Raw genomic sequence first — 72,089 nt, forward strand, 5'->3', positions numbered from 1 at the left:
GTTATAATACTAGCATCCGCCCGCGGCTTCGCCCGCGTAGAGTTCGGTTGTATCGCGTTTCCAAGAGAATCTGTTGGAATATACGCACGATGTACGTATAATACCTCCTTTACAAATATCCAAGATTATATAAAGCATACCTACTTCAATCATTCGTCAAACATTCAATCATTCAATGTTCACTTTAATCGTACGTTCTTACATTCGAAATATAACAGTCGTTCAGGATACATGTGTTTTCTTTGTCTCACCTGCACCCATATCCAACAGAATCCTTCAAAAGTCCGGGATAAAAACTAACCTATGTTCTTTCTCAAGGTCGACTCTATCTCTGTACCAAATTTTATTAAAATCAGTTCAGTGGTTTAGACGGGAAAGCGTAACAGACAGACAGACAGATAGAGTTACTTTCGAATTTATAATATTAGTAGGGATTATGAGCATTAATAATGGCATTACAATTTAAAGTTAAATAATTTATGAATTAGACTAACTAAATTCTTCTAATGTTTGCTGACCCGATAGAGTTCTTAACTACATACACACATACATACTGGCTCACATGTTTCCAAGGCCAAATTACACTGTGCACCAATAGTTCACTATCCCTGACCCGTCGTCTGCATCATGTCGTAAGTCTCGTAAACTGACAGGAACCATTACTTTGAACTGCAGTTACTTCAACGTTATGTTAGGGTCCAAGTTTCAATAGACATTCTCACATATTACACTGCCCAATAACATTTTGTTTTATTACTGCTAAGGAAGGGTTCATGCTGGGCAACTTTTAGTATCCAGTTTTAGTCGTTTCGAGGGACTTTGTGTTATCTTTATTAGTTAAGTTAGAATATTATTATAACATTTAATACTGTTAACTGTTACTGTTGTAAAATTAAAAGTTAATGCCTTTACGTATTATTCTTTTAAAATCTAAAAAGATGTCTTCCTGTTCTTGTATATAACTGTCGGATATAATAAAAATCGCTATACATTCCTTCAAGTTTTCTCTATTTTTGTACAGTTATGATGATTGTTGTGTACCTACTTGAAATAACATTACACAAAAACAAGATAGTCGTTAATACCTCTACATTGTAGTTCCGTCTGTAGCCAGCCTACGCGTTTACGTCTATTCAGTAAAGCCTTAAACGAGTAATATTAAATGAAATACCGCAGCACTAGGTCCACTGCTATTTCAGATGCCAACGCAAATATTGACCTTTACCAATAAAACGTATTAACTTCATAAATAATGAAAAAATATATTATATAATGTATAACTATTCATTTTCTTCGAAGTAATAAATGACAAAACGTTAGATAAAAGCGAGCATTAATAATGTCCATTGATATGGTAAACTGTTCAAAATAAATGTTATTTTTATTTGAGTGATGTGACACTCGAGTAAATCGAAAGACCCTTACAAACGAAATATCGATTAGAATCTCGTTCTGCAAGATTGTAGAATTTCAAAAATTCTCACGCTTGCAGAATCTTTGTGATAAGTTGACAGGATTTATCTCGGGATCTGCAGAAAAATGGATTTGAAGTGTTTATTGGGAGATATAAATCATTATTTCGTTAGCACGTAGACACAGCTGATAAAACACATTATGCCTGGTATATTATGTTAGCAGAATCCTACCCGTTAGATGTATTCGACCAGACAGAAATCCAGACACAAGACTGTTACTGACAGTTTTCTAATAGACTGATAGGTAACTATTATGAGCATGAGATAGGATCATGCCGATTGGTACCTGTAGTTACAGCTGGACTTACTAGAAGTAATTTATGCATGAAATATGTTCTGCACATAACATGATAGAGACCTGTGGGTTGGTCTGGTACAGCTCTGAAATATGGGCTCTGTTGGAATTCGTGAGTACTCACAAAGTGATTTATTTTATCGGTGTCAGTCTAGTCGCCTTAGCTTGATTTATTCTAGACTAAGCGTTTTCACCCGCATCCCGTAGGTCTTACCGCCCGTATCGGGATAAATATAACCTATGTTACTCGGGAAGAGTGTAGCTTTCTAATAGTGAAAGATTTTCCAAATCTGTTCAGTAGTTTCGGAGCCTTTAGGGAAAAAACAGAAAAATGTTTCCACTTTACTTTATTAGTATGTAGTACGTATTTTTACCTAATTAGTTTATAAAGCAATTGACTCCTGTTCAAAGATTATTTTATGTGCGTAAATAATATGTAGAATATTATAATAACTATAGCCTGCAAGTTAGTACAAAGTTCAGGCAGTGTAACGCTTTGCCCGGCGTGCGCCTGATCACCGCCGGAGACCAATTAATGAGATTTAGTGCTCCGTCAGTTATTCAATTAAGATTAGTGAAATTAAACACTCGACGAGTTTCACGGAGCGGCCACGAGAGTGGCGAGAGCGGCCATGGGAGCAGCGAGAGCGATCATCATCTTTGGTTCATTTTAATGTACCAACCATTACTGGGCTAGATCCTTCCACTTTTTGGAGATGGATTTATGCTTTTGACATACTTTTTATTTTCATCTTTTCGCTATATTAAATGCTAACTTAAAAAGGTAACTTTTTAAAAGTACAATTCTGTTTTAGTTTGAATTGAATCTCTTTCTGCGTGTTTATATTATTTAGGCAATCAAGGCAGTTCTTTCACGAGAAGATAAGAAACCTTCACTAACGCTACATATTTATTTCCACATATTTTTTATGTAAGTACTAATACAAATTACAACAATAGTATCAGTTTTCAAAGACCTCAAGACATTTGGTCCCTTATTCTAGTCACGTACAAACGAGGCGAACCTATTGATAGGCCTTATCAATGTACTAAATAAAGTGGAATAGGTACCTTCTTGATATCTATAGTGGTAGTATTTTTATCTTTATAGAAATCTTTTTCTTTATAAGCTATTCTTTATGACTGCGAAAAATAACTGTAGATCTAGGCATTAGTTTATTTTTATATTTCTAAAAAAACTTTTCGATTTGCTTTCTGACATTTTAAGTCACGTTTTTTTTTCACAAACTTTAATATTTTTTTGGAATACCTTCTTCAATGTTCTCCAAAAATCATACATATTTACATAAAAAGGTTATGTATTTATTTTAAAATATTTTTCCTGTGTTTTCATAAATGTGTATATAAATCATTAGTCCGCTCTCAGCTTGAATACGCCGTTCCCATCTGGAACCCGTACTATAAGAAATACATTGATTTAATAGAAAACGTACAGCGCAGATTTCTTCGTGCAATGCATTTTAGATGTCACAGAACGTACTTGTCGTATGATCAGCTGCTTAGCAGGTACAAACTCTTAACGCTCAGCTCCAGACGCAAACAACTAGAAGCAATGGCCCTATATAATATTGTTAATGGCAACTTTGACTGTATCGACCTCAATAATGTACTCTGTTATGCCGTCCCTAGGACTGTTCACAGAAGGCAGGTGCGAGTGGGTACGCTATTTGCAATAGGTACCTGCCGAACTAATACTGGCCAACGTTCACCAATCCGACGAATGGCAGCATCTTATAATAAGGAATTTCAACACTTGGACATATTTACGTGCTCCATGAGTTTGTTTCGAAGCCATTTGTATGAGACACTTTTGCGCTCTTAGATATGTGATTTTATATTATTACTGTATTATCATCTTTTCTATTTTACTTGTTATTCTAACTGTCATACACGAATAGCTATCCCCTAGCATTTTTGAAATGGATTCAATAATGGTAATCTGTGAACAGCGCTGTGGGCTACATTATTATTTAAGTTAATATGTTATTATTTTGTAATATCACATAGTGTAGCTGTTTGTTGTTCCTTTTTGAATAAAATAAAATAAAAAAAATGTGTTTACTGGCCCGACCGTGTAATCAGTTCGTCAGTCATGCACGTCAATGTATGTAATGAACATCGGCGGGTTAACAACACATTTTATATTAACTCTCACATTAACCCGCGCTAATTAATACTAGTAATTACTACACTTTTATTGCCTAATTATAGCTAGTTAACATTAATTGCGGGAAGGAACGGCAAAAACATTTACTCGAAATGTTGAGTTAGTTAAGAAAACCTCATGTTATTTACAACGAAGCCCCTGTTTTACTATACAGGTTTCGAGTTTTGGGGCTATGTTTCTAACGGGAATCTTATGGTGTAAAATCAAATAATCATTAGAAAAAAAAAACAATTTATTTCTCCACGTTCAAACGCTTTCGAAATTATTTATTTTATGTGGGAACCCAGCAAGATGATGAAACAATTTGCGGATACGAGCTTTATTTGGCAGCCTTAACAGGCCTTATTTACATAAATATCCGCCAGCGGAAAAGCAATATTACCTACATAATATTTTTTCCGATACAAATTCAACTGATCGTGTAATGCTGGGTAATAAGCTACGGCGTAGCAGGCGTAGCGGCAAATGAGCTACGGCGTAGCTGCTACGTAGCACTCAGGTTATTCCCAGTATACCACTGTTATATAACATATCTTCAAAATGAAGTGAAGTGTACCTAATGCCACCGTTTACTTACACATCACTTATTAAACTGGTCACTGAATAACGTACTAATTGAAGCTCAAGGCTCAAGCCACTGAGTAATTAATTAATTAACAGATGTTTTGACGGGTTTCAAGTTGTCACTATCTCAACCATTATGTACTCTAATTTAATTACTAAGAGGGACTGAGCTTGCTTTCAACGCATTATTTGTATCTAAAACTTTAATGCTTTTACGCTGCAGCAATGTTTATATTCAAACTATCTGTCTTCTCAATGTTTTATCTCGCAGACGTGTTTAATAAAACAGTGAAAGTACGCGTGAAGTTTTATTTGCAAGTGAAATATTGACAGGCGCACGCTGGGCGTCTGACATTAAACATTTACTATCCACTGAATTTCAGTTCTAAACATTACTTTACATTACAATTTTATGTAAAACAATGTGTGGGAAAACACATTTTTTTGTACTTTAAATGGGTAATCAAATTGAATCCGTGCGTAACGTAAATAAATGTGTATGTATAATCCTGGGTGGCAATACAATAGTTTAAAGGCAAATACAGCTAGGATAAACAAGCTTGTGATAACATGTAAAGAAGAGGCAAATAAATAATACTGAATCTGTAACGACCCTTTTAAAAATATTACTATGCGGTGGTTAGGTACTACGTTGCTATGCCGATGCTACGGCGTAGCCAATATCTATGCTTCCTCTATAAAAAAACTGCCTCGTTGATCTAGGGGTCGCAAGCGCGGCTGCTGTGCTCGAGGTCTCGGGTTCGATTCCCGGGTCGAGCCGAATTCGCTTTGTCGGTTTTCTTAAGATTTCACGAAGCAGCCCGTAGTCTGGAAGTTGGTGATTGATTCACCCGTGCATCGGAGAGCACGTAAATGTCGGTCCTGCGCCTGATCTCTCTCCGGTCGTGTCGGATTGCCGTCCCATCAGATTATGAGAGTGAAGGGATAGGGAGTGCACCTGTGTCTGCGCAAATGCTCGTGCACTATGATATGTCCTGCGCAGCTGGCTGATCTCCTTAAAATGAGAGCAGCCGCCGTGGCCGAAATCGGCCGTGGACGGTTTTTGTTAACATAAACATGTTTATAATCCCTTATTTCACTCACCTTTGCTTTTCAATATATCTTTCGTTTCAAAAAATCTTTATATTTTACAAATGTAATTTCCTTCCTGTTCCCTTTCTGTAGAATTTGAGTTTATTTCTGTGAACATTGGAATGTCAATCGACTCGGAATTGAATGAAGGCTTTCATTTAACGTTGATCTGAAGGAATCTGAAAGGAACTTGATTATCAATGAATTTGGTTATCGTACTTTTGTAATAGATTTCAGCAGCAGAAGTCGTGGTGGCGTATTAAATGAAGAACCAAACTCTCAAATGTGAATTTGGGTTCGATTCCAGGTCAGGCAAGTACCAATGCAACTTTTCTAAGTTTGTATGTACTTTCTAAGTATATCCTGGACACCAATGACTGTGTTTTGGAGAGCATGTTAAACTGTAGGTCCCGGCTGTCATTAAACATCCTTGGTAGTCGTTACGGGTAGTAAGTCTGACACCAGTCTAACCAAAAGGTATTAGGTTGCCCGGGTAACTGGGTTAAGGAGATCAGATAGGCAGTTGCTCCTTGTAAAACACTGGTACTCAGCTACATCTAGGTAGACTGGAAGCCGACCCCAACATAGTTTGGAAAAGGCTCGGGAGATGATGACTTTTGTAATATATTTGTGCGAGCAAATAGGAATATAATTATCGTATAAAATTTCACTCCTGACCTGACTGTAAAGAAACCCTTGCTTTCCTTAAGATGGACCTTCGTAATTCTCTTTTATGATACTTAATGGAGGTAAGGTAATATCTGCTGAACGATAATAGAGGCCATTTCGGAAAACTTTCAGGAAAAACTCACATTAAACCTATGCAGATGCTCTTTGAACATGATTTGAGGAAAAAGGTTACTCTTATATATTTTAAAAATACTCTTTTTTTCAACGCATGAATTTCAAATATTTTGTAGCTTTTTGTTGCCAAAATTCTGAATAGCTTATCTAAACTTCTAAACTTCCACGTACTAACAAAACAATTAAAATAAATGATTTCATTTCATGCGTTACAAACACTTCTCCAAAAGTGGCTCGTATTAGGCTCACAACTCATCATCATTAACTTCGTGTATGTATTTACAGAATAGGTTAGTATCTACATAATACTACCCAATATGATTGTGAATAAAATTGTCTCGCACGAGCACCCGACAGTATGACATTATCGTCGCTCATGGCCAGTAATTGTGAAATAAACGAGCACATACCTCACACATAAGTATGAAATATATACTGTTGTGTTACCTTCCATTTTACTAGGCCGTATGCGAAATCTATGAGGAGTGACAGGGATTCTGATGAACACTAAGATTGCTGGTAGAAGCCGCCAATCTACCTGCGCGTATCAGCGAGTCCATTCCGATAACAGTTACTTTATGTAACATAAAGTAACTGTTATCGGAATGGACTCGATTCGACTCGATAGATTGCAACAAGCGAAGCAAATGTAACTGTAATGGAAATCCTCAAGATGTGAACCAAGAGTGACAGAAGAACTCGAATCTATTGTAATCTTGAAAAATTATGTAGGTATGTTGGTGAAGTTTTATGTAGTTGGTGTTGATAAGACGTAGTGGTTGATATTGAAGCACTAGTACGATTCACGAATAAGACATCCAAAAACGGAATTCTGCGACCAATAAGAAAGACTAGGACATACCTTGAGTTTGGCAAAGCTTTTATTTGAACAAGGAATGTCAGTGGAAATACAGTGACAATTATATTCAGAACCCATTTCTTGTCAGTCATCTATTAGCGTCGGCAAGATTCTACCATCGTAGCATAAAACTAGATTACCTAAAACGTGGACGTTCTACCAAAAATATAAGGCGGATGAATTCAATTACAAGACCCCTTTCAGGGATTCTACAAAATACAGAACGCCTGAAAGATAAGCTAGTCAAATTAATTAAGAAGAGTGTCTCATCCTTATACAATAATAAATATAAATACTTACATTTAGTAATAAGTAATCTTAACTAAATAGATAATGTTCTTCATATACGTGTATATAGCTATTTTAAATCTGGTGTAGAAACTATAACAAACTGCAAGGTTTTATCAAATCCGTTCAGTAGGTTTAGCAACAACAACAAGCAACTTTATATTAATGTTAGATAGTACGATATTACTTATGTAACGTGTTTGCAGTTCTCGTAATTAATCTCCACTTGAAGAACATTTTCAGTGTTTTTATTTATACCAACTCGTGCAGAACTACAGTTTTATAAAACAAATGTTTACAGTCCACGCTGGCCACAAATTACTTTTATCTTTTAAACGTTGAAGTCTAATTGCTACCATTTATATATTTCCATCTTCATCTGTTTCACTAATTTTATTTAACAGTTGCTATAGTATTAACATAAAAAATAGACACATTTATAAAATCCGTTAAAAACAAATCCAAAATTACACAGATCAATTTTAGTTCCTCTTTAGCCATCTACACACTCGCGCGCGAATCACGGCGCCAATCGCGACGCGAATCGCGGCGCGAATTGGAGCAAGAACTGCCAACTGTCCACACTGGCAGAGGTTCGCGCCGGGCTCTCAGTATAGTTCGCGCACTTGACGCGTATGCACGCCAAGCATTTAATCAATATAGTTTATTTGTAGTCGGTATGGACAGTGAAACCACTACAGCAGCTGCGGGGCTACTTTGCGCTTTAGCAATTTATAGTTACGCCATAAAGAAAAAACAAACAATTCAAAAGAAGCAAAGAAAACGGAGATGGTGGATTACCACCATTCACCGAAACAGAACCAGGTAAGTACCAATTTATTATGCTTTCTCATAGAGTTTAGGATATAGTAAGTACGTAGTACAAGATGGGTGAAATAAATATATATTCACTTTTAGCTATATAAAATTACAGTTTTAATAACAGTTAAAATGTAATACGCCGCTGTAACATATCTTGTGATGTGGGATCTGATACTTGATAACTTTGTATTTTGTTACAGTGCAACCATGGAGGAGCAGTTGAATGAACTAGTTGCAGAACCTACAGATGAATTCAAAAAGTTTTCCCGGATGTCATTAAATGATTTTGAATATTTGCTTAGTCAAATTTCAACACGAATTTCAAAACAAGACACCCAATTACGAAAAGCTATTCCTGCCCAGATACGTCTCGCTATAACACTGAGATACTTAGCAACAGGAGATGACTTTGAAAGCCTTCATTTTTTGTTCAAAGTTTCACCACAAATAATATCAAAAATTATACCCGAAGTTTGCCATGCCCTATGTGAAGTGTTAGAGGATGAAATAAAAGTAAGGACATCAATTTAATACTTTTATTATGCATATACAGAACTACTTAGAATCTAGAATATAACTTTGCAAAATCAACCAAATATAATAACAAAATTCAATAGACAATAAAAACAAAATTCGGTAATTTCAGTAGGTATTTAACTTAAGTCAAAAGCTGTCTGAACTATATCATTATTATGATCAGATGTGTTTGCATCTTGGTTCTCTGGTAAATGAAGGACAGGATAATCTGGTGTACGAATTAGCCGGTTCGATTGAATAATGATATTAGAAGGTGGGGCTGATATTACTTGTCTATTTTGGTAATAAGTATTTTGATTCGCCTGCCCGTAATGAAATGGAGGCTCTGAATGCGTAGATGATGATGTGCCTGTTCTTGGTTCATAAAAATGAGGTGGCGATGGAGTCATCACTAAAGGGTCATCAAATTGGTATTGTAAATACATCCCATCAATGTCGTGCATCAACTTCAATCTATTCTTTTCAGATAATTTTCGCAACTTATTTGCTAATAGTTTTCCGTATAAATCGCAATCATCGTCTTGCTGAATAGGCTGTAATGGGTTCCTTTTTAGCGTGGATTTGAAGGTGATAAGAGCGTCTTTAACGACATTTCCTGCGTCAACCACTTCTGAAGAGATTTTGCGTCGGTGGATTGTCTGGTCACTGTCTTTTTGGGTGTTAATAGACTGACTTCGATTTTCATTCATTTCTTCAACATTCTCTTTAATAGCTTCGAGATTTACTTCTTTAGGCTCCTTTATTCCACGTTCCTAAAAAAACACACATACATTTAGGCACTTAAATACTGTTTTTTACATGAAGGTTTTATATATGTTATGTTTTTTGCAGATACCATCTTGTCCAGAAGAGTGGCTGCGTATTGAAAGAGGATTTGCAAGGAAGTTTCCTCGAGCGGTTGGATCTATTGACGGCAAACATATTGTTCTCGACTGTCCATTCAATTCTGGTTCTGTATACTATAATTATAAAAGAACCTACAGTATAGTATTACTAGCATTAGTTGATAGTCAATACAATTTCATGTTTGCTGACATTGGTTGCCAAGGCAGAATAAGTGACGGTGGAGTTTTTACAAATAGTATTTTATGGAACAAGATGTGTACAAACAGCTTAAATTTACCACCACCGCATCCATTACCAGGTTCGAACATTGATGTGCCCTACGTTTTTTTGGGGGATGGAGCCTTTGCACTGTCAGAACATTTAATGAAGCCCTATCCTGATCAGCACAACATAGGATCTGCAAAACGTGAATTCAACAAAAGATTATCTTCAGCTCGGGTAGTGGTAGAAAATACTTTTGGTATATTGGCGGCCAGATTTAGAGTGTTTAGAAAACCAATCCCATTACAACCACAAAAGGCTCGCCTTATAACATATACTTGTATACTACTACATAACTTCTTGAGACGAAGTTCTACTTCTTTACATATCTATACACCACCCGGATCTATTGATATGTTTGATGATGATGGAGTACTTATACAACCTGGATCATGGAGGACAGATCAAGAAAATACATCCGCTTTTCGTAACTTGAGAAGAGTACCTCGGCGATCAGCAAATAACGCCACAGAAATAAGAAACGAATTCACAAAATATTTAAGTAATATTTAAGTACCTAACTATTAAAAAATAAAGTTATCTACTAACCGTATTCATACTTTTTTTACACTTTAGAGTATCTCCCAAAAAAGCATCCATTGCTTCATAAGCGAACCAAATGGGCTGATATATCTCATCGGCACCAGCTCCCGATTGAACGGACTTCTTAACTTTTCCCTTGTAGCTCCTATAGCTTGACATGAGAGAACCTTTTTTCTTTTTCAATTCATCAATTGGTATTTCCATCACCGTACTTATCCGCATCCAAGCATCATGGGTTTTCAGTTTATTTTTATAATCTTTCAAATTAATGTCCCATAATACCGGCTCAGCACGAAAACATTCTATAAATGTTAGTTCTAATTCATTGCTCCACACGTTACTCATTTTGCAAGCAAAATCGTAGCATATACCTAAAAAAAAACTAAAACACAACCATCCGTGTCAATTGCTACTGAGCGACTGAGCTGCCCGAGGCGCGAATGTATAGTCTTGTCGCGTTCACGTCGCGCTTCGCGCCTGCGAGCGCTTTGTCGCGGGACAAAAAACCGACAATTTTCGGGGAACACAGCGCGAACGAGCCGCGAAGCCGCGAAGAATATGCGAATCGGATCTACACTCATGTTACGCGGGTGTTTCGCGCCTTCGCGCGCGGTTCGCGCGCGAGTGTGTAGACGGCTTTTGACTCAACGTCGAAACGCTAAAAAACAAAAGCGATTCAATTGAAGCCAGCTCACTCAGTTTAAATATAATCTGCTGTAAACAGTTGTGAAGCTACCTACTTACGTTCGTCACAATGTCACACGCATGTGCTCGGCACGACACTCATTACTCATTACTGACAGCACCGATAGCGCCGGTAAAAGCTCGTCGATGCACATGCGTGTGTCAATGACATTTTTACGACTGAACATCTTTATTCTGTCAGCTAATCATGCCTGATAAATTGAAGCTCGTTGGTCACGTGCCACCTCTTAATCAGATGATGGAGGAACAGGCATTTGCCATGGCACCCCATGGGAAATAAACGATATTTTCGCCAAGGATGAGCGCCGACTGGATTTCCGTGCATGGGATAACCAAACACGGGGACATTTGCATAGCTATTGGACTTCGGGAATCGAAGAAATATTGGTATTGTCGTTGTAGGGAATCTGTCTGATTGTGAGATAATTTTAGGAATGCTTTGAAGTGAAGTGAGAATGCCTTTGTTTTGTCAGAATGTATCCTACCTAAAATATATCATCGTAGTGGTCATAGTAATTAAAGCTCAAGGACGAGCGTGCCTTACTATGTAACTTGCATGTGTTTTATGTACTGTAAGTACCATTTATTTTTTTATAGAAAACATCTTGAGGAGTCCTCAACACCAAAGTCTGAAACCGTCAATCCGCCTTGAGCAATCGTTTAATAAACGTTCAATCTTTCTCTGTATAAGAAGAGGCCTGTGCCCAACAGTGGGACAGTAAAAAAAGTAAGTAGGAATTCTTATTAAATCCAAAAGATATGAAGTAAAATAATGAAAGATGTCCAAAAATCAATGAATTCTCCTGAAATTCATTTAGAAATCTATATTCGCGTATAAAACACAATTGGAGCCTATCACTCAGCGCCAAATGAATCAAATATCGTTCAATATAAGTTAATGTTTTTCAAAGAAAAATATATATTCTCGGGAACCATCCGCGTGATGAGGGCACGCCTTCAATTTCCTCTCGATCTTACTGATACAACATAATATCATCTTATCTCGGATCTGTCGTACTGACTCCAAGTATTTATATTTTTCAAGTAAAGAGTCAGTTAATAAAACATCCATGTTGTATTCAGTTTTGAGGGTTGAAAGTGGTTTTTTCTGCAATAAAACAACAAAAAGACAAAGGCAAATTAAAAAAAAGGTCTTTATTAGAAAAACTTAAGTTGTTGAAAAGTTAGTTTGAACACGCTTATCCTAGAAACGACTGGAATGATTTGAAAAAATATCTCAGTGTTAGATATCACGCTTCCCAATGGCGGCAGATGAAACCGCTGGTTTTAAGCTAATATTCTCAAAAACTACAATTTCTGCCGCCTAGCATGTGCTTAGGAGTTTTCTCTTGGGTTTATTTATGTCTGGACAAACAACATTTTTAATAAACCTTCAATTTTGACGTTGAAGTAGCATAGAAGTATGTGTCTGTTTGCAAAGCTGGAGGTCGTGAACTTTAATTCCCACATGAGTCAGAATGTGTGTGCATGAACATTAGCCGTTTGTCTGGATATTTCTGTCTATAATACATGTATGTATTCAAAAAAGTCACTGTATGAAAGTGTGAAAAAATTAACTATTTTACCATACTATTTTTTCGTACAATATCTACATCACATACATACTTATACCATAAACAGCCATACAGTCCACGTGCGGCCTACACAAACAGCTCGTCCGTCTGCGCCCATCACGATATATTTACTGAAAGCGATTGTACTGAAACTCATTAACACGAGCCAATGCCCCATGTGTGCTTATTTAAAATTTCACGATATTAACCGGGTGTTTTTTAGGTATTTTACTTATGTACACACTATGTACTTCAGGTTGGCAGTGTTTTGTTTTATTGATGTGAGTCGCTTGACAGATGTCATGCTGAAATCTGACGTGCCTCTGCTAGCGTTCTAAATATAAAAGGGGTTAGGGATATAGCAATATACTTAAATGAAAGCAGATAATTTTAAATAAGCAAGGAAAAACAATCAAAACTGGTTTAGTCGTGGAAGAGATTTCAGTTTCCAAAAATAGCAGACAAAAAACGGACAATTCATAAAAAAGGTGACAAATGAAAAGTCATATTGAAAGTGAAATCTTCTCAAACGTGTCTAACTTCGCGGATATTATTTATTGTGGACGAGAAAATGACGAAATAATACATTACTTCATCTCCAGGGAAATTGCTATATGACAACTTGAGCGTTACTTCAACTGAATATTTTATTAAATGAAATATGAATGACATCCTTGACATATGATTGTAATGGCCGCCTCGTGCCGACTAGTTTATCTTATCCTCCGCAACGTTTCACGCCAAATTGGTTTCCTTTTATAAATTAACCTTGGATAATTCCCGTAAGTGGGTAGGTCTGTATAGCAGTGCATTTTAGACTCGGCTAACATTTATTTTTTCTCCAAATTTCACCTACATTTAATTACAGTCCTAGAATTAAATTGAATACTGCCTTTCACGTTAATGATCCCATTTTTTCTTGAATACAATAAAATAAAGGTTTTTAAAGCTAAGCTCCAAAAAATATTCGTCGATTTTTCTCACAAAATAGGTATATAGACGAGCCATAGACATAAATAGTCCCCGGGGCCGGCTATTGGAAAGCTGTAAACTTCAAATAAAGACAGACTGGCAGTCCCGAAAGCGATGGAACTAATAGATAAAAATTGGAACTTTAGTCAAGCAAAATATATGGTGCCGCATATTGAAAGTCGAAAAAACGTCAGACATCTGACCAAGGTATATATTTATGGGCTAATGCAGCCGAGAAACGAAGGTATTTCGATTAGATTTTTCATAATGGCTAATTAAAATTAGCTTCTCTTATCAGATGCCAACAGTCGATCGCAGTAATTACTTAGATATAGCATACATTATAAACACCGTTTGAATGACGCACTGTATTAAATTTTACTCAAAATAAATTATTTCTCGTTTCGATATTTTACATTTATTACTTTAGTCACTGTACCCTCTGAAAAAGGGCATATATAAAAGACAGCGAATTTACTATCTTAAATTGTCAGCTTTCAATAAAATCGTAATTAAATAGAACCTAATGTTTCAACCTTCTTTTTATTCACTCCATTAATATGTGGAACCCAAAACAAAAGATCGTGTAATATATCTCTGTGGATATTATTAACACGCTATCCTCGTTTCTCACGTCGATGGCATCTCATGAGAATAAGCTCCTAAGCTCTCACTTTATCCCTGCGCTGGTTACGGAGTCAATCGCTAGGAATTTAATTATTGAGGAATTATTCAACTTTCTTTATTTAGTCACGAGCGTCCCTTGGGAACTATTTCGCGTTCCCGGATAAAAATTACCTACAATTTTCCTCGATAAATGAGCTATTTAAGACTGAGAGGAGTTTTTAAATCAGACTAGTAGGTAGTTTCTGAATCAATAAAACAAATAAAATCTTTAGATTTATAGTGTATGCTTTTCCAAAGTAATATAAAAATAAATAAAATCAGTCGTTCACGAATTAAAGCAAACCAGACAGATTAACTTAACATTTATACGTAAGAATACTTAGCATTCTACATGAGTAAGGGTCAAGAGTGAAACGGTTTTGTTCGGATATGGGCCGCTGGTGCACTCGTGCGCGCTAAGGCAGATTGCCTCAGAATGCGCATGGAGACCACGGAAGTAAGGAAACATGAGCGGAGATGCCATCATGCAAGTATGTCAGTCACCTTCTTCTAGGTCAATTTCTTACCGTTCGTATCAGTTACGAGTAAACAAACGAGGTGCTCGGGTTCTTTGAGATATCTGTTACCGATTTTTGGTATCACAAAAAAAATCCTATCCAAAGAAGGACGAAAACAGTAACGTTTCTCGTCCCCCGCTCACCCGCATTTTGGCGATATAAGAATATCGTCTTAGGAGAAGCATCTCATATTTAAGAAGCTCTCTTATTAGATTTTTCGTTATGGCACCTCCGCTAGTCATTTGGTTTTCTTCATGGATACAGGCGATTCGCGACGGTTACGGCCGTCACGGGAATGTGAGCACTGGTGAATTATTACTAGCTCTGAGGATGAATTGTGACGGCGTATTGTGATTGGAGGGTATAAGACAGGAATAGCTTTGGAATGTGGGTCAGTAATATATGTCACAAAGTTACTGGATTAGATTGAAGAACATTTTATGTATTAAATGGTATAGTTGAAATGATAATGATGATAAAAAATAACCACTGTAGGTAGAATAGTCTCGGCACTTGACTCGTTTAAAACCAAACCAGTAATAGCTCTTTCTTTAAGTCTACTACATTTTCCTTTAGGTATAAACGCACCCTGACAGTTACAATTTATCTGCCCGAATACCATGGGAATATCGCATAACCATAAGCCCCTCAGAGACATAATATCTTAGCACTACAAAGACATAAAGTACGGTCAGCTGCGGGTGCCACAGACACCCTTCGCAATAGGCGGGTCTCACATACGTCATACTTGACCAACGAGCGGAGCAAGGGATCAACTCATGTTAAGTAGCCGTTCAATAAGAATTGTTCAAGTATACGGTTCTTAGACATAAGAGGATCGTAAGTCACTTGTGAATAAGCCATAAATAAGAGTGTAACTCTATCTGTTTGACGTGCGTTCAAGTCAAAAATACTGAACCTATGGTCATACCTACCAATCAATAATGTAGTCTACCTGAGAAAATTTTATGTAGACCACTTTTTACCAGATTGCGGGAAGTGGTTCTCCCGGGACGTAGATTAAATGACGTGGAATTCGCAAATAATTTCTAGGAAGGTAGACCGCAGTCAGTGAATTTGCCTACACATTTGCCTGCAGCATAAATTCACTGGAAGCAACACTAGTTTGGGTAGGTACATTCAACTATTGCTGCCTAGCTTGTACGACCATCGTAATATGATTAATTAGATTGCCACTTAATGCAAAACGTTTAAAACATAAACGCAGGCTTACCAATGCAACTTCCTCTTTGTACGAAATAAAATGTGGGATCCGGTCTCTAATTAGTTAATTACTAATGAGAGGCTAAACCTCATAATTTGTCGGATGAGCCGTTATTAGCGACCAAAGGAGATTATTTATTTTAATTCCAAGGAAGGACGTCGAGATTTCTCTTTGGCTGTAATTTTAACTAAAGAAAAAAGCGTTTAAAATTACATCTACTGATGAAACTTTAGAAGAAAGATACAGTTTATATTTTTCTTGTTTTTTAAGAATAACAAATAGGTTGAAATTGTAGCAATGAGAACTTCTTTCATTTATGATACAAATTCTAATCTGTTTGTTCCGTGGCACTGTAAAATATTTATGTTTTGTTAAACAAAAATTAAACAAACATTTTATGTACCTACATGGTATCTCGTTGAAGTTGTAATGATAAAAGTTTGGGGTTACAAAACATATTTAAGTAGGACCTATAAAAATTGTTGTTAAACACAACTTTTGATTGAAATTTTGCAAAACACACAATGTATATGAGTATCTAGAAATTTTCAGGTGTTGATCCAACACCAATAAGGTTCTTCGAATAAGGTTTCCTTTTATACGTTCAGGCTCATTTTTAAAGCCTTTTTTAAATACCTTATACATATACGTTTGTATTTGCAGTATCTACAATATCATTTCAACAAGATTTGATACAAGTTCCTATTGAAATCAAAGCTGTCCGTATTTCGGTTAGCAGACAGCGACTGGCAGACGTGTCGGAATAACTAGCCCCTAAACAATTCCTAGCTCCTGTGTTCCTAGGAATATAATACAACTTTAGCTGAGATAACTAATGCATAGACAGTGGAATATCCAGTCTCAGACATGTTCGCATTATACTAAGTTCGATATTTTGATAGATCTCATCAGTAATGCAAGTTAGTACGAATTTCAACGTTGATATTATTCGTGTTGTAGATTATATTATACCTGTATAAAATACAGATTGTATCTTAGTTTGGAACATGCAAAATTGTATTATGTGTTCCTCGGGACACAGCGATGTCGACAGCTTCAACCAAGGAGGAAGGAAGTAGGTATAGACTTTGACCGTCTAGTACTGAAATTCTGATTCTATAGACTGAACTCCACAATGCGTGAAGCAAACAAAGATATATTGCCGATAGCTTGCGCATGACGTGAGGTCCACAAGAACAGAGGGTCTTAAAATATTAGATCTTTCACCCAACATGATTGAAATTCAACCAAAACGCTTGCTACAAAATATTGATTTATTCCATTGCGTAGGTAAGTACCATAAGTATGGGTAAATCGTTAATACATGCATATGCATGCATGCTCTTTCTCGTTGGTCAGGCAAAAAGATAATACTTCCATACGACCATGGTGGAAGACGTTTAAACGATCATTTATCACATTTTCAGCGAGTTCAGTGGCATCTAATTTATTCAGCGTTCAGTTACCTTAATGACAAAATCGATGATGCATATCTACATACTCACACCTGTATAACGTATCTGAATATACCTGTGTACCTATATATTGGTAATTTGTATTATGCATATTTGTATCTTTGAACACAATATTCAAATGAGAAATTAGATTAGAATTGATTGCGTACACCTTACCCACAGATTTACACGATAATTCTTTAAAATTAAATTGTAATAAGTAGGTACTTGTTTTAACTGGAATTAAGTATGTACATTTCAGTTTAACTCGTCCTTTAAATAACGAAATATTCTTTAGCACAAGGGCAAGATTAGTCACACATTGGTTTTAGTACCTAATAAAGTACAGGCAATCCAAAAATAATCGGCCACCACTACAAAGCTTGATTTTGTAACTACATGTGTATGACAAAAAAAAAGCTAATTAACGACACATTGTCTCAACAAAACATTAATAACAAAGATCAGCAATAGACGCCGCATCTGCCATAGACACACAACATATCAACTACGTATATAATATGAAGATGTCGCGTGTCTGTGCGTCTGACACTCCGCTTTGTCCTTGAATCCCTTAATTAACTCGTACAACAGCACCCTTTGTATATTAGAATTTGGTAAAACCCTTCACACGGTGTTAATCTAAAAATATTATCATGATTGGGTAGCGCAAAAGTGGTTATTTTTTTAGAACGGGTTAAAAAAAAACTTATGAAGGTCTGTTTGTTTAATGTCTGAATTTGGCCTGGTGATAACCCTGTACCTTCAATAATAGTGATACAAAATTGTATACTAAAAGAAAAGATGCTGCAGTCGTACAGTATCTAAGGTGCAAATCAATGCAAGTAGGAACATTGCCTCGCAACTTAGATACGTAAGTAAACGACAGCCGTTTCTAGAACGTTTTACATCGTAACCTATACTAATTTATGTCTAGTACTTAGTACTTACAACTCCTAAAGCATTGGCATTTAAAGAGCAGGTCGTGTATAACCTTTGTCACACAGAACATCCTGTTTTTAACAAGTTTGCGTAAGTTGGAACGTGTGCAGACATCGTCACTACACGAACTTAGTTCCTTAGCCGAAACCGATAGCAATTTAGCATTCAATTTGATCACAACTTCGACAAAACTTCCAGCTTTACAAGAAAGTTTCGTATTATAAACTTAAACGGTTGAATGGAACCTTTTCGAACTAAAGCCATGGTTGTTAATTGGAGTGAAAATGTTGTTTGTTTACTTTTGGGTAAGAAGACTTACCTACTGTAAATAAACATCATCATATTTCATTTCACAAAATAAAATATCTTTATCACATTTTCTAATTCCCGATTAGGTAAATAGGTATGGTGTTTTTTGCCAGACAGGAAACGCGATAAGTAGGTAGGCACTGAGAATTTCATAATATTTCATCAAAAGCCTTTGATGAAGGTTTACACTAAGCAGGTAGGTAATTCGTTTCGGTAAACAACAACTAAAGCCGAAACCAATCTCACACTAATGTACAACACTAGTTTCATTTCCTACGTTAGTGATGTGATTTAGGTACCGAGTTTGTGAATGGGGAAATTTGGGGATTAGGTTTACAGGTAGTGTTTTGAAAACATTAACTTGAGTCATATTTTCAGTGTTCACACACGTGTGACGTTACCGTTATTTTAAAAAAAAACTTCGATTAGAAGGTGGACGCTCTTGGCTATTTACCAATTCAACTATAAAATATTACTTAGCCTAACTTTTATTTTTACTTTGACATTAGATGTACCTACCTACATAATCGGTGCGATTTTCTCTGTAACGAACGATAATAATTAGCACTTAACTAGTGCTTGATAGACAGGTACTGTAACGTCTTTTACATTTAATTTTTATTTGAGCAATAATTTTGTAAAGGTCTCCAGACGGATTTAATGTTGTTTCAGAGAATATTATCTACCTACATACCTATTATAAGTGGATGTTCGGTACCTATTTAAGCGAACTTTTTACACAAAATGGAAGAAGTATGTAGTCCTTTTGATTATAAACCATGCAATGCCATTATCAGTGATTCAATCTAGTTATTCCCAGTCCTTACAGCTCGATCCAAACATATTATCACACAAACACATATAACAGATAGGTAAACTGACAAAGTATCTACCAAAAATAAAGTCATGACCGAGTTATGACATCCATAACTTTGCTAAACTACCTCTACTAGTGGATTTACGAGAGCATTTACGTAAACTGCAAGTTAACGCCCGCAGGTTCCCATACAAACACCATCGATTACTGTAATGGGGTACTCGCTATATCGTCATAAATCCTGTGATACCTATCAACTATGCTTGCAGTATGACCGACTTATCGCTCCATAGCTTACCATAGAGTAGGCAGCTCGGAAGGTAGAGGACCTTTGTTGAAAGATTTCAGTAATTTATTTCATTTTGACAATAATTTACTTTCCGACTACAAATAATTTTCCTGGAATATACTTCTCGGTATCTATCATGTATAGTATTACTTACTTTGTAAAGTACCAGCCGTTTTTACTTGGTTTTACCTGCGTCCCGTGTGAACTACAACCCTTTTTTTTTTTTTTAACGACGTCAAAAATCATCAAATGACCCCTCCCGCTGTGGGTTAGCAGCGGTGAGGGAGTGTCAGACTCTTATTGACTAAAAACCGTCGTGTTCCGTCATAGGCCTTTTAGGTATGTACCAGGGCCGCGGTATCTCTTTCGAACAACCCGCAGCCCCGGCAGGCCTTGGCCCTGCTGGGCCCCGCTGGGGTTGCTGACATCTCTTTGAGGAGCGCGTGGAACAACGCGCGCCGTCCACCCGGGCGCCTCCTCACGACCGATTCGGTGCAGGTACCTCCCGAAACAACCGTGTCCGGTGAGGACCTGCGTCATGCGGTACGTGAGGGCGCCATGACTCCTCCCGAGCCACTCCTCAAAGAGGGGACTTACCGCCACGATGGTGGCGTGCCCTGTACTGGGTTGCGACAGTCGCTCCCTCCAGGCCAACATGAGATCGCGCCGGGGCTCCGCCCGCTGCGCGACAACTTGCCGCGGCGACGGGGTTTCCCCCCGGCGCTGAGCCTCCTCGCGCCAGTCGTACAGGCGCAAGAAGACTCTCGCCTCCGTGTGAACTACAACCCGCACCGGGATAAAATATAGCCCTCAGTTGATCTGAGATATAGCCTATGTTAATCTGGAAGAGTGTAGCTTTTCAACGGTGCAAGCAAGCATTTTTCAAATCGGTTTGTAATTTCGGAGCCTTTTACTTGCCAAGTAACATCATTAAAAAGTAACTATTTTTAACTGAGGTATGTGTATGGAACTTGGTACTTATTCAGATCTCACTTCTTTTATAGGCGAAGCATTCCCATATTATCGAACTTGGCAGTCTTTCACATTTTTGTTTTGGGTGGGTTTTTTAATTACAGCCTATGTTATTAATTAGATCACTTTTTATTAAAAAAAAAGTATACAAACAGTAAAACAAACAAAATGAGTATTAACAAAGAGAATCACAGCGACATGTCACCTGCAGGCGCGAGCGGCTGCACCGTCGCGTCGCGTCAATTACACCATTACCTTAATTACATTACGTCACCTCTCGCTCGGCACGCTGAATCTATTAGAAAGCTTTACTTGTACTGCAACCATGTACTACGCACATTCATTTTACTCTTTATAGTAAGTATGTTGTGGAATAACTGTAAGACAAAAAAGTTAAGTTAAAATGTGAGTAACTTAATAAAATAATGTTTTTTTAGGTATCTTAGGTTTATTTATAAATAAACAGTAAATACCTAGTTTAAGCGGGAGTTAAATCTCTGTCCAAAGTGTAACTGATGTTCTACCTAGTGTCAATAAATAAATTTTAAAACTCAACAATTTTTTTTTAATAATTCCTATTTATCAGGTCTATCTGAAATCAAGATGCCTTAGGGCACTTTCTTCTTCTACACAAGAACCGGTAACTAGGTATGTAACGTAAATCCATACAGTCAGTGAGTCAGTGTTCTTCCGTCTTCCACCTACATACTGTACTCTATTTAAGACCCTTACATTATTGTATGTAGTTAAGGAAGCAGTAGTAGTAGAAGGTACTACCTGATTGTTCTAAAATTCGTAACTTACATGAAACATTATTGTTGAAATATCCTCACCGTAGTGTAGCGGTTAGCACTAGATAACTATTGAGTAGCCAAGTAGCTAACTCGCTAACTTGTGAACTACGCGCGTTTTGTTACAACTTCTGTAACGTCATGCAAGGGTTTCAGGGTAGGTACTACGATGTTTCATTGTTTGGTTATGTAGAACTTCTTCAGAACTAGTTACCTACCAATATACTTATACATATATGTAGGCAACTAGGTATTATCAAAAGAATGCCTTAATTTTTGAATACTGAAATGATAAAATTAAATATTACCTAATTATTCCAGTAAGATCTCGACTACAACTATAACTACCTAATTGTTCGACCTTATTTTCATGATATGGTATGGTGGGTTTGCTTACTTTGAACTGTCGCGTCTTACCATCCAAGTAAGTTTAAATAAAAATAATTGCTTCCATTTATTTCCGTGCTATTCCCGGCTCAAAACCAACACAAACCCGACCATCTTCGCAAACAGATTTAAATAAAATAAACATTTTCTTTGAACACTGTTTGTCGTTATAATTAGCTATCCAAAATTATTCTTTGGAAGTTATCAACCAAATGTCGAGCCTTCATCAAAAGCGTTACCATTTGTTAACGTTAAGAGACATTTATGTAGTTTAAATTCACTGGGATTTCCAACTAAATTCGAACGAAATTAAAATAGGCCCAAATAACAAGCTAAAGATAGATTCAAAACGCTCTGGAATAAAATGTTATAATTAGGTTTACACATCGGTGATCAGTGATCTCTATGCTATTTAAGTACCTTACTATTTTACAGGTAATAAATTCCTCTATTTCTTATTTATTTCATTAGCTTCGAGTAAAATAAGGGATCAAGCGATGTTCTCTCATAAAACGTTTTTGTGCCCACATGATAAAATAGAAATACCATTCAAGGCACAACATTTCCAATACAATAGATATTTATACAAAGCCAATATGATCGTGTCTTCAAAAGAGTTAAATATGTATTGAAAAGGGTTAAATGTTTGTCAGATATCTGGCAGCCACACCGCACACCGGTGCGGTGTCGCCCCGCGGCTGTCCAAGCATAATAGCATTTTGATTGCTTTATCTTTGTTATTTAGGATTGTATTGATGACATTTCGAGGAAACATTAGAAGTTAGAGTACCATGCAAAAATGGCTGAGGTTCCATAAAGTCAAACCTACATTCGGTATGAAGTATTCAACTTAACAACTTTTGTCTATGGTTCCTATCTAATGTAAAGCTTGCCAAAGCATAAACTGAGCAAAACATTTGTTGTATTATGCCCTAAACATAAAACTCATAAATTATAGTTTCTTATTGATAATATTCAGTGAAAATCCCAGATACAGATCTAAATTTTTCAGCGTTTTTAAGGTCCAGACGGCAGACTGAATCACAACTGTGCGGGATAAGATAAATCACTCGCCGTGTGGGTTTTATCGCGAGAAGCCCACAGCATTTATAAGTAAAGATAAAATTATGATACTCAGCTTACTTTCAGCAACGAAGCAACGTATTTTACAATTATTTTTAGCACTAGAAACCCTTGGAAGTTAAAATGTCACCGGTGGTTATGCGTATCTTAAGAGACCTAGTCTAGCCGTCTAATTAAACATTTCAACTGATAATTTTATTATAATTTATGATGACTACTTCGCGCTCTCCACATTTATAACTAAAACCTAGATAAAGTTAAATAAAAACCCCAAATTATTTACGGTAACTAGGTATATAATATGTATATTAGTTTAGGTGTGTAAAGTAGATAACTAGGTATCATATAAAAGTAACAGAAGGCAGACCCACTTATTAGAATAATTCCCAGGTAATCTTACCCAACAATTAATAAATTATAGGCAACAAGACAGCGGCACTAAACAGTTATTTACCGTAGTGTTCCTAGCTTAGCTTATTAAGTATTTCTGCGGCGCTTCTGTGGGTAAGTTAATTAACTAACAAACTGATAAGCCTAATTACACAATCCACAGCGAAGAGACCTCGTGTGGGATTTTAAGACGATGCTTAAGATAAAGTCAGCCTGATAACATTTTGGCACAGTCTCTTGGTTATTTTTTTCTCAATATATTTAATTAGGTATGCAGCCAGAAAATAGGCGTTAATGTTAATAAATGGGAAATAATAAGTGTAGCCACAAAATTATTTATTGGACACATGATTAAACTTCTAATTTTATAACTAAGCAACGGAAAAACAACATAGCCTCTAATAAACTAATTCGTCTTTTTTACAACGCCAACTACTAGAAAGCTTCAGTAAAAAATCATCAATTATTGTAACTTGTCCTTCTTATTTATACATTGTCATCTCATTTACTAACTCGGCCTCATTTTTCAAAAAAATGAATGAATGCTCGTTTTTTTTTTTTTTTTTGATGGTAGAATTTAATTTGGATTCATTTTATTTAGCATATTGCCATTTATAACCTTCAATTAAAAAACATTGTACTAAAAATTCAAGTCTAGACGAAAACGAATCGCTGCAAAACCGACTCCACGTAGTCTTATCTGCCCTACCCCGAGAGTGGAATTCAAAACCGCGTAGGCGCGGAGGGGCGAGGCGGCCTGCGAGCTGAGGCGCAGGTAGTTTCAGCGCTCGCCGCCGTGGCTGAGGCTGGCCGGCCGAGCCGGCCAGCAAGCCGAAGCTGCGGTGGTGAGCGTGAAAACCATCTGCGACGATAAGCTCGCATGGGACCGCCGGAGCCCCGCAGCGCCGGAGCCGTGACAGAAGCCATGCTTGCTGCATGTTGCATGCTTACTTCCATGCTGGGTCAATTAATATGGGATGTGTTATATTTTAAACACAAAACTCAGTAGGTACGAGTTAAAAAAATAGAAGGTAAATAAATATTTTATGATGTAATTTAATAGTATTTAAGAAGTCTACTGTTAGAATGCATGCTACAAATTTAGATGCAAAAAAATAACCATCATGCTGAGTTGTATTTAGAGTGGAAGATACCTAACTCGTGGCTAAGATAGTATTATTTATGCTCGACGCTTTATTAATTGTGGCTGACTTAGTAATTTAGAAGACAACATACATTTTTGGGGGCGAATAATGATATTAAAAAGAAGCCTGTTTAATGAGGGTTTTCTAAAATGGCAATCCACGAGGTGGCAGCACCGAGTCGTCAGGTCCAATAACTGTCAAAGTGCTTATCTTTACTATGAATAGTGAACGATTTTAGTGTTTTTTTATTTTATAATTAAAGCACTGCATTATTGTTTTACTATTGCAGTTGAGTAAATAAAAAAAACTAAATCATATTGTGTTAACAAATTTTTCAACAAGCTTTTCCTTAGTACCAGTGACTTTTGCACCTTCTCTCTTAGCTCAATTTTTAGTTCGGAAACCTTATTCTGACCGTAGTCCATAATAAAATCAATAACACTTCCAATATAACAGAATTTCAATAAACAATAAGTTCGGCACCTACAATTCCATACTATTTGACAGCTGTTTGGACCAGACGCATACGTGGCGCCACCCGGTGGCAGAAAAAATTTCAAAAACCCTCATTAGCACCGTTAATAAATTACCACTTGTTACAGATTTACACTGCTGTTTCTACCTAATTTGATTAGGGGATCCAAAACTACCTAATGTTAACGTTAAACCCGGTAAATGGCTAAACCTCTCACCGCTATAGAAGCTTACCCCCTGCCTCTACCCCTTTGCAAAAGACCTAAGATATTTACTGGAAATTATTATTGCTCTTACCTACTATTTAGCTTAATCCAAGTCCAAAGTAGGAGAATAGATACCCTATCATAGCGTCCTAATATAATAAATAGATACCTACCTAACCACTTCAGTAAGAAGCTACTTATAATGACGTCAGCCACCTATTCAACATAAGGGTTCCCTGAACATTCCATTTCACGTACTAACAACTAAACACCATAGAACCTCCGTTACATGGCAGATATCAAAAGTTAAGACACCCCAAACACACACAGACACAAAAATCTCACACCCACACAAACACAGCGAGGTAACAAGTTGGCAACTTTATGTTGGTGTTTGTTATCAACATTATTGAGGTTCCTGAAGCAGTAATCAGCGAAGATGTCCCATTGTAGTGTAAACGAAGGGGTTTTCTATGATATTAGTACCCACTTCTAATTAGCACGGATGGTTACCAAAGAATTTGCTCGTGTTAGCAGTTACTTGTAACTTTATATTAAGTAGATAGTAAATAGTAACGGCCTATCTAGGTAAGTAGCTTTTCTTATATAGGTAGTGAAGAGGCAGAACGCAGTTTAATTTCAAACACTGTATGCTTGATTGCTCAATGGTTTTCAGTGAAAACTTGATGTAGGTAGTAGTCAGGATTTTTGCGAAAAAAAACTTATATGAATCTAACTCGGCAACCTGGAATTCCGAATCTAATAAGAATTCAAAATAGCAAAGCGATGTAAGCCGAGCCCGCTGAAGAATATCTGAAGTTTGAAAATGGTCTATTTTCGTTACCACTAACGCCATCTATTCGTTAACTGCGGAACTAGCAACACCACACAAAGCCACAAAGGTTGAGAAACATCCAGTTACAATTTTTAGGGTTCCGTACCTCAAAAGGAAAAAACGGAACCCTTATAGGATCACTTTGTTGTCCGTCTGTCTGTCTGTCTGTCTGTCTGTCTGTCTGTCTGTCTGTCTGTCTGTCAAGACCCTTTATCTCAAGAACGCGTGGACGTATCAAGATGAAATTCACATGAAATGCTCAGGTCTGTTGTCCCTTTAAGCTGTGAAAATATCAAGCTTCTAAGCCAAGCCAATCAAAAGATACAACCGATTATGTCGATATTTTCAACAAATTCTCGACACTCGCAAAGGAATCAAAACCTACAGGGTACTTCCCGTAAACTCAGAGTCTTGAAATTTGGCATGAAGTATTGTCATATAATGCAAATATAGGAAAAATTACGAAAATCTCATTTTTTTAGTTATATAATATAAAAAAATATATTTTAATAAAATGAAACTTACTACCTTATTTCTCACGAACGAATAAAGGTATCAAATTGAAATTTATACCAAATACCTAAGTCTATTGTCCCTTTAGGCAGTGAAAAAAACAAACTTCTAAGTTAACGCGATCAAAAGATACAGCAGTTATACCGACACCTTAGACGAATTTCTGTCACACGCTAGGGAATCAAAACCTACAAGGTACTTCCCGTGAACTCAGAATCTTGAAATTCGCCACGAAGCAGCGTTATATAGTACAGATAAAGGAAAAATTGCGAAAATGATTAATTTGAAGTTACATAAAATATTAAAATATTATTTTTGCTTACACGACATAAAATATTTTTTTAATAATTATAAACTTACTAACTACCCTTTTTTACATGAACGCGTAGAGATATTAAAGTTGAAATTCATATCAAACACTTCTTAAATATAATTGCCACTAAACTATGAAAAATTTTAAATCATTCAAAGGTCATTGGGCACCTTAGTATGAAAACCATACCCACGGCGGATACGAACGAAATATAGTACAGTATAATGATAAAGGCTCTGATTTACTATGGCATTAGTCGCATCTATGTGAACCGTGAGAATCTAGAGAAAATCAGGTGTAAACATCAAATATTTTCCTCATTTCAATGGGGAATTTAAACGACCAAATTTGACGGATTTGAGAAATCATTTCTTTGTAGTGAAAGAGTATACTCGCCGTTTATTTCCATTGTCATCAGGTCAGGATCTGATGATGGAAATCCTGAGAAATCGAGGGCAACTATAAAAAATTGTAGGCATGCATAGGATTAAAACTTGATTCTCAGATGTATGTCTGGTGATACTATCAAACAGTGAAAGTTTAGAGCTTACCTGATGATGGAGACGTGAGAAAGTCGAGAGAACTCTATGCATGTTTAAAAAAATAATAGATCCCATTAGTAGTGAATTCTCATCACCTAAAATAAAATAAGCTCCAACACAAGGTTACGTTATAAATTGTAAAGGAGTTCCCATAACTATATCTGATCTTTGCTATCGATCCCACAATGGCAGTTAAACCTATCTATGTGGAAAGTCTTCGCCAATACGAATAAAATAAGCCCAAACACGTGGTAGTTGCAACATACCGTTCAGGAGTTCCCTCGACTCTCTGTAGTCTCCATAATCAAATCAGCTCCAAACCTTCACTGTTTACAAGTACCCTCAAAAATACACTCACATGTCTGGTTTTGACTCGATGCGTGACTACAATATTCAAGAGTTGCCCTCGATTACTCAGGGTTTCCAGATCCTTTCTTTATGAAAAGTCTTTAACAATAAAAACTAGCATTGCAACCTGTAAAATCCTCTGAAACTGCTTGTCTATTATATTTTTCAAACGATCCTGGACATTCAAAGAAACGTCATACCATTCTCCACGATTTAAAACTACTTTGATTCATGTCCGCCACTTTTTACAAAGCGGGTCAGATATGCCCAATGACCTTTAAGACATAATTAGTTATTTTCAATCAGATTTCTGAATGATGACTATAAAATGTTGTATATAAATAACTTTAATAAAATAACTTTTACAAGGTACTGGCCTACTATTTTAGTTATATTATAAAATAAAAAATATTAGCTATTTTGACTCTCACGAAATTACCATAACTATGATTGTTCTAAACTGAACGGTTGGCGCGAGACTCACTTTTTATCTAACCAGGATTTGTACGGAACCCTCGGTGCGCGAGTCCGACTCGCACTTGGCCGGTTTATTTAATGCTATCTTAATCACTATTTTTACCCACGACGGACTTTTTTAACTTAGGAGAATCGGGAATTTTGACATTATTAACTTAGGACAATCGGGCCCCAGGTATAAGTATGCGTTTAGGGTGAGAGATTTGCGTTTGTGTGTGCGTTTTTGGCTAAGCTTATAGTAGGGTAGCGTTTAACATGGAGGTCATGCATGATGCTAGGCTAAATATTAAATATGTTTCAACAAGGTCAACTACCTATTATCCATCCTGATTCATACTTACCTACTCTTTTTATTAATTTATTCTCCATGTAAATAGGCACACATGATGCACTAATTACACGATAGCAAGAACCTACATGAAACTCGTTGCCTTCATTCTAGAAAACATTGCTTATTTAACCTCTGATCCCCTAATGAGACAATGAACACTAATTAAGTGGAGTCCAGCTACTCGTGCGGCGCAAACGTTGTGTTTAATCGGTAGCTACTTAGGTAAGCAGCTACTTTGTAACGTAATGAGATGCGGGCCGAATGCGACACGCTCCGGGCGGGACTGTGCACACACCACTTGCGATAGTTGGCGGGAAACGTGCACCAATGGCGTTTAATCTGTAGTTATACCTATCTGAGTCTTGCTGTTTCCCGCCGTTTCACTCACGTCGCATGGGAACTACTTATAGATAAAATATAGGTAGGTAGCCTATATCACCCGGGCGGGTATAATGTAGCTTCCCAAAAGTGAAGTATGTTAATTGCTTTAGGTAATCTATGTAATATGTTCAACAAATAATGCTCAAAGGGAAAATCATTATATTTATGATTGATTTAAATCAAATCAAATTCTTTCTAGATATAGATATATACCTTAAAGACTAACATACATATTATATTATACAAAATTGTTAGTATATAAAAACTTAAATCTGTTAGTAACACTTCACTATGCACTATATCACTGTGCAGTCCTGTAGCACTTGTCTGTGGAAGCAACGCATGGTCATGCTGTTTTCAACCATGGTAACAGACTTATAGGTACACAGCTGTGCTGTGAAGTTTTTGTGAACCAAGAGAGCATGACTAAGGAATGGAGGATGCACAAATGTAAATAAAATGTTATTTAGATTTATGTAATTGATAATATATTACAGTAGAGCATCAATTATAATTGTCCAAATTTATTGGTGACATAATAAGATTATTTCATATTATATTTTAACAGATTTTGTATTTGTGTACATTTTTTCATTAATTATTTTTGTATATTTGAGTTCTTTCATATAAATACTAGCTTCCCCAAGTGGTGTAGGTATTGATAAAAAAGTATCCTATGTTCATTTTAGTACCACCAAGAATATGTGTACAAAGTTCCACAGTTTCATGACGATTGGTTAAGTAGTTTTTGTGTGAAAGTGTAGCAAACAAAGGGACTCACATTTATAACATTAAGTAGGATACACCTATTTTGGGACATCACACTGTGGCAGCTGTACCCCGGTGGAGGAAAGTATGTGGGCAAGAATTAAGCAGTGTTGATAACCAGTCAGATTTGCTCCTACGTGCTACTTGTGCAAGAAACTCAACTATGTACCTACATAAACTGTTAAAATAAAGTACCTATATAGTTACATAATATTACATAAGGTAACTTACTTCCATTAATGTTAGCCTATTTTACATGGGGTTATTCCCGCTCGGTAACACCCTTTCATCAACACTGTTGACGATCGGGAAAAAAAAAGTTTCGTTCGTTCAGTGTCCATGAATGCTGGTTTCATTTTTAAAATATGGAAATAAAATGTCATGGATTTTTTTAATGTTTTAATGGATTATGCTACATCTTTTAAAACACAATTAACTAGAAAATAAAAGTGTACTTATCATGTGCATGTGTGCCCTTTACATGTGACTGTGAACATTAACATGATATGAACTATTTGATTGTTGCATGCACTCTTTCTATGTTATAATGTATGATAAAGATTAGAGAGAAGATAAGAGAGTAAGTACTTTTGCTTTTGGGACCTAGTTTGGGGCCTAGTTTTTCATTTCTATCGTATAGAATACTTAAAAATAAGACGAAAACCATCTGGGCACCTTTTGCCTAGGACCAACGGTTCGCCTGAAAATAAGCACTGAAGGTCATTCTAAACAAAGGCAAAGTCGAAATTGGCAAATAAATTATTCATTATTTAGTTCTTTTGACTTTCATAAGTACTTTTAAAGGCCTAATTGATAATAACTTGAAGTTGGTTTGACTTGAAGGAATCATATTGCCTGAGACAAAGATGATATGATTAAGAGGCTAATAGAGGGGAATGCGAAAGCGGAAAACATATAGAGCCGACCGCAAATAACTCGGGAACAGGGTGGAAAGAAGAAAACTATACTGAGATGCTCTGCATTCTCCAACAAACCCTTGATACTGTAACACAATGATCATTCCGTGAGGGGCATAAACTCCACTATTTCTCAGGCAAGAGTAGGGCACAGTCAAAACCGCGGAAGGTAAATGGTTTGCCCATATATTTATATGTATATCAATAGATTTGCCTAAATGTTTAACCAACAAACAAAACATTCAAATCAAATTAGACCAGACGTCAAACCTCCAAATTGTCAATGTCAATAAAACAATAATGAGCAATAATGGTTGAGAATCTCAGGAGTTCCATTTAAGAATCTGTAGATTGAATGAAGTGTGCTACAGACAATGAGAATGAATATAGAATGAATGGTGTTTTGTTTGAAGCATGTTTGAAGGCCATAATTTCCCGCGTTTTCCGTTCGTTGTGCCAACTTAACAAAATAAGTTTCAGAAATTCGGATACGCGATCCACAAATAATTTTAACCATAAACTAGATTTTAGTCTTCACAGGACAACTGCAAGTCGGACTCCGATCATTTAGTTCCATTTTTCCTATTTAAAGACAGAGACCTACAAAATGGTTATGACATCTTTTTTAATCTCTAGATAGCGCATATGCTATATAACCCCATATTCACATTACCTATATTATGGATGGAATGTGCAACGAAACACCCGATATAAATAACTTAAAACAATAAAAAAGAAAACTTAAAATTAATAAAGCGCGTCGAAAAATTGATCTTCATCGATGTCACTTAAATTATTTCCAGTTCTATTTGGTCCAGAAATCTGAATTTCTTGGTTCTGGGCTCCAAGGACTTAGTGCAATGTTTTTTTGTCATCTGTCACTTTCATGGGAACTACTTATTTTAATTCCCAAAAAGAAAACCTCCCATTGTATAATGTTATAAAGGAGGCTAGGAGCCACCTAATAGGTTACATTAAGTAACTCAAATGTATCGAAGGGAATAAAACAGGAATTATTATATAAAGAAGAATATATAATACATCCACATAGACAAGAATGTAGCAAAAACGATAAATATTTCTTAGACTAAAACAAATGAAAGTTTTGAAACAAAAACGTTTCTGAAGTTAATAGAGCAGTAATCAATAATTAGTTATTAAAACTAGGTTTCTTTTTTGTTAACCATAATTAATTATAATTTGCAAACATTCTGGCTGAATATTTTAAAACTATATTTTATCATAGACAATTTCTTGACGTCCGACGCCGTTCTTTTGGCGTCCGTGATATTGGCAGCGCTGTTGCTAACGCCATTTTTGTTATACACTCGAAGCTTCATATGGTGATTTTTTTTTACTCATAGCCGTTACCCACGAGTGCGAAAGAGAAAGTCGAATGAGACTGTAGTACGTAGCTTCGATTACACCGAATATTTTCTTCAAAGCTTATTTACGACGTTTCTCATTGTCTATGCTGTAGATACGCATCCCGAGCGATACATACGGTGTAAAGCTTTTAGTGACAAATGTGTAGTAAAAATGAAGGAAAACGCCGTACTTAAGTGGCAAAAAGTATACAATCCTACCGGCCCGCAGCCACGACCTCGCCATGGCCATCGCGCGGTCGCCATAAAAGATTTGATGATAGTTTTCGGCGGCGGAAACGAAGGGATAGTTCATGAACTTCACGTCTTCAACACCACCACAAACCAATGGTTCGTTCCTGTCACGAAGGGAGAAGTGCCCCCAGGATGCGCCGCCTACGGCTTCGTGGTCGACGGGACGCGTCTCCTCGTTTTTGGCGGCATGGTGGAGTACGGCAAGTATTCTAACGATCTGTACGAACTGCAGGCCTCGCGGTGGGAATGGAAGCGTCTCAAGCCCCTACCTCCCAAGCAGGGTCTCCCGCCGTGTCCCCGCCTGGGCCATAGCTTTACCCTGCTCAATGGAAAGATATACCTGTTTGGTGGATTGGCCAATGAGAGTGACGACCCCAAGAATAACATCCCCAGGTACCTCAATGATTTGTATACTTTAGAGCTGTACCCAAATTCTTCAATGACAGTATGGGACATACCACTAACATACGGACAATCTCCGCCGCCACGCGAATCTCACAGTGGAGTCTCCTACACAGACAGAAACAGTGGGAAATCATCCCTGATCATCTACGGAGGAATGAGCGGGTCCCGCCTCGGCGACCTCTGGGTGCTCGACGTGGACAGCATGTCATGGTCTCGCCCTGAAGTAGGTGGCCCACCACCCCTGCCCCGCTCCCTGCACACTGCCACAGTGATCGGCCATCACATGTATGTCTATGGTGGGTGGGTACCACTTGTACCCGATGAATCTAAGCTTGCCACACATGAGAAAGAATGGAAATGTACTAACACACTCGCTTCTCTCAACCTTGAGTCAATGACATGGGACAATATTGCCTTAGACAAGTTCGAAGAGTGTGTTCCACGAGCTCGAGCAGGTCACAGTGCTGTGGCCATTCAAACTAGATTGTATATTTGGTCAGGAAGAGATGGCTACCGGAAAACTTGGAACAATCAGATTTGTTGCAAGGATCTGTGGTACCTGGAGGTTGGAGTGCCTCCTCAAGCAAACCGCGTGGCGCTCGTGCGCGCCGGAACCACGTCCCTGGAATTGTGCTGGCCTGCTATGAACACAGTCACCACGTTCTTGCTTCAAGTACAGAAATGCGGCAAGGTCACGCCTGCTCGCTTCCCAACAACTGCAGAACCCCTGACTGCTCCGCCACCAGCGTCGCCAGTCGCAAGCCAGCCCGATGCCAGCAAAGCATTCGGCATCACGTCTCCAGTCGCCAGCGGCCTGCCGCCAGCCGCAGAAGCCGCCCGCCCTACGCCCACTATCTCTTCGCCAGCCCCGGCACCAGTCTCAACGCCACAGAAAATCGTTCCGACACCTATCAAGGTTCCCGCGCAGGCTGCCGTCAAAATAACACCTAACACTCCAACATTAAAGCAAACTACGTACCAGACAAAGACCGTAGTGAAATCTCCTGCGACAGCGACGGCAGGCTCCTCACAGCAAATCAAGGTAGCCGCCGTGACGCCGCAAGGCGTGACCAGGATCGTGAGCGGCGTCGGGACGCCGGGCACGGTGCGCGTGTCTACGTCGCAGTCCAACGCACAGATCGTGCTGAGTTCGGCGACGGCGGGCGGTGGCTCCACTCCGCGATTCGTGCAGGTGAAGACTGGCTCAAGCGGTGCCGTACCAGTCAAACTCGGCGCTGGCAACATGCCTGTTAAACTAGCCGGCAACGCGGTTCCTCTTAAAATTGGTACGGCTAACCTCCAGGGCAAGATAACTACTAACAGCGTGCAGAAAGTTGGTCAAATGGGCACATCAAATGTGCCTCTAAAACTGGGCCCAGGCAATGTTAAAATAGGCACAAGTAACGTACTCGTTAAGACAGCAGGTGGCGTTCCCATTCAAGCTGGCGTTGCTAATTTACAGACAAAAGTTGCTGCCGGTGTGCCAGTCAAACTTGGCGCGGGTAACCTGCCCGTCATAGCGAGCAGTGGCGGCGCGATACAGATCGCAGGCAGCGCGCTCGGCGGCCAGCAGGTGAAGACGCCTGTATACAAGATCGTGACCGCCAAGTCCGGAGAGCAAGCAGCCACCTCGACCACTAGCGTGGTGGCGGGAGGCGCTACCGTGCTGCGGCAGGCGGGCGGTAACGCCGGTATTCCTGTCATCATCAAGAAGACGCCCGGCTCCAATGCGCAGTCGAGCAATGCGCCGCAGTATGTGACTCTGGTGAAGACGTCCACCGGCATGACGGTGGCGACCATGCCCAAGGTGGCGATGATGCAAAACAGACCGGCCGCGCCGTCGTCTGCCGCGCAGGCGCAGAACATAGCGCCGGGCGCTACTATCGTGAAGCTGGTGTCGACGAACACGGTGGGCGGCAACAAGATCATCACGCTGCCCTCCAACATGCTGCAGCTGGGTAAGTCGGGCGTGGGGGGCAAGCAGACCATCGTGATCACCAAGTCGGCGAGCCAGGCGGCGCAGTCCAGCCAGCAGCAGTGAGCGCGGCCGGCGCACCGCTGAACTGACGAGTATCCTCGGAGTGGGCCGAGCTAGCCGCGCTAGAGCTGAGCGGTGCGGCCGTGGCGTCGGCGTCGGCGCTGCCACTGAGTGACTGATGAGTATGCAGAGGTGTCTCTAGATTGTAAATTTCAATATTAAAAACACTGAGTGCGTTTCTCGGACTACAGTATATTCTAAATCATATTGAACATAGTATATGAGTCTTTTATATGTTAAATGGGTCTGTGTAGAAAATGTCCTCATAGAGTTTTTACTAAAATATTTTATTTACTCTTATAAATTAATTATATTAATGTATGTGACTATGCACTAATTCCTACATTAGTTCCAATCTGTGCAGTGAGTGCGGCTCGCATGAGTTCTCAATCAGGTTTGATGCCCGGATAGGAATTTACACTTAAGTGCCTGTTGTGCAGTTTTTGTGCTTAGATGTTGTACCAGACAAGGTTTTTGTGAAGTAGACTTATTTTTGGAGATGTCACATTAATAATACACAGAATAATTCATGTTAATTATAAGACTTAAGTTTTAATACTTGTATTAGATTATTTTTGTATGTTATTGGATTTTGTTATACAACTATGGTTAGTAAAATTATTTTCCAAAAATTCATCCTGGGTTTGTGTACAATAACTTTATCCAGTACATTGGTTTATCTGAGAGCTACACAATTTAATAAATTTGGATACAGCAAGTACAAGACATTAAATTTTGGTTTGATGAAATCTGTCTTCCGCTTTATTAAGTTTCCAAAGAATCCTCCCTCAATAAAATTATGATTGATTTCGGCCACGTCGTGTGTATGTAGCGTGCTAGAACATATAGATTTATATTATATCCCCTGCTCCTAACGGCTGCACACACACTACTGCACGTTGTTCACCAAGTGAACAGGTGATTGATGCGGCCATTAGGAACACGGTGACTTGTTTCTTAGTTTTAGTTAAATCACAACGTAGTATGCACTATTTAAGTTTTATATGACCAGCTGTTGATTTTAAATGGCATTTTGTTGACATGCAGTAATGGATCAATGGTGTATCTTTAACTACATTTGATTCGCAAGTCCCGAGGCTATTTACAGTATTTGAGACACCCCATTGATCTGAGCGAGACGAACTAAATGCCTGTCCGATGGTGACGCGGTGACTTGTGCCTGGACGTAGTGTGGGGAACTCTCGACGTGTTCACGTCGCCACCTTTATTTCAACTATGACAATTTCATTGATAAATCTATCAATAACTGTTCCGAAAATAATAATTATAGAATAAAAATGCAGAATGTTGTTTTTTGGCGCGAATACGTTCTTAATCAAAGGGATCGGCGTCTAATCAAATGATGTTTGAAAGCATGGCATAAATATTTTTTAGATTGTGTTAAATATGTATTTAACTGTTGATCTCGTGGTAAGAATGATGTTCTGCGTTTTTATATATTTTAGTGTAAGTGTCCTAGGTGTACGTACGTAGAATAATCATAAAATAATAAGGTAAGCGAGGTATGGAATGTAAATATCATTAAGTAGATAAATTTAATGTTATAGTTTGTTCATATTATGTTCATTTGCTTGAATAAACGATTTGGATAAGCGCAACTTTCATTTCCAAACCACCGCCGACGATAGTGTCGTTGCGTAATGACAATACCAATTACGAGTACATTATTATCTTTTGTTTAGTCCACGGTTAGTTGTAGGATCCAGAGTAGGTCACACAAAGTGAGAAGTTTCAGAAATAGACAAGTCCAATTCTAGGAATTGAACCCAGAACCTCAGGTTCACTCGCCTAAATGAACTGACACGTGTTCATGATCATCATTTATGAATCATCATGACTGATAAATGCACATTATTGTAGGTACTCATTACAGTTACTGCAAACAACATTTTATTCAGATATCTGTTATTTCACAATTTACATCCAACTTATTGCATTGTGAAACCATTAAAAAACATAATTTAGTGACATCTATGGTAATTTACTCGCACTAGTACGGCAATCTCTTTAGTCATAGTCATAGATATAATATCACTAAACAAGATTGCGCACGCTCAAAATATATATTTACGAAAATGAACTCTATTCTAACGCAATAAGGTACTAAATTGGTTGCATAACACACAGAGGCAAATCCGAGCCGAGAGGGATAGTTCGAACGGAGGCTGTTTGTCTCTTTCTAACACCTTGCCAGCATAAAAAAATGTTGTGATCAAAAGTTTTGTCTTCCCAAAAAACAATTGAATCACTTATATTTTTATCTTATTTTAACAATTGTAAGTCAACAAATTAATAACAATCGCATTAATTTATTCGTATTTATTATTAAACCATAAACATTTTTTATTTTGCTTTTTTTTATTTTCTAGCGGTAACCCTGAACATTCTTGGCGCGTAATCAGCATTTAAAATTTTGTTTATATTTTTTTGTATTAAATCAATTTAAACTATTAAAATGGTGAAAAAGTGTTGCGTTTCTACTTGCAAAAGTGAATCCTATGGTGGTTGCAATATATCGTTCCACAGGTTAGCTAATAATAACATTTTCGTAAATCAAACAACTAGGGTGATTCATTACAAGAATTCATGTGAACTAGGGTGACTCATTACAAGAATTCCATGAATTCTTGTAATGAGTCAAAATAAGGGTGATGGATTTTAAAACTGTTGTACTATTGTTATAGCTTCCCAAAAAATGAAGAAAGGCGACATAAACGGCTCAGCAGGCTATGTGTGAAGCAAAAATACAAAATAAAACAGTCTTCACTTCGAATCTTCCTGCTTTTATACTGCTAATTCCCGCTAATTATTAAAAGCCTATATTAGTATTTTAAGGTCACAAACTGCGTAAGTTTAAATATCAATACCAATCTGAGTTTAACCCCTCTGCTCGACAAGATTTTGACATATGACTTTACCGTTGATTCGGCGGGATATTTTGAATCGCGACATGGAAGTCAAAAATTTGTACTAACTTTCAACACATGAATTCTAAGTCCGTAATGCCTGATCAGAAGTATTTTAACTATAACTTTAGAGCTCACTTATTTGACAATAACGTGCAAAGGTCAAATGGGGTCAGTTAATTCAGAAAAAGATAATAATTACGGTGTTTTTAAGTCTATCGAAAAGTTAGGCATTTCAAATTTGGTGAAAACTTACCAATAAGTAATCGCATCACTTTCTCAAACACAACACAAACGTCATATTTATAACATTTTCAATCCGTTGCAATACATTTCGTGCACTTATTTATGTTCAATAACTAAAAAATCAGCACATAAAATACACAATAAAAATGAACAATTTACAAGATCAGTCAAGTCACAGACAAGTAGAGTTTGGAATGGAGTTTTTTTTTTTTTCAATCAGCGGTGTGCATTCGATACCTAAATCGGAAATTTATTAAAATAATCGAATACCAATTTTATATATACCTATTTTTTAATAGCAACTTATTTCAATTTTATTTATTAATTTTAAATTATAGGTTCAATTTGTTTTTGTTGTTAAGAAAAAAGATATTTAAGTTTTTAGCATTAAATTTTTATATGTATTATTTATTTTGGTGTTGCGTCATTCGTAATAATTTTTAACTTTAATTGAATTTTTATTACCTATTACGGAATTTTAATTTATTCTTATATTATTTCTCAACAATTCTAACATTTTTGTTTCGGCGGAGGGTATGCGGGTGTTCTGAAATATAATGCAATTTGTAACTACCAAAGGTATGTACTTATTTGATGATGAGAAACAATAATAATAATTGATTGATTTGCCCCGCAGGGCATCTGAGGCGGATGACGGGGAGTAGCGACCCCGCGGGGCTATATATCCGAGTGCTCCAGGGAGAGTATACTGTCCCCCATCTCCGGCTTGCCGGAGTGAAGCATGACGGGGGAGAGGTCTCCCGCCTCTTGGCTTGCCTTCACCGGCCGGTCAGAGTGGAGTCGCTAGAGTAGGGTTAGCAGCCCGCTCGGAGGGTAGGTGCCTCGTGGTAAGTGGCGAGTGGGCCGGTGATGCTGGACCCACAGGGAGCGCGTGATCTGCGTTTAAAGTCCGCCGAGGTATCCTCACCCTTCAGCCGCTCATGTACCTGTTGCCCTCTTGTTGCGATTTAGCGACTGATTCCCGGGGGCCCAGTAAGTGAGTTGGCGAGTCTCCACCTGCCATTTTTACGTGTATTTATTACATTGTTATCGGCAGGTGCCATAGTTCCCGTAGTTTCCCCATTCCTAGTCCACTAGCATCCCATCACAATAGCCCAAGTAGTTTTCATCCATAGTTAGCAATAGTTTAGCACAGAACCGGGCATTGTCCTTGGGTACATTTCTATAGTGTATACAGGGATAATCGTCGGTTTTGTGTCACCATTTCATTAAAGTTGTCTCAAAAGGGCTTCAGCGTGTTGGCTTCGGCCCCACGTTCGCCTTCCAAAAATCCGGGACTCTGTAGTCCCGTGGTCGGTTAGAGACATAATAATTGAATGATATTAAAGTCACCAAATATTTTTAACCGAATCCCAAAAAGGAGGTGGTTCTCAATTTGGATGTTTGTTTTTGGTCGAAAGGGTATATTCCCCATATTTGTTATTAGGTCCAGGATCTGATGATGGAAACCTTGAGAAATCGAGGGCAGCTCTCGAAAATTGTAAGCATAGATAAGGTTATAACTTGACACTCAGATGTATATCTGATAACACTATGAGACAGTAAAGGTTTGGAGCTGACCTGATGATGGAGACCAGAGAAGGTCAAGGGAACTCGACAACCGTACTTCTCTCGTCTCCATCTCCTTCACTGTTGCAGAGGCCTCGTAAATACGAATAATATAAGCACAAACACGAGAAAGTTTAAATATTCAGTTGTCGAGTTCCCTCGACCTTCACTGGTCTCCATCATCAGGTCAGCTCAAAGCCTTCACTGTTGAATAGTGCTACCAGGCAAACACCTGAGTGATAAGATTTCAACCTATGTATTTCTGCAACTTTCGAAAGTCGCCCTCGATTTCTCAAGGTTCCATCATCAGATCCTGACCTAATGATAATGGGACCACCTCGGAAGTACACGCTATCAAACAAAAAAAGAATCATCAAAATCGATAAATAAATGGCTGAGTAATCGCGTAACAAACATACAAAAAAAACGGTCGAATTGAGAACCTCCGCTTTTTGGGAAGTCGGTTAAAAATAAGTCGGCGGCGGCCATCTTTCCATCTTGGACCAGCTTTCGATGAACAGCGAACTATTTGCCCCTTCAAACAATAAAATCGTCATAAAATTTTGCGATAACTACACCTAACTACGGCTCTCGTCAAATAGCTTTGCCGCTCAGTTAAAAAGTTGGAAGTAACGAATCGCCATTAAGTTTGGCAGATCTACAGGAATCCTGCACATAAAACACCCGAAGAATAAGTCTTCATTTGCCGTCTTCAGAAACCCTAAAAACCGAAGATTTTTTTTATTCCGGCTACAACGTATTTTCTACCACTGATTTTCTAGCATTTTTTTCAAAATAAATTAAGTCATTTTACTTTTCCTAATTTATTTTCAGATTATGGTAAGTATACAAAAGTGCAATTTAGTAATATTATAATATCAAATAATATAAAATTATTAAATCGATTCTTTATTTTAACGAATCGGATCATTCGATGCAAAACTTCTATCACCGTCGCACTCTTGTCTATGCGTCTTCAAATTTAAAAAAACAACTAATGTAAACAAACATGGCGAGTTCGATCAGAATTCCCGGTAATTACGATTGGATTTTAAAAAGGTATATTTCTAACGGGATGCTAAATATGAAAGGTTTGAATGCGTAATAATAATTTAAATTTATTTAGTTATTTTATTTAGTACTCACAAATGTGGTTTGATTGGAAAGAAAATAAATATGAGCGTAAATAATTAGGAAAGTGTATGACTGATACGCAGACCCCAATTGGGGTCTAAACCGAGCTTACGGTGACATTGATGTTCAGACCCCGATTGGGGTCCGCTACGGATTTGACGGTTAATAATCTTAGCAAATTCGGATTTGTCTCACATAGCTTAATCTCATAGTCACCCTATTAGAAAGGGACAGACGGCCTCCGTACTAACTGTTTCACTCGGCTCGTTTTTTGGGTAAAGATGCGCAGTCCTGTTTACTATATTATGTCTATGGTCATAGTATACTCTTTACAAACTAGATGTCGCTGTCATACCAATAAAAGTAAGCGTTTAATAATGTAATGTACCTAGTCTTTATTTACATTATTAACTAACTACGAATTAAATTCACGTTTTGAATAAAATATTTATACATTATAATTTTTTTTGCAATATTCTGAACTCACATTTTCTAATTTTCATGTTTAATGATTAAAATAGCAGCAATAGATGTCGCCACTAGTTTTAATGAACGAAGACTCCCTGTGTTTGTAGTTTGCCTTCGTCTTTGTTTGTATTGTGTAGAAAATGTAGAGTAAAAATGTGTAGTGGTATAACTACACATTTGGTGCAGTGTGTACACTGTAGCATAGCTTTATGTATCCTACTAATATTATAAATGTGATAGTTTGTGAGGATGTCTGGATGTATGTTTGTTATTCTTTCACGCAAAAACAGCTGAACTGATTTAATTGGATATGTAGACAGGTGATACCCTGGATTAACACATAGGCTACATTTTATCAACACACTATCATATCACATACCTATCGCGGGCGAAGCCGCGAGGGGAAGCTAGTTTTGTTTAAAGATGTGAATACTTGATTTGTTTTTTAAAAATCCGCTAATTTCTAGAAAGGAAAATGATGCTCCTAGTATTTTCTTACACGCAAATAGGGGTGCCTTCATTATGCAAAGGCACGAAGGAAATGCTAAAATGCATTTACGCTTTTTGTTTAGACTTGGTTTAAACCATGTTTAAGCTCATACTTTCTCAGTTGGACTGCTTGGTTGTATGCTTTCCTGTTTTCCTTATGTACCTATTTTATTTTAAGAATGCCACTAATACATAGTTCAAACTTATTGGAAATTAAACAAGTAAATATGTATTACAAATAATGAGGTCTTCCTGATTATCGGCTACGGCGCGGCGGACTTTCTCATAAAAGGAGATTAGCCAACTGCGGCCCGGCGGGAGATCAAAAGCAGGACCGATATTTACGTGTAACAATCTAACTTCGAGGCTCCGGGCTCCTATGTGAAAGTTTCTAAAACCCACAAAGTTATTTCGGCCTGACCGGGAATCGAACCTGGGACCTCGTGCACCCGCGCTATGCGATAGCTACACCACTAACGACATCAGTTAGGACGCCGCTTTGAGCAACTGCAAAATAGCTCTTATTCAACGCAACATTGTACCCTATGGTTATAAGTATCTTTAGCCATAAACACTCTCATTTCGCGGAATGCAACTTTTTCCACGTCGTCGTGCATTTAAGTAAGGTAGCAGTGCACGTATCCACTACTTACCAGTTACCTACTGGAAAGCGTGGTGCAGTTCTAGTTAAAGATAATCGCAGGCAGTTCACTCATAATAAATTCCGCTTACGCCGTGATTACAGACATTTTAACACAGACGCAATTGAATACTCACTTATGTACCTGTGTATGTCTACTACCGATAGGTACCTACGGTTTTATATTTAAAACGAGTAAGATCTACAAGGTTTCTTATGCTAACTAATATACTAAATTCAAAAGTTAGTGCCATTGTATCGCTTTCACGCTGAAACTGCTGAAAAGCTGAGATTTGATTGGGTATAATTTAGGCGATCACCAAAAATATTTTTAAGACTCTAAGCTGAGGCACCAAATAAAATAAACAACTCCAAAAAAAATAAATTGACTTTATTAAAAGGGCACTAAAGTATATAATATTATGATCCAAAAAAAATAAAATAACATCAGAAAAATCGCAAATCTCGCACAAATATTTTTTTGGTTCCCAAAATGGATTAATGGTCACCAAATTCTATCCAACTAAAAGATTAATATTACTACCAAAATCAAAGTTAGTGACGAAAACGAATCGCTGCAAAACCGACTCCACGTAGTCTTGTCTGCCCTACCCCTAGAGTGCAATTCAAAACCGCGTAGGCGCAGAGGGGCGAGGCGGCCTGCGAGCTGAGGCGCAGGTAGTTTTTGAGGCTCGCCGCCGCGGCTGAGGCTGGCCGGCAGAGCCGGCCAGCAAGCCGAAGCTGCGGTGGTGAGCGTGAAAACCATCTGCGACGATAAGCTCGCATGGGACCGCCGGAGCCCCGCAGTGCCGGAGCCGTGACAGAAGCCATGCTTGCTGCATGTTGCGTGCTTACATTTTACTACTGAGTTACACACAAATTCATATAACAATAAATAAGCGACGTACGTTTGGGAACCCCAGTATATTAATTGGTATTTGGGAAATATTCTAGCGATCGTTAGCTTTTTTAGTCTAACAAAAATGACCAAATTAGGAGTCATGGTATTACATAATTGGTAACATCTAAGTAGTGACAATATATAATATTTGGTCTAAAGTGTATTTTAAAGGCGTCCATATATTTTTTTAGTAGTCAATAATACGAAAAAATGGTTTTACCTAATAATATTTTTGGAAACGTTATTTGGTGACCATTTATCCATTTTGGTAACCGTTTAGAATTTTTTTGGTAGTAAAATAGGTACTTTTTTGGGTGGTGTTTAAACACAAGCCGATTTGATTTAGCATAATGGACATTATAGTAAGTTCAACTCAGTCGTGCGCGCGGCCCTATGTGTGGGTAACCCTTGTACGTATACAGTGACTTTGTGTGCGTGACAAGAGGTACAGTCGGGTACAAATACAGTTATTTAGGGGTTGTATACGGCTGTTTAAAGTACAGTTATTACGTAATTTAGTTTATTTATTTTAATGATTCTGTATCGCTACTTGAAAAATCAAATGATGAATTTTCGGATTCGCTACTTTCACCAATGTTAATTATAAATTCTGACTCCATGTCAAAATGTCTATAGTATTCTTCTTTTTTCTTTTGTACATGTCGACAAGTATTACCCAACATCCCTTCATCAATTTGACTTAAACGTTCATTTATGAGTTTCATTATTTCCGTTTTATTTTGGTCGACATTATGCGAAGCAATATAATTTTTTAAAATTCCCCACACATTTTGTTTCCATTATTATACTAAATTATAGGTCTTTTACATTCTTAGTCCACACATTTATTTATTGTCCGCGTACCCCGAGCTAGAAAATATGTAAGGAGTATTTAATTCATCTTAGATATTTCACTTCATTTATTTCTTAGATACTGTCAATGTCAATTTGAAAAGCCGTATGAGAAAATAATGTTAAACTGTAAAATGTAATAATAAAAAGCTTTGAATGTTGTTTCATTTTTTTGAAACGCTACCTGACTCCTTAAAACATTTTCTCCGTGAAGAACTAGACATTTTCGTAAACGACTGTACCCATAACAAAAAGCGATGAGAACACGTCATGCTCGGACGACGTCACTGTCACAAGAATGAAAGTTGTATATTTACAAGCCGACGCACACATAGGGCCGCGCGCAAATCTGAGTTGAACTATCTATACCTACTTTTATTCCTTGTGCGAGGCATATTTCCCCCGGACGCGGACGAAGTCTCGGACAAAATCTAATAAGTTTACTGTTAGATCTGATAAGTTCAAAGCAACCTTTAATAAATCAATAGAAGTATAGAAAGCTGCACATTGTGACACTGCACTCTTGAACAGTTCTCAAGTAATAAATGGTTGACAGCAAATGTTTATAAAGTTAGGCCTTTAAAAATGTACCGCGTTGGACCTCCGTCCGATAAGTTGCAGCTAAGTTGTTCCACAGAAATGGCGTTGATTTGTAGATAAACTCCTGTACTTGACATGCTCACGATTTGTGGCCGGGGTAAAAATAAACAAGGGATAGAAGAAAGAAGATTCTTCTCTGATTCACTGTCAAATATCCGCTTAACTGAGAGATGATGGTAACTTGAAAAGGGATAAAATATATTACCAAATTTTATCCAGTTGCTAAAAGTTACCCATTATTGCTCTGTTAGCTTCAAGGAGCAGATAAAACTGCGGCAAGCACCTTCCTATTTAAGTAGCTAAAATAAAAAAGTTCATGTGAAATCACACAACCAACATCCTTATCCAAGCAAGAGCAATTTGAAACCTAAGAATAGTGTTGCAAACCTTCTTTATTGGAAGTCGGTTTAAAAACCTAAGTATAAAATCTCCATGTTAGAGCAATAACATCAATCTGTACTTGTATACCTATAAGACAGCTATAGAGTTATGAAGCCGTCGCGTGTCGCGCACAATGGCGGGCCGTCAGCTGCCGCTTCTCACTGCAACATGTCTGCTCTCTGGTATTGTGTCACATTGCACTGCATTGTGTAGCGTTACAGTTTCCGAAGCGTGAGTATTTTGTGGACTACACGTTCAATTTGTTGAGATTTTGAACACTTATTCACTGTTGAGCGATATACTTGCTGTTAAAACTGGAATAGATACCTTCTTGTGTCATATGTATGATAAAATTAGCGTATTTCAGAATGATTAACTCCTTTGAGAGTTGTTTGCGTTTATTAACGCGACTTAAGCTTGTGGCACATTGTAGCAGCACGGCAACAGCACGGCAGCAGCACGGCGTCGCCTCGAATTAAGACTACGGCTAGCTGTCAGCGCGCTAACCACGCGCTGTCCGCTCGCCGTCGGCGCGCCGTTGGCGCTCCGTTGGCGCGCCGGCCGCGCGCCGGCCGCGAGGTGTAAGCTTGCTGTCACCGCAAACTCAATATTATTTTAAGACGATTATGATTGATGTTATGATTGAACACGACGCAATGACGTTGTTTCGCTGCCGGCTCGGAGTCGGCGCGCAATTAGCACGCCGTCGGCGCGCTGTACGCATGAGGACCGCTCGCTTGCAGCACGCGGGCGGCGAGTCGAGTTGTGTGGAAGCGGCAAGCACGCTGACTGCTCGCCGTTGGCTTTTTTATATTGACATTACGAAATATCTTATAATATACACGATTTAATGCTCTAAATTGAATGACACCTTAAATGCTGGTGTGGAGCCATGCTGTTGCGGTGCCGCTATAATGTGCCATAACCTTTATTAGTGTTTAAACTGGATATTAACCAGAAAAAGTTAAGACAGATGAAAACAAAAGTCCTTACAGTACAGTGGCTTCCAGCAAAAACGCGCTTGCTATTCTACATCAATAAGTAGCCGAGCTGTCAATCCCCAGCATGAGTTGTCACACGTCATCACTCCTGTCACCCCCGCGCCTGTCGGAGCTACGCGGCAATCACTCCCAACTCGCTGATGGATTTAAAACCTAATCACATCCGAATATGATTGGAATTACATCTCATTTGGGGAACATTCCACAATTTTGGGATATTTATGACCTTCAAGTTATGAAAGTGTGAAAAGACGAATGTGTTTTTATTAATAAATATATTTATAAAACAATTTAATCTTAAGCCTAAGTATTAAAAATAAATCGTGTAAGTTCCTCATTCGATTACAAGTTTCCTCATCAAAAAACTGTAATTATTATCTACATTTCAATAGCTGTCTCGAGCAATGTTAATTTGATTGTATAAATGGCGAAACGTACTTATTTCATACAAAACTTATAAATTGGCAGAAAGTCTCGGAAAGCGACTCAAACTTAAATTAATTGAACACATTTAGAAACTTGGCCTTTATACAGACTTAGCCTGCATCGAAGTTTGGGCGTATTTCTCCAAACTGGAATATGTGCCCTGTAGCATGTTTCTGCGTTTAATATTTAATTTACAATTTGGGTGAAATTGATACAGGCATGGATTGCTATACCTCGATTTGAATTGAAAAGTAGCTTACCAGTGCCAAGTACCTATCGGGAATAATTGAGGAGTCACATTTAATGCGACATGGTTCTATGACTGTCTGTGTCGAGGTGGGCAGACAGAGAGGCGTCGTGTTCCATGATGCTAGAGTGCGGTGAGTAAAGCTGGTCAGTACGCGGCGGTCAGCCAAGCAGGCCGCACGTGATGACGCCGAGGCAGCTCCTGCTGGTGGGCTTGTCGTCTGGCTTCACCGCCACCACCTTCTTTTTCTTTTTGCCGTTCGCGTCGAAGCGTTTCTCCTCCTGAAATTGAGGATAGAACTCTTTAATAAAGTGTCCATAATTCTGTTACAGATAGACTGATGAAAACATCTCGTGAATTGCCCTAAATAAGAAATCCTTATTTAATCTGGATCACTTTTCCTTAATAACAGCTAAAATTAGGACTTCAAGTTTAAAATCCATTGAAAAAATAACTCTACAATGGCTAGTTTCGTTCCTGCCCACAAGGAACAAGACTTAAAGTTTAAATTGGCTCTTTTCAAAAGCTGGAAATAAATTCCTTATCCCGTCACCATACAGCGCACAGATCGGCCGACAGTTACAAAGATTCGTATTTAACTGTTTGAAACAAACTAATCAAGCTAAAACAAGCCCGGGGCGTCTTATCGCTCACTCATTGTGCTTCATTCACTCGCGAATGAACGATATTTGTCAATAGTCTTTAGGTCCTGTTCAAGTATTTCGCTGTAGTCTCAAAAGCAGGCAATTAATGTATTTCAGAATGTTTTGAAATCTTGATTTACTTATACAGTTTGTAAAGGTCAAGTTTGGTGTTTTTAAATTTGAAATTCCGATACTAATATGGCATTTAGATAGGTATATGTAGTTTTAATTTTATATAGGTGTATTTCCTACATTAGTGGTATCTAGGAAACTTGACGACCTACGGTATTTTGAAAAATGCGAAATCAATCAACGTGAACGGGCATCACAATCAACCGCATGACTTCTCTCAGTAAATACAATATTAAATGAGAATAATGAATACTTGAACACTCTGAAACTGCATGCCTTTTAAGACAATCGTCGACTAGCCCATTATAGCGGGTAATAGCGGCATATAGTTGCTATAGTTCGCTATAGCTGTGCGATTGCGTAGCTAACATCGAAGTGTACTCGACGCCGAAAGGAAACCTCTGTACAATCGACCACATAACAATATGGAGACGTGATCAGTTTTTATTGCTTCAATGGTTCTGCCTTTACCAGAGTTGCAAGTTTAGTATGAGTTCCTGGAGAGTGGTAAATTATGCCAAAGTCAAATGTTTGAAGACATTCTGTAGGATACTCAAATATGACTCGCTGTCATTACACACTTTTCATGTAGGGACATCCCTGTGCCCAATAGTGGAACATTACCAATTTTTATACGTATGTACAGTGTGATATTTTTGGTTTTAATACTCAGAAATCACACGAATAGCAACTTGCAATTATATAACTCATAACTCTGGTCCCAAAACAACAGATAACGATGATAATTAATTTTTTTATATATCTAGGTGAGCTCATTATTATTACTGCATAATAATAATTGGTCATCGTTGTGTTTACGGTAGCTGTAGTAATCAGGATTTAGAAAATAATAAATTTTAATGCTGATAATAATACAAGTTAATTAGCTGATATGCACTGTCCAATATTTTAACCGACTTCAAAAAAGGAGGTTCTCAATTCGACCGTATTTTTTTTTTTTTTTTTTTTTTTTTGTATGTTTGTTACGCGATTACTCCGCCAGTTATTAATCGATTTTGATGATTCTTTTTTTGTTTGATAGGATATACTCCCGAGGTGGTCCCATAGACATCAGGTCAGGATCTGATGATGGGAACCCTGAGAAATCGAGGGCAACTTTCGAAAGTTGTAGGCATAATAGGGTAAAAACTTGACAGTCAGGTGTATGCCTGATAGCACTATTCAACAGTGAAGGTTTGGAGCTGACCTGATGATGGAGACCAGAGGAGGTCGAGGGAACTCGACAACTGAATATGTAACCTACCTCGTGTTTAGGCTTATATTATTCGTAATGACAAGACCTTTACAACAGTGAAGGTTTGGAGCTGACTTGATGATGGAGACCAGAGAAGGTCGAGGGAACTCGACAACTAAATATGTAAATTACCTCGTGTTTGGGCTTATATTCTTTGTATTGATGATACCTTTATAACAGTGAAGGTTTGGAGCTGACCTGATGATGGAGACCAGAGAAGGTCGAGGGAACTCGACAACTGAATATGTAAACTACCTCGTATTTGGGCTTATATTATTCGTATTGACGAGCTTTTTTGACTTATCACTGAAAAGCCAAAAAAAACTTTTTACAAAAAAAAGTTTATATTTATTTTTTTATTATAATAATTCTTTCTTAAGTAGATAATTAATAACTGCCTCGTTGATCAAGCTGTCGTAAGCGCGGCCGCCGAGCACGAGGTCTTGGGTTCGATTCCCGGGTCGGGCCGAAATCGCTTTGTGGGTTTTCTAAAACTTTCACAAAAGCAGCCCGGAGCCTGGAAGTTGGTGATTGATACACCCGTGCATCGGAGAGCAAGTAAATGTCGGTCCTGCGCCTGATCTCTCTCCGGTCGTGTCGGATTGCCGTCCCATCGCATTATGAGAGTGAAGGAATAGTGAGTGCACCCGTATCTGCGCAAATGCTTGTGCACTATAATATGTCCTGCGCAGTTGGCTGATCTCCATGTATGAGAACAGCCGCCGTAGCCGATAATCGGCTAGGAGGACATCAATCTTTCTTAAGAAGAAAGAAATCACGATTTAGTTGTTGTTAAGATTACGCAACCTTATCATTTCTGTTAAAGCCTTTTCGTCATGGGGTCGGATTAATAGCTTATTTGCATCCAAATCAGATAGTGCAATGCCTTCTAAGGTTTTCACTCGACTGAGAGCTACATAAATCTGTCCCTTAGCAAAATTCTTCTTTCCTAAATCAATTACTGCTTTATCAAGGGTTGTTCCCTGAAGTTTGTGAACAGTTACGGCCCAACTTAAAATGAGTGGCAACATCCTCCGTTCGACATCTCCATATCCTCTTTGCGCTTGGAAAGTTGTACAAACAGGTGAAATTGCTACATAACCTTCATCATCTTTTATTCTTAGACCAACAGAAGGGTCGTCAAATTGTAAAAGGACAGATTCAGGCAATTCACCTTCTTCTAATTGATCTCTTCTAAGAGCAGGCCATTTAATTTTCTTTACAACGCCCATGGCACCATTCACGAGCCCATCGGATACCGAAATATTTCGCCTTAACATGACTCGCGATTCAATACCCAACATCATAGACTGTAAAAAACCACCACAGTTATTTACATCTTTAGGAATTACATTATCTGGAGGCTTTCGGCCATACGTTGCCGTTTCGCGAGACTCATCTACAGCATGTATCGAATACATGCGGTGCGTTTTAGCATTTTCAGCGGTCATTTTTTCATTATATGCATCAACTTGTCTAACAGTAGGGAATATCCGGACAGCAACCCCGTCTGCAAAATCTCCCGTTAAGGGGACTTGTCGCCGCTCACAAAGTAAACTCAGCTGAGCTGTCGTTAATTGACCAACCCGCAAGCAATTTAATAAGTCAATGAACTCAAGGTCATTTTGCTGTCGCATGTTTATGGTAAGTTCACAGAATGAAAATTGCTGCCATAAATTTACTTCGCCTGAAAACCATGTTGGTTGCATAAAACACCAATGACCTTTTACCGGTGGAAGTTGCAGTATATCACCAAACAACAATATATGCACCCCGCCGAATAAATTGTCATTATTTTTGTATTCTTGGAGTCGCAGGTGTATAATACGCAAATTTTCATATGACACCATAGAAATCTCATCAATAATAAGCCAGTTTATATGGCGCCATTTACGCCTCTCATTTTCGAGCTTTTGTCCAGTCATTTTTTTGTAGGTCATGGTATTGCCTTTTTCAATCGGTAGAGAGAATATCGAGTGCAATGTTTTGCCAAATATTTGACGTGCGGCTACTCCTGTTAAAGAACCTACTTCTACAAATTTAGCCTTGAGTAATATATCGACTGTAGGTGCATAGCACCGTTTGATGTGCTCAACTAATAATTTCAAAACGAAAGACTTTCCACTTCCTGCACCGCCAGTAATGAATAACAATAATTGGCTTTCATGTCCCTGCAAATCACTTTCCACAGCTGCAGAAACTTTTTGGAAGAGATCTTTCTGTTGGACATTAAGACCTCGTATATTTCCTAAAAAGACTTCATCTGGCATTACAGATCTTTCGCATACATCTTCACAATAATTATCATCGTTATTAACAATTTGTTCACCGCAATAAATTAAAGGAGCATCACCCACGTCACCCGCGTCACGGGCAGCGTTGAGAGCGACCGCTTGAGCAAGAGCCTGTTGTATCATTTGCTCGGCGTGAGCAAACTCTTCAGCACTAACGTTGCCCTGTAACGGACGAAGATCTCTTTGCCTTCTAATGAAACACTGCTCAGCGGTTTCCTCTTCGAGTAGTAGATCACTCTCATCACGGAATGGCACATGACACACTAATAAGCTGTAGTAATAGGCTTCTTTGTCACTGCTGAGAGTAAAATATCGGGTGCGCAATACAGCAGATTTATTTCTTATACGCATCCGCGTGTTATCTCTCAGTCGTATATATCTTGCCGGTGAAACATCTTCACGCCGTAATTCCTCATCACCATTGTCTTCGTTCCATGATGAGTTAGATATTGATTCGAAACGTACTGCGAATTCAGCGAGACTTAACTGTTCTAGTTCGTCTGGGCGCAATATATACCGGTCGAAAATATTATTGTAAATAGATGTATCGTCACTGTCAAATCGTAGAAGTCTGAAACGTTCATTTGGCTTGCAGCTGTTTATGAAGACTGTTTTCCGTGAAGACATTTTAAGAGGTAAATGACACAATCTATATGCACATTCGGGAGCACTTACAAGGCGCTGAGACAAAATGGCCATTGAGACTGCAAATAACTGATTCCACACAGGACCACCTTGCCTTTTGGCTTTTGCCACGGCTTCTCGAACAACTTCACCTGTGTCATGGGGCTCACACTTGCTTGCGTATTTAGCCACGTAGTACGCAACTGCTGTTACGTTACCACATGGCTGGACGTCAATGTTTCCTTTCCATAGGCTCAATAAAGTTGGATTATAATTGTTCACCATAGTTTCGTCTGCAGTTCGTTTCAAACAACAAAATCGTCCATTGTTTGACAATACTTCGTCAGGCCCTAAGCAAATTGTCGTCTCATGTGCGGGCCTGGGGAAACCAAAACGACAATAACGATCGTTGCGATTTTTGTAGCACGTGGCCGTGTGTTTATGTGTTTGCACGTCTTCTATTAATGTCTTCAATACAGGATCATCAGGCATTAAGGAGCATGAAACAACCCTTTCTATCACCTCGATACCCTCATTCGTCATGAAATCTGGTATATTGTCACACCAAACCAACATATGAAGATGTGGACTTCCGCGATTTTGGAATTCGATTCTATACCAAAAGTCAACTACCGGACCACCTAAGCAATCAGGGTCGCGTTTGAGGAATCGCATCAGAGCATTCACGCGCACCGTAAATTGTCGAGAGACCACCACCGGATGTTTTTGTACCAGCTGTAAACGCTCGGGAAAAGTCAGGCTCTCTGCTTCATTTACGTCACGACCTTCTGCGATAAGCAGGGCTTTTGTCATGTCTGGCCAATTCAGATCATTGCAAGAGAATGTCATGAACCACGTAGGAGGCCCCAAAGTTCGGACCATAGCGGTAAGTTCCGAACAACTTTTCTGCCAATATGACGATGATCCTCTGATATTTCTCATAGTAATATGTATGTTATCTATGAGTCCTTGGGGTGTTTGTTGGCCTTGACCCTGGCGCATTCGACACGATACGGAAACGCTGGATTTAGCTCGATAATACTCTACTATGGACAGAGCAAAGAACAAATAATCATTTCGATTAAATCGTTTGTCAAGGCTCATTACTCGAGCTTGAAAATAATCTAAAGGAGTAATATGAATATCCCTGTCCTCTCCAAAACCGTTTTTGCCATCTGGGAAAAGACTATACCATGCAAGTTCTTCCGTACGTCGCTCCCGATCCAACTTTAATGGTGGCGCTGTTTTTCGTGTAATTTCAGCTAATCTCACCTCGTTATTAGATATATAATTTGAATTCAAAGAAACTACGCATTCTAGGTTAGGGACCGCTTCATCTATGCTACGGAGCATACTAGTCGTTTCAATTATAGTGGCAATTGGCTGTACTGGGGATAGCGCTTTTTCTGGATCTGGACCTGAGGAATAAAGATATGTTTGTTTAGGAGTGTTGCTTTTCACTTTTAGCATAGGGTCTGTAAATGTAGGACTTTCTAATTGAACTACTTCTGACTGCTCCTGATCATTCAACGGTTGATTCCCTAACGTTTCTCGAACCGCTTCAGCTTCATTTTCTGGAGTTACAATTAAGGGAGTCAGTGAAAACACATTGATGAAATAATCTTGTGCGTGTTCTTTTGTCGTCCGTATATACATATTTCGACGCAATATGCTGTGTAATCCATCAATATGTTGGAATTCCATGCAGCAAGCTGCACCACGTCTTGGAGCCACAGCTCCCTTAGGTCCACGTGCATGTGAATCAAATATCCAGTAAGTGTCCGTTTCAGATTTATAATATATAGCCACTGTCATTGAATTTGCAGTAAGCAACCCGCAACAATTTTCTCTGAAAAATACTGGCAAACAATTTTGTAGATTAGGGAAGCCTTCGGTACTTCGATCTGTATCCATGTGACCATTGTAATTGGTATCAGACACAACGAGGTTAATTTTTTTTCTTTTAAATAAAATTTGCTCTGCAAGATCGCTTGCGGCAAGATATTCGGGGTTAACTTCTCCAACTGCGGGACCGTCTCTAGAAGCTATTGACTCACGGTAGAACTTGTCTCCAATTATTACTATGTAATCAATATCACTTTTCGACCATTGACTTGGTTCTTCTGTACAAAACGCGGCACAAGCTACAGCCGCTATAGCAGTACATTGTTTGCCACGTGATTGTAAATCGAATCTTAAATCAGCTTGATGGAAAGATCCGTGTAATATAGATACGCCTACACTTATATTGACGTAGTTGTTTTGAGGAGTTAATTGTGATTTCATAAGGTCATCACCATCCGCAGGTTCTTTAGAAACTTGAACAATTTCAGAAATGTCGATATCATGCCCAAAATGGGGTCTTATATCTCTATAGAGTACATTGTTAGTCATTAACCAGGTTAGAGCTTGATACAAACGATTCATATCTACAATAAACTCTCTAGAGTGTTGTAAGTTCTCAAGACTTTCCACAACCAAAACTAGTCCTACTTGGTTTGGCGCAAGTGGCAATTGTTCAGCGACTTCTATGACGTCTTTTGCAAATAAAGTCACTTGTCCTTTACACCAGTCTTGACAGAAACGGTTGTGCAACTTCATTATTTTAAGGAACGGAACAACTCGGCATAAAAACCTTTCTTCAAGTTTCGTCAAATTGGCGAGCTCTTGAGGTACAGTTGCGACTCTCATTTTGTTCCAGAAAGCTACAGGCGGAATTTTTCTTTTTCGAATATTATTATGACAGCGAGAGCATGTTATTGTATTACCTAAAGAAACTAATTCATCAGGCAAAAATGCACTGTACATTGCAGTATTTAAATTGCAACGTTGTGGTGGATACAACGCTTTGTTACAAATGGCACATGGAATGTTTGCAAAAATATTAATGGCTTCTTCAAAATCATTAACAGAAGTTACATTTCTGCGATTTCGACTACGCATAGCATTTAATCGAGATGCTCTGGATTCGCTACACTCATTTGACAAACGCTCGTGTATCAAACCGAGACGATGAGAACGCTGTTCTTCAGTTTCGTTTGATAAACGTTCGTGTATCAAACCGAGACGATGAGAACGTTGTTCTTCAGTTTCGTTTGATAAACGTTCATGTATCAAACCGAGACGATGAGAACGTTGTTCTTCAGTTTCGTTTGATAAACGTTCATGTATCAAACCGAGACGACGAGAACGCTGTTCTTCAGTTTCGTTTGATAAACGTTTGTGTATCAAACCGAGACGATGAGAACGTTGTTCCTCAGTTTCGTTTGATAAACGTTTGTGTATCAAACCGAGACGACGAGAACGCTGTTCTTCAGTTTCGTTTGATAAACGTTTGTGTATCAAACCGAGACGATGAGAACGTTGTTCCTCAGTTTCGTTTGATAAACGTTCGCAAATCGATGAAAGCCGTTGAGCATGGCTTGTCGGACTTTCATTAAACCTTGATGAGCGCGCGTATGCCCTCATCTGGGAAAGTCTGCAGGCCCGCTGCTCATCACTCTCATTTAAAATGTTTACCGCATTCCGTAACCTGCTTTTCTTTAAGCGGTCTTCCCTCTCCTGACTACTTTCGGCCAAACGACGCTGTCTCATTAAAGCAGCGCGTTTTGTAGGCCTACCCATGTTGTATAATATATATTATAAAAAAAGAACTTGCTTTATACTAAAAATCAAAACAAAATGAGTTATTAAAAAAAACTTCAAACCTATATATATTTACATATAAATCTACAAACTTAAACTAATAGTAAAAAATGACATTGTAATAACTTAACCAAAAACCCTTAATATGAAAAAATAATGAACAGAAAAAACTATTTTCTTACCACTAAAAATGGAAAAATAAAATTATTTTTTTAAAAAAAACATTAACCGACTTCAAAAAGATATATAAAAACCTAAACTAAAAAGTACAAAATAATATAAGTAACTAAACCAGAAATTTCGAAAGACGATCCAAAAAATTATACGTATACACCTATCTATTTAATATTAATATACAATTATTTTTGGAGTCGGTGCCAGCTAGTGCAAAAAAATCTTAATAAGCCTAAAATAGTCTCGTAACTAAAGAACCGAACGCGAGAATCGAACGAAAAGTACATAAAAATAAATGCATTTGGACACAACCATCAACGTCGTCTGCCCTCACGCGTCTGCCCGTTCGGGTAGCTCACTCGGACACAAACATTACGCACACTGCGCTGTCGCCCCACTCCCGCCACTCACCGCGACAAGTGCGTCCGTGCCGGCCGTCGGCGGTGGCTGTTCCGAATTCCGATTCCGTAAAATTCTAATTTGTTGCAAGGGCAGATTAAACTGTTTATTTTGGCTGGCACCGACTCCAAAACTAATTGTATATTAATATTAAATAGATAGGTGTATACGTATAATTTTTTGGATCGTCTTTCGAAATTTCTGGTTTAGTTACTTATATTATTTTGTACTTTTTAGTTTAGGTTTTTATATATCTTTTTGTGACTAAGCAATATTCGTTAAAATTCCCATTTTTTTATGGTAGATGAAGAAGAGGCTGACTAAGACCAATGAAAAGATGGAATTGCCTGATGAAAAAGAGGATATGAATAAGAAGAGAGTGGCTGTTAGTAACAGGAATGGATGCAGCAAATAACTTAGGTACAGAGTGGGTAGAAGATGTTCAAGACCATTGTACCCTATAATGTCTGTTATCTGGTCGTAGTATTTGGGCAGTAATTACTGATAACGCGCTGATAACAGTAACACGTATTGATTATCGCTCACGATTAACTATGCGGATGTATAATTACTATTATCAAGTCACAACTGGTTTTCTGTAGGCATATTTGTTTTATTAAATCATTGATGCATTGCAATAAGCTGGGTTAATGCGAAGGTTTATCTGACAATTTATTTGTTTAGATTTCAAGATTAACCGTAGAATCGATTCAGCTGATATTAATGCAGATTTGTTGCACTTGAATGCAAATATGTAGATACCAGCTAGATCTTGTAGGTACCTACATTATTTGGGTTATCAGTAAAGGTGATAAAAGTTCCGTATAAAATTCGAGCTCCTGTAAGTGGGTTCCTCGAAGTCCAATGATTTATTTGAATTAGGCGTTTAAAAGTACTTGTAAAAGTAAAAAAAGTTACCATAAAACAGGTTAATAGCAATGACAAAATATTATTGTCTTTATAAGTTTCAGGAATAGCGAATCTCACCCGCCACAAAGGTAGACCACATTTTTGGGTCACTGTACTTACTGAGCCGACTGTACTAACTGATTTCCTTATCTATACATACATGCTTATACACTACATTATATACCCTCACAAAAATTATTCTTAAAGAATAACAGAATTTACCTCAATGATTTCTCCGATCTTGTACTTCTGCAGCACGACCCTCGCGTCTGAGGAGTGTCCGATGTCGTCGAAGGCGCTGGTGGCGTCCTGTCCTGCCTCCTCCAGGATCGTGTCTGCGCCGCCGGGGTGCTGCAATACCAGGTAAGCATTCCTCGGTCAATCAGTTCATTTGTTAGGTTACAACACTATTAGATAGGTATCAACTTGTTTCCAAAAACGAACTCTATTTTAGGGAGAATGTACGAAGTATATGACTTCGTACATTCGTACGTTATGGGCTCAAAACCGACATCAATGGTTTTTTAACGATTTATTTTTACTTGATGCGCAAGAAAATACACCGCATATTACGGAGGGTGTTGTCAAAAAGAAATTTTTGCACTCTCTCGTAATATTTGAACAAAATAAATACTTGTGTAGGTATTATCGGATATGAATCGGTGACCTTAGTAAATGTATAATTTCTATCTTTCCATCTGCCTCAACTATTCATAGTGAATGATTAGTTTAGTATACCCAAAGTAAAGTTTACAAGGCCATAGTCCTCCCAAATCTTTTATACTCGGCTGAAACATGGGTCCTCTATCGGAAACATATACGGGCGCTGGACCGATTTCATCTAAAGTGCATAAGAGACATTCTGAAAATCAAATGGTCGGATCGGATTAGAAATACCGAAGTGCTACGACGCGCGAATGTCTGCGGCATAGAAGCGTACCTGATGCGGCGACAGCTCAGATGGTGCGGTCATGTTTTACGCATGGATGATGATAGGGTGGCCAAGCGCATCTTCTTTTCTGAACTCCAGAACGGCAGACGGAAACAAGGTGGCCAGTTCTTACGCTTCAAGGATGTTCAGAAAAGACACATGAAAAGGTGCAACATTGATCCTCAGAACTGGGAGACAAAAGCCATTTGCCGCCCTGAATGGAGAGGCCTACTTAAAAATGCGATCAAAGATTTCGAAGAGCAAAGGAAATCCGCACTGGATGCGAAGCGTGATGCTCTTAAGGCTAAAACACCAGTAGCCATTCATTATAACTACGTGGACGGTATCCTAACGTGCAGCCAATGCTCGCGCACGTTTACACATAAAATAGGGTACTGCAGCCATCAAAGGGCGCATAGAAGAGCTGATCATCCTAGTTCTTCTCTCAATGATAACTGAAAGCAGTCACCATAGCCGAAATCGGCAGGGAAGTAGTAGTAGGTATATACCCAAAGGAAATGTTGACGTTGATTAAGATAACTAAGCATAACTATAGTATTTTTTTTGTTATTTATAGTTTAGTTTTACTAGAATTGTTGAACCAATTACAAGAATACCATTTTTTCACTGATTTAAATCTGACCTTTATTTTCTCTGAATGTTTCAAGCTATTTTTAGCCGACTTCAACATTCGACAGTTATTTTTATGGTCATCGATTTCTCCCTCATTTACAAACACATTCAAACTCCTTTTTACATAGGTACAATAAGTACAGAAGCATGGATAGTTTAGATAATTTATGCATTAGTTAGTATTGTCATGTATGACAGGGTCGGTAGCTTCGTTTCGTTTTTTTTCCTATTTTCTTTTGTTTTTATGTACCCGTAGTGTGTAATCTGGCGTATTTAATGTAAATGTTGTGTTTACCCTTAATTGGCATATATATTAGAATAATACTTATGCTTCCATGTATGTATTGTGAATGTGTATGTATATGCTGTGGGTAAACCTAATAATAAATAAATAAATAAGTAGCTTATGCCCCCAGTGGTCGATGCACCTTTGGTATGATGCGGTTAATTTAACTAAAACCATTTTTCGGAGGCGTTGGCCACAGATACTTCGACTACTGGGGGCCTAAGCCACAGACCCGTATGACGTACCTATTATGTGAATTCGTATTTCCTGAGCCCTAGTTCCCTGAAATAAAGGAATAAACAAACACAATACATTACCTCGTCGAGATAGTTGGTGAGATCGTACACGGAGTCCTTGTAGACGATCCAGAGCGGCTGTCCGTTGGTGCCGCGGCGCGAGCGCACCTCCGCCAGCGAGTACTGCTTCACGTCGCCCATGCTTGAGTCTCTGGATCATATAATTGTTATTATTTATTGTACACAAAAATATTTAAATACGAACACAATACAAATCAGTTATGTACAAAGGTGAGCTTAACCCAGAAATGGGTTCTCTAACAGCAAACCTTAGAGCGATAGGGATTATATTTATAAACAAATATATTCGGGACAGCTTACACACGATTGGCTAGCTCCATGGTAAGCTGTTAATTAATGTTAATTGTGTTATGGTTGATAACACAACTGATTGACTACATATTTAATATATAGTCAGACATACATAGATTTTGGTTTTAATTTGAAGTTATAAAACAGGCTTCAGAACCACCAAAAACACTCTGCGCTTAGTCTCGTTTTAATTTTAATAATCCCGTGCATACACCCTGTGACGCAACGAATCTACTAAACTCAATTCCTACACTGTAATTTTACGTAGAATTTATAAAAACTCTTTTCTTTGACATTTATACGTATTAAATCCAAGTTTCGTACAAAAAGGTTGCTAAAAGAAGAATTTTAATTAAAATATGAAGTCTTAACTGAAAACTCGACAGAAAAATATGAAAATATTCGCGTTTCGACATTAAAGGACTGGCGACGCGACATATTAAAGTTTCTTACTTTTACAAGTTCGGATGAGTCGCCGCGGCAAAGGAAGCCGCACCCTCTACTTACACCGGAATATTTTTTAAACGTTTAAAAAAATTAATCAGTTTCTGAGAAGATATGACTCTCTTCCTGATTATCGGACTCGCCTATTTTATGGCAATTTAGATACAATACAGACAACGTGTAAATGATAAGATAATCGCCATCATTTATCTAAATAATTAGATAAGTAAATATTATGAAGTTGCGTTTCTTATTTTCGCGAGATTAGATAGCTTTACAATAAGAATTTAGCTTCATAATCACGCGATAAGTGTGAAACAATCGACTGTTAGTCAATGATAAGATACAAGTTTAATAGACTGGAAAAATGAGATCGAAGTGTTGAAACATCGCTTAAAACTTATTAGGATTGCACTTAGGAATTTGCTATTGTTGTTAAGTAAATAAGTACCTTATACTCTGCACAATTGTCTATTCGAACTATGAAGAATGAATTGAAAAACATTTTAAATTAGTGCTGAAAAGATGAATCACTCTCGATATTTTTAGTGTAATTAAGGTGTTTTATTAAAATTTTTAGAATAAATCTAGTGTAATTATTTGTAGTTTTATCCTATTCTTAGAGCTAGCAAAGTACAACGTTACTATATAATAGTAGTGTTATCGGTAAATAGCGTAATAACTTTATATGCGATGACACAGTCAAATTAAGTAACTTAGTTTGGTATTTCCGTGATTTTATCTTGATTTAATACGATCGTAATGTAGTACCTGAATGTAACATTCCCAAGAGTGAGTGAAAAAGCTCTTTTTTCGACCTTTTGTTCACCAAAACCCACATTCTCTCAAGAAGACACTATGGTTAGTACTTAGTACTCATAGTAATATAAACCGTTTTAAAAAAAATCGAATCGAGAACCTTCTTCTACTTTTAGAAAAAGAATGCGCGTTTTGCTCACATTTTGCTAAATAAGGAAAATCAGCAAGTTGTTTTATCTGACAGGTGATAGCAATAATGCTAAAACTGAGATATCTGAGTCACCAGCAGTTTCCCACTGTCTCATCTGTCGAGAGGCTGCGCCGGAGAAAGCCGCCCGTGTCGATAAACTATATATCGATCATTGGATTTTGTGTGAGAAAAATACTCGAAAGTTGAGGTAAAAATTCATAGTAGACAATGGTATTAAGAGAATTGAAGTTTATGTTGTCGGTGAAAGTTCAAATCAAGCTCAATTGAGCCTGAATTGATTGCGACATTTTGTCCCCGACAAAAGGGGTGAGCTTTTTGGTAGCAAATGCATAATAATGCATTTGTGTGTGGAAGGAGTAATTAAATATTTTAGTTATTACTAGGATAGGACAATTAACTATTCTTAAACACGACTGAAGTTGTGAATTTACAATATCATTATTTACCTACATGAAAATCGCTGACACATGCACTAATATTATATTATTTCTTTTACGACTTAAGATCATCCACTTTTTTAAACCTAAGTGGCAATTTTTTTTTAATATTTTAATTTTTACTTCCTAATTTAATGTTCATGAAAATTATTAAAATAATATAATTTTTTGTATTACTTACATGATGTGAACAGGTCTGTCGGTTGGCGCGCGCGCGTGATAACTGTCGATTAGATTAGTTTCGGCAATGATAGTCTATCACTGGCGCAGATTCCGCCGATACTCGTGTCGTCACCAATTCGCGTATCGCTTCAACGTACACACACCGTAATCGTTAATTGCATACTTTTTACTTTATCTGGCTGTTGATAACATTATAAAGTAGCTTTCCATTTTAGTTCACATGTGAAAGAAACAAAATATGATCGTTAAACAAAACAAACAGTCTTATGATGATGATAATCAATTCCTCACAAGTTATTGCTATAAGAATACGCGCGCACCACTAACTTTCAGTCGGCCGACGCCGATAGTTTGCTTGGGATTAAATCAGTATGGAGATGAAAATTAGTACGCACATCACAACGATCAGAATCAGGTATTTGGCCGCTATCAGAGAGACATATAAATTCAGGATTTTCCCAATAAAAATAAATTCTACCATCGCATCGGGCCAACTATCGGGTAGGCTTATTATTTTATTTAAAAAATCTAATCATTTCATGATCTAGGTATTAACCATTTCTTCTCTAGATGATGATGATGATAGCTATGCTCTGTGAGACGGGTTTTTCCACCGAATCAGCATTTCTGTTATCAATTGCTTAGGTATTATTATCAGTGCCTGGTGAAACATATATTGTAAGTATGCTAGTCACTGCGGAAATGATCTAAACGGATCGATTACTGCACAGTCATAGGTATGTGTTTATCTATACTTAATCCTGTAGAGGTTAATTGTTCCAAGTTTTTGTGGCACCAATAGGTACCTACGGCTTAAAAGATAACAAGATGTAATACTTTGTAGTTTTTGATAATCTCCACACACGAACTACACAAAAACTACACAAAAACTAGAATTATTAAATTGGCCGAATATCAAATTTTCTAAAAAGTATTTTATGTCCAGCAAGATTTAGTCTAAGTTTATAAACCAACGCTAGCACGCATATAAGAACCTCAGCCAAGTCAATCCTATTTAGCATACATTGCCTCGCTCCAAGTATGACGTAGATATACATTTTAAACATATATCATTGAACTATCAAAATATGTAAATACCAACTTACCTACAAGTGAGTGCATAATTAGCATGCAGTTATCTGATAGACAGATAGCAAGATGCATGTTTACAAGCACGTACGATAGATACAGTTTATTGACTACTACGACCCACTCATGCGCAAGTGATGATTACTGATAAACAGATAATATACTATTACATATAGTATAACTGTCAGTTACCGCGCTGTGTGAACCGTTCGCCACTTGTCACGGGTTAATAACTCTTCGGTTATAAGTGGGAAGTGTTCAGTAGTTAGGTACGTTGTGTGAAAGATATCAACTGTTCAGAAAACTAGGGGTTTTCCTTCATGACTGTATCTTTTGAAGTAGACGGTTTTTTGAAAGGTTGACTGACATGTGTGTCTGTCTGTCATAAGCAGGTGTGTTTTGGCTAATACTCTGTTGTTTGTAATTAATGAAAGACAGTTAAGTACAAAATATATTGTATTTTATTTATAAATTAAATACTAACTCTTAAATATTGATTAAACATGCTGACTCCAGATCTCCGAGGACAACTCTCAACTAAACAATAAAGTTCAGTAGATTTATTCCGCATTGTTCATATTTTTACCTGTAAACAATGGTTGGCATTCATAATGTGTGGCAGTGTTGCACACCGCTGCATCTCACGCTAATTAGCTGCATAAAATGTGTTAATTAATTAAATACATATTTATAACTAGCTTTCGCCAGCGGCTTCGCCCGCGTGGTGTGTTGATAAAAAGTAGCAAAGTAAAAAGTACCTATCTACATACCAAATTTCAAATCGGTCCAGCCGTTTTTGCGTGATTGAATAACAAACATACATCCATACATTCTCACAAACTTTCACATTTATAATATAAGTAGGATTGGAAATGTGTGAACCGATATACTTTTAACATGTGTTCACACACACTTCTTCTGTATGTATCAATTTTGTTACTTTTATATCTTCGTAACTTTAATGAATTAATGACATACAGATCCATTTAAAACGATAGAGGAATTAAAAGATAAGTGGTTTATAATTTAGCTTTAGAAGTATGATAACTAGATACGATGTCTCGCCTTATGCATAAGTACTTACCTAGTAGATAGAGCCGCGGTCAGCAGAGCTTCAGCTTATGGTACCTAGTGGAAATAAGCAAACATTACACGCATGAGTGATGGTGAACAAAGGTATGGAAAAACAATTAACTTTGTACCTAGTAGAGGTTCATTCGTCACTGATACATACTGACCAGTCTCCCCACTTGGAATCTCTTGAGGAACAGCTCGTAGACCTGCGGCGACATACCAGATGCTAGCATGGCGGCGCTCGCATCACCGCCCGCGCACTCCTGCAGCACGCTGGACCCACCACGGTGCTGGTGGAGGGGGGGGGTCAGTATAAACATGATACAGATAAGAAAGAACTTGTGTGACTGGTGAGATGAGGACAGAATTAATGAATGGTGGGTAGGAAGAATAAGGCTTGCATAGATCCGTAATAAATACTGTGATAGTGGTAGGAGAATCGTTATCTTCCAGGATGCTCCATCTTCCTTCATAAGTGTTTCCTCTTTAAACTTGTCAATATGTGAGTGAGTGATAAAGAAAAATAGTGTTGAATGTTTCGAAATCTTAACTAATTGTAGTAGCCGTCAATATCTCGTACATTTCGTACAATAGCCATTAGTAAAATAAATGTAGGTATGTGTGTAATACATTTGCGCACTAAATCATTCGGCAGTCCTTTCTACAAAAATTACAGTAAGCCCGCAGTGGCTCCAACGCACCCGAGTTTGAGTCGCCTACAGTCCGCCCACGCTACGCCTCTTACCTGTGAATACCAGTCGCACTGCACAACTTATACAAACATTTCTTTCAAATCAAATCAAATCAAATCAAATCAAATCAAATCAGTTTATTTGCTCTAAACATGGGTGATAATACAATGTTACACAGTATTTATGATGTTAAAATAAGCAGTATAGTCCAACATGTTTTACCTATAAAGGTGTACAAATTAAAAAATTTCATTAAAGTCAAATTAAAATTTAGTCCCAAATAATAATAATAAGTAATCAATGTCATGTTAAGAATAATTATACAGTACAGATTGTTATAACAAATTTAAAATGAGTCATTCAAATAGTCCTTTACATTATAATAACATTTGTTCACTAAAATATTCTTTAATCTTTTTTTAAACAACATTATATTCAACGTTTTTAGTTCTGTTGGTAATTTATTATATATGTTGGGACCCATGCAAAAAATACTCTTTCTCATGAGCTCTGTCTTTGATCCATGAATTCTTAATCTAGTGTTATCTCGCCGGTTCCTGACTACTGTATCAGATAATCGTGGGAATAATTGAGGATTTTTTTTAACAAATAGTGCGATTTCCAGAATATATATCGACGGAAGCGTTAGGATTCTGTGTTGCACGAAATATGGTTTGCAGCTATCTGTTGTACAAATTCGAAACATAGATCGTATGCATCTTTTCTGTGCTTTGAAAACTTGCTGAAAATCAGGTGAGTTAGCCCAAAATATGATTCCATATCTCAACAATGATGCAGCTATTCCATGATATGCCATAATGATAGAATCAGTATTGAGAACATGAGCTAGTTTATACAGTGCATACGCGGAACTGCTTATTCTTTTGGTCAAGTTGTTAATATGTGGTTTCCAGTTAAGTTTTTCGTCAATTGTTAAGCCTAGAAATTTAACGTCATGAGTTTGAGTTACTAATGTACTTTCATGAAATATATTAAAGTCAGATAAAATAGTAGGTCTTTGCGAAAAATGAATGATATTAGTCTTATTTAAATTAATTCTTAAATTATTAGTGTGAAGCCATTTAATAATCGAATTAAGTGATTCAGTAACGTCATTTTTATATGATTTTTTATCCTTACATGCTATGGCAACTGTGCTATCGTCTGCAAAGAGAGACATTGGGTGAATTGTCGCTTTTGGGAAGTCATTTATATAAATAATAAATAACAATGGACCAAGAACACTTCCTTGGGGCACTCCAAAACTAGGCATACGCTCATCTGATTTAAAGATTTCTTCTCTCTTTGTGTTTATATTTATTCTTGAAATGACTGTAATTTGTTTGCGATTGGTTAAATATGATTTTAAAAGGTCTAAAACGTTGCCCCTAATTCCGTAAGTTTCAAGCTTGTCAAGTAAAATACCATGGTCAACATAATCAAATGCTTGTGTTAGGTCACAGAAAATTGCACAAATCGGGTTAGTTTTGTCAACGTTTTGCATAATATTTTTCAAAAAGTCATGTATGGCTAAGTTAATGCTCTTTTTTTGCCTAAACCCTTTTTGTTCAAGACTAAGAAGATTAGATTTCTCGAAAAATCTATTAATTTCCGTATAAATAAATTTTTCAAATATCTTCCCAATAATAGGCAACAAATTTATTGGGCGATAAAATTCCATTAATTCTCGGTTTTCTTTTTTAAATAAAGGCTTTACTAATGCAATTTTTAAATCATTAGGAAAAGTGCCCGCGGAAATGCACAGGTTAAGAATGTGACTCAGATGGTGGCAGATATCGTCATTCACATATTTGATTACTTTTGTCACGATTTCGTCATATCCCGCACTATTGCTATTTTTTAACTCTTTTATTATTTTATGTATATCACTAGGTATGCTAGGGTTCATAAAGAGTGAAACAGTATTTTTATTTATTAGGGACGTAACATTTGTGCTGCTGTTATTGGAAGGAATAATTTTGTCAATAAAATAATTATTAAATGCATTTGCTATTTGCTTAGGATTAGTGATTGTTGTATTTCCCAATTTTATTTTGTCGATGGTATTATTTGGTATATTAAATCTAGATTTATTTATTATTTGCCAAGCTGTTTTGATTTTGTTCTGAGATGTTTTTATTTTGTAGTTATTTTGTGCTCTTTGTGTCAATCTTATTATTTTGCGGAATAACTTTGAATATTTTATGTAGCTTACCTTATTAGTATTTGTCGGGTTTTTCCTAAGAGTTTCTAACAACTCTCTTTTTTTCTTGCTACATGTTTTAATACCCCGTGATACCCATTTAGTTTTCCGAATCACCTTTATCGTACTAAGACGGTAAGGAAAGCATAAGTCATACAACAATTTGAAGTCTCCCATGAAGGCTTTATATGCACAGTTAGGGTCATTAGTTTTGTATATATCCGAAAACGAGAGGCTAGCTATATAGGATTTAAATTTTCTCATGTTTTCTGTACTGAAATCTCTACGTTTTGATCGCCAAATATCAATAACACATTTAGTTTTAATAGGGCATTTTAAAATTTGCGCTGTATGGTCCGATAAAGCAAATTCTAGCACTTCCGTCTTGCAGGTTTGTCGAAAATTGTGAGCAAAATTATCAATGCATGTTTGAGACTTTAATCTTGTCGGTTCCTTCAGTGCTAATTGGAAATTAAAGTTTAGCAGCAAATATTCTAAGTTTCTAGTTACATTATTAGTTTTTAACAAGTCGATATTGAAATCTCCCGCTAAAACTATATTAGTTAAGTTTAATTTACACAACAATGTCAATAATTTCTCTAATTTACAGAAAAATGTATTTAAATTATCAGGTTTTGGAACTCTATAGATACATACAATGACCATTTTATAATTAACAAGATTTACGGCGCAACATTCAAATATACCTGATACAGATAGCTTGTTTATTTCTGGTAAATTTTTCCAATGCAGTCCATTCTTTACTAATATACAGGCTCCGCCTCGCCTGCTTTCAAGCCTGCTAAAGTTGGTGGCCAGTTGAAAGTTAGGTATATTCAAATTGTTTTCTTGGCCTTTCATCATAAAGTGCTCTGTGATGCATAATATATCTATGCTAGAATTTCTGTTCGAAAGTTCATCTAAGCATATGGTTAATTCATCTGTTTTATTTATAAGACCAGCTATATTCTGATGCATTATATATAAATACTTATTTACGAAAAAGCTGGGTTATAGTTTCATTAAGTTTTTGTCCTTGTGTGTCCATACGATTGAATAATTCCATGTCAATTAATATATTTTGCATGATTTGGTCGTAAATAATTCTTATTCCATACTTGTTTATTTTTCCCGTTATGTAGGAAAACATCTCAAGTGTAAGGTCACGATTACTGTCAAAAATATATACGTTATCTTGATTTTCTAGTGCTAAGTATAGATAATTGGAAAACATCTCCACTTTGTAGTTATATATTTGTGCTCCTGTTATATAAGTTGGGATACAGACAACAATATTCGTGAAATTGATTTTTTGGAGTGTCTTCTTCAGTTCATTTATAGTGTCTATATAATTTTCCTCTCGTATGTCATTTTCGCCTATGAAAAGTATGCAGTAGTCATATATAGTATAATTTTGTAATTGCTTTTCTATATTACAAAGAAGCATTTTTATCGTACTATTAGGTATTATGTAGTGGTAGTATTGACAATAGTCAGAAAAAACGTCTTCTATTAACGGTAGTGTCCCTTTCGTTATGTTGCTGCTTAATATACATATTTTATTCTTATAATTACACTTTTTTGCGATAGTTGGCTGTTCAATATTTTGAGATATAGACTTATCGATGTGATCCACTGAGTTGCTGCTAAATGGTTTTTTGTTATATTTTGTAGCGCTGTCAATCTTTAAATTGCTATCAGTTTGTGTTTCTTTGGTTTTGCAATTTATCTGAGATTTCTTTTTCGGTGTATTTGCTTTGGATTTTATTGGACTGTTTGTAGCTACTTGTTTATATAAATTATTTTTCTTAATTAAATCTTCATTTGAAAGTTTGAGTTGATTATTCTCCAATGTTAATATTTCTATTTCTCTATGAGCACTGTTTAACTGTGCTTCATATTTCTTTATTTCGTCTTTCAACCTCCTTACTTCGTCGTTGTCCTCATCGTCAGATATGTCTGGCATGCTATTAGTAGTACATTCCAGAGTTTGTGAGATGATGTCACCACTGTCATCGACAACAGGATCCGATTGTGTTCGAACGTGAGTACGCCGAAACGTTATATTATCTAAGAAATTCATTATTTCTTGGTAAATAAATAGAGTAGTTCAAAAACTCTTTTTAACGTTGTCGTATATGGGATTCGAACTCGAGCACTTTACGCTCAGTCGTAACCCAAAGCCACTCGACTACGCTGACCGTTGTACTAGTTGACGTATTTGCGGATCATATAAAATGGGCAGCTTTAGTTCCAACAGTCTTCAATAGATGGCTCTTAAAACAGTAGAACACAGAGTAAAGTTTAATATATTCTTCGCAAGATGTCTCTTTTTTAAATTTGTATTTATTTCAATTTGCAACACCAATTGTAAAGAAAATGTCAACACTGTTCAATTAGTTGTCATTGATATTTCAAATTTTCTTCAAAGTTAATGTAAACAAACGGTTCAATATCCGTTGTTTTCAGGTTGTCGGTTCAGTTGATTTTATTTCCAGAATGTAGTCATTGGAAATGTGTCGGACGATTTGATTTCTGAAAAAGTTTATTCATTTCTAGTGAAGTTATATAATGAATAGTATACCCACGTATCTCGTGTCAATGCACACAAATTAATACTGTGTGCATATAGATGAACATTCAGTTACGTTTGCACATAATATCCTAAATATATTTCGGAATGACTCCACTACAACACAGATATCACGTTTCTCAAGCACCTGTAATAGGTCTATATGAAATAAAAAAACCGGCCGAGTGTGAGTCGGACTCGCACACGAAGGGTTCCGTAACATTCCGCTTATACCTGCTGCCGTTAGCGATATCGAGCAAAAATGAGCAAAAAATCACGTTTGTTGTATGGGACCCCCCCCCCCAAATATTTATTTTATTCTAGTTTTCAGTATTTGTTGTTATAGCGGCAACAAAACTACATCATCTATGAAAATTTCAACTCTCTCATCATGTCTCGGTTCATGAGATAAAGCGTGGTGACAGACGGACGGACGGACGGACGGACGGACAGAGGAGCAAAAACAATAGGGTCCCGTTTTACCCTTTGGATACGGAACCCTAAAAAGCCTTGACTTTGACTATCTCCTACAATGTATCGCAAACATCTGGGTTCGGTTACCGTTCAACCTCAGGTTTGAATGATCTCACTGGGTCATATCAATACAGTATTTGTGACAGTTGCAGTCGACTGGTCACGCCAGAGATATGCAGTCACCAAGCGTCACTAATTGACGATAGCGTGCGGCTTACGTGGTAACTCTAAGCTCTGACTGCAAGCATCACAAACCAATCCGATCTTGTTGCATACAAAGCGTTTGTGGCGGATATGCATGGATCCACAGACGCCGATAGTGGAATCAGATCGAGTCTCCATATTTCCGATAGTTCTAGCTATCTAAATGATTTTCAGAACATTCGTTCATCCTCTTGGCACGGCACGTGTAAAGAAGTTATACTTAAGTCGAAACTTGCATGCAGTCTTCTTGCAAAAAGCCCAGTAAGGACCTAATTATACCAACTTTTCATAAAGGTTAAGGAGATGTTTATCTACATACATGTTGTTTGTATGTATGATATAGCTATGCTTAGATACTGCCTCGTTGGTCTTATGGTCGCAAGTGATGAACATAAGCCTGAATTATTTTTCGAAGTATAGTTACTATTAAAGTAGGTAAGTAGTGTAAAGATTTCGCACTCCTACATATTAATTAAAACAAGCTTCTTAACTACTGCAACTCACATAGGGCGCGAACTCGGTGAGATCGAGCACCAAACCCTTGTACACGACGAACAGACAGCCTCCCGCCACACCGTTGCACCGCTGCACCTCAGTTAGCGTGTAGTTACGTTGCACCTGGACATAATACAACAATTTCAGCATCAATAACCCGATGGCTAAAGTATCGGCCGGATTGAGATGTCAAAATCAAAATAAAATCATTTATTTCATGTAGGCCTTTACAAGCAGTTATACACGTCATAGATATAAATAAGTTTGATTCTAGTTGCCCATTCCAAAAGTAGCTTCCTATGGAGAAGCACGGGCGTCGTGAGTTTGGTTCCCAAACATTGCACTATTGACGTGAATTTGCTCCAGTTTCAAGCTTATTGCGCTTTACTGAAGCCGAAAATCGGTCTCAGTGGCGTGCACTTGGAGAGGCCTATGAGGCCTGGGCTGATGATGATGATGAGCTTTACTGTTTTATGATTATTAACGTTGATAACATGCTTCCACATGGATGGTAAGCGTTTTAAAAAATACACAGACAATAATTTTCCACAAACACACACGCTCGTGTGCATATGGAAAATATTCTAGTAATATTCTAGTGTAAAAGGTAACTTTTGTGATGAACAATGACAAAGAAATATGTTTTTGTAGCCTTTGTCCTTTCCTCTGGCTGTTTGAATCTCCGTAATTTGATTACACCACAATAGGTTCAAAAATCAACTTGTAAATGGCATACTGAGAGACCTCACATTTTGAAACAGAATAAAATTGTAGCAACTGGAAAACAGTCTAAGCGCTGATAAGTGTGTTTTGTGCCGTCAAAATAGAACTTCTATAAATTAATTTCAAACTGACAAAGTTATTATGTATTCTTAGGGAGAATTTTATTTATAAAGCGATCAAGCAGCATATTGTCGAGCCCCACGCGTGTCAGGTGAATTGATGATCGCGCGCTCAGGACATTAGCTAGGCTGTGCCTACTGCATAACTGGTAGTTACTATTTATACTTTAAACCCATCATTTATTTATCATCCTTGTTCGGAACCTCACATGAGACATCCTGTTCTGTTACTTACTAACAGTATACATAAATAACTATGATATATCATTCACAATAATCAAGTGAGACAGCCATCACAACTTCAATACTACGCCTTATTACAATTATATAGAAAACAATTGAAAACTTCGTGAGAAAGAGCTCATATTTTTATGTATTTTTTATTCATAACAGTGAGTTGCACCATATCATATCTATAACCGATTCATTCATTATTTTCATTCCGTAAATCGCCAATTTACACATTTAATTATACATTAAACGTGGCGAATTGACTTACCGCCTATGAGGTTTCTAAATTAGTGGGTTGGTTTAATTTAACTACTTGACAATGGGGCATCATAGGATATCATTAGTCTCTTTTAAATAGAATAAGAGACTGAAAATCTTATAATTGGAATTGTACTACGGATTATATGCTCACAAAACTTAGGAAGGTGGTCAACCTGTAAGTCATTTCTAAATTTCGTCTATTTCTACATAATTACACACACACGAACCCCACCGTGCACTGTTACAAGTCGAATAGTTTTCCCAACGAGAACATGTCTGCCTGACAACGAGAACATGTCTGCCTGACAACGAGAACATGTCTGCCTGACAACGAGAACATGTCTGCCTGACAACGAGAACATGTCTGCCTGACAACGAGAACATGTCTGCCTGACAACGAGAACATGTCTGCCTGACAACGAGAACATGTCTGCCTGACAACGAGAACATGTCTGCCTGACAACGAGAACATGTCTGCCTGACAACGAGAACATGTCTGCCTGACAACGAGAACATGTCTGCC

At 37.5% G+C, this 72,089-nt stretch overlaps 5 protein-coding genes across 7 annotated transcripts in view; 2 read left to right on the forward strand and 3 right to left on the reverse strand.

The window, feature by feature from the left end:
- The first annotated feature begins 8,060 nt into the window (after positions 1-8,060).
- Positions 8,061-10,584, forward strand: LOC124635932. Its single transcript, XM_047171896.1, has 3 exons — positions 8,061-8,390; positions 8,588-8,900; positions 9,756-10,584. Exons 1-3 carry the CDS (start codon positions 8,245-8,247, stop codon positions 10,542-10,544), a joined length of 1,248 nt encoding a protein of 415 aa, XP_047027852.1. The 5' UTR covers positions 8,061-8,244; the 3' UTR covers positions 10,545-10,584.
- Positions 8,910-11,205, reverse strand: LOC124635933. Its single transcript, XM_047171897.1, has 2 exons — positions 10,581-11,205; positions 8,910-9,676 (listed from the first exon to the last, which is right to left on the reverse strand). The coding sequence occupies exons 1-2, from the start codon at positions 10,917-10,919 to the stop codon at positions 9,041-9,043; spliced, it is 975 nt and encodes a 324-aa protein (XP_047027853.1). The 5' UTR covers positions 10,920-11,205; the 3' UTR covers positions 8,910-9,040.
- A 21,045-nt stretch (positions 11,206-32,250) lies between these two features.
- Positions 32,251-36,593, forward strand: LOC124635601 (host cell factor 1). Its single transcript, XM_047171529.1, has one exon. The coding sequence runs from the start codon at positions 32,458-32,460 to the stop codon at positions 34,981-34,983; it is 2,526 nt and encodes an 841-aa protein (XP_047027485.1). The 5' UTR covers positions 32,251-32,457; the 3' UTR covers positions 34,984-36,593.
- A 9,853-nt stretch (positions 36,594-46,446) lies between these two features.
- On the reverse strand, positions 46,447-61,576 carry LOC124635738 (cytochrome b5-like). 2 transcript variants are annotated; one of them, XM_047171688.1, is made up of 4 exons: positions 61,428-61,576; positions 59,105-59,234; positions 57,160-57,288; positions 46,447-47,142 (listed from the first exon to the last, which is right to left on the reverse strand). In XM_047171688.1, the coding sequence occupies exons 2-4, from the start codon at positions 59,222-59,224 to the stop codon at positions 47,023-47,025; spliced, it is 369 nt and encodes a 122-aa protein (XP_047027644.1). In that variant the 5' UTR covers positions 59,225-59,234; positions 61,428-61,576; the 3' UTR covers positions 46,447-47,022. The 2 variants fall into 2 exon arrangements, with proteins under 2 accessions (XP_047027644.1, XP_047027645.1); XM_047171689.1 differs by lacking the exon at positions 61,428-61,576 and adding an exon at positions 59,849-59,870.
- A 1,433-nt stretch (positions 61,577-63,009) lies between these two features.
- Positions 63,010-72,089, reverse strand: part of LOC124635721 — a 35,205-nt gene continuing 26,125 nt past the window's right edge. Inside the window, exons 3-6 of one of the 2 annotated variants that reach the window (XM_047171673.1) lie at positions 70,242-70,355; positions 63,757-63,882; positions 63,603-63,646; positions 63,010-63,104 (exon numbers count right to left, since the gene is read on the reverse strand). In XM_047171673.1, coding sequence (XP_047027629.1) covers positions 63,638-63,646; positions 63,757-63,882; positions 70,242-70,355 — 249 coding nt within the window. In that variant the 3' untranslated portion in view covers positions 63,010-63,104; positions 63,603-63,637. Of the gene's footprint in view, positions 63,105-63,602; positions 63,647-63,752; positions 63,883-70,241; positions 70,356-72,089 lie in introns of both variants that reach the window. The other variant, XM_047171672.1, reaches the window with a different exon arrangement.

Source organism: Helicoverpa zea, chromosome 13, assembly GCF_022581195.2.
Source record: "Helicoverpa zea isolate HzStark_Cry1AcR chromosome 13, ilHelZeax1.1, whole genome shotgun sequence".
NCBI classification, from domain to species: Eukaryota; Metazoa; Arthropoda; class Insecta; order Lepidoptera; family Noctuidae; genus Helicoverpa; species Helicoverpa zea.

Excerpts from the sequence above, each read along its gene's own strand:
- LOC124635932 (XM_047171896.1), top strand. The coding sequence starts at position 8,245 with ATGGACAGTGAAACCACTACAGCAGCTGCGGGGCTACTTTGCGCTTTA. Across the intron at positions 8,391-8,587 it reads ATTCACCGAAACAGAACCAG|TGCAACCATGGAGGAGCAGT; the intron begins GTAAGTACCAAT and ends ATTTTGTTACAG. Across the intron at positions 8,901-9,755 it reads TGTTAGAGGATGAAATAAAA|ATACCATCTTGTCCAGAAGA; the intron begins GTAAGGACATCA and ends TGTTTTTTGCAG.
- LOC124635933 (XM_047171897.1), bottom strand. The coding sequence starts at position 10,919 with ATGAGTAACGTGTGGAGCAATGAATTAGAACTAACATTTATAGAATGT. Across the intron at positions 9,677-10,580 it reads GTAAAAAAAGTATGAATACG|GAACGTGGAATAAAGGAGCC; the intron begins GTTAGTAGATAA and ends GTGTTTTTTTAG.
- LOC124635601 (XM_047171529.1), top strand. The coding sequence starts at position 32,458 with ATGAAGGAAAACGCCGTACTTAAGTGGCAAAAAGTATACAATCCTACC.
- LOC124635738 (XM_047171688.1), bottom strand. The coding sequence starts at position 59,224 with ATGGGCGACGTGAAGCAGTACTCGCTGGCGGAGGTGCGCTCGCGCCGC. Across the intron at positions 57,289-59,104 it reads TCACCAACTATCTCGACGAG|CACCCCGGCGGCGCAGACAC; the intron begins GTAATGTATTGT and ends CTGGTATTGCAG. Across the intron at positions 47,143-57,159 it reads AGATCGGAGAAATCATTGAG|GAGGAGAAACGCTTCGACGC; the intron begins GTAAATTCTGTT and ends CCTCAATTTCAG.